Source organism: Theropithecus gelada, chromosome X, assembly GCF_003255815.1.
Source record: "Theropithecus gelada isolate Dixy chromosome X, Tgel_1.0, whole genome shotgun sequence".
Lineage (NCBI taxonomy): Eukaryota > Metazoa > Chordata > Mammalia > Primates > Cercopithecidae > Theropithecus > Theropithecus gelada.
The window spans coordinates 111,236,647-111,308,735 of NC_037689.1; positions in this window are offsets into that span (position 1 = coordinate 111,236,647).

Consider the following 72,089-nt stretch of genomic DNA (forward strand, 5'->3'; position numbering starts at 1 on the left):
TCATCTAGAGATGTTTTAAAGTATACAAGAGGCTGTGCATAGGTTATATGCAAATACTATGCCATTTTATATCAGCGACTTCAGCTTTCGCAGATTTTGATATACATCAGGGATCCTGGAACCAATCCCTAAGCAGACCAAGGGATGACTGCACTTATCTCAAATGGTAGATGAGGATTCATGTGTGATTGCTTAGATAAATATTATCTAATTTGCCCATATTTTTGAATACTTACTTTTGAATACTTGCCAAAAACTGTGTTGAGAATTTTGTGTGCATTTCCATGTTTAATTCTCACTACAGTTCTGCGTGATGGCTACTATTAGTGTCTCCTTTTGACAGATGAAGGAATTGAGGCACAGAAATGGTTATGAACTGTCTCTAGTAAGTGGGGAAGGCAGAATACAAAATCACATCTGTCTCCATGGCCCATGTCAGTGGCCACTATATTGTACTCTCCCTCATCATATTTCATCTGGAAATGGCTTAGCAATACTGAAGGAGATGCTACTTTTTCCAAAGCCCTGCATTATATGTTTATTTATTCACTTTTCATTATGAAAAACTCAAAATTCTGGGTAAGCTTTATCAGAGTATTTCAGAATAACAAGGGTATAATTCTCCTGCTTCAAGTAACTTCTGTCTATCTGTGGTGATGAGGCTCAGGTACACATAAAAATTAGGGAAGAATCAAAAAAGACCTACAATATGAGATAACCAGTAATTTCCACTTTTTATTTTATTAAGCAGCAAGACATTAAAAAAAAATTATCTAGACATAGTTGCAACTTATATGTCTTTTCTCCTGATCCCCTCTTCCTCAAGCCTAAGGTTGCAATATAGAGAAAATAAATTGTTAGTTACTTGTCCACAGTAACGTTTGAGTCAAGAAACACTAGTAAGAGTTGGACAGCATATGTATGAATGCCTGTTCAACAAGGAGATTAGACTCAATCAGCAATAAGATTTTACTGGATGTACTTCAATTTTCATTTTTAGAAAGTCTGCTTTTCATGTCATATCTCCATGAGAGACAATGTAACATAGGGAAGCCTAAATTTAAACTGGCTGGATCCAAATTCTGGTCCTGCACTTGGTATCTGTATAACCCCAGACAAGTTATTTACACCGTCTGTACCTCAGTTTCTTAAGTTGTAAAACAGGGATGATAAAAAGTATTTGTGCCACAATATAATTGTGAGGATTAAAAAAACTAAAGCAATTAAGCTAGTGTCAAGACCATAGCAACTTCTTGAATAACATTAATTACGTATGATGGTGGTAATGACAATGACAATGGCAATTGCGTTCATGAAAGATTTCATTTGCAAAAGCTTTTATGGCTGTGATTATTAATTATAAGTGTCAATTTAGAGGATGTATTTAGATAAAATTCATATTTACATTGGTGTCCGATTCAACATCCTATTGGAAGTTCTGGCCGAAGCAATCTGGCAAGTGAAAGAAATAAAAGGTATCCAAATAGGAAAAGAGAAAGTGAAACTATCCCTGTTTGCAGATGACATGATTGTATATCTAGAAATTCCCATAGTCTTGTCCCAAAAGCTCTTTGATCTGATAGACAACTTCAGCAAAGTTTCGGAATACAAAATCAAGGTAAAAAAAAATCAATAGCATTCCTATACACTAACAGCATCCAAACTGAGAGCCAACTCAGGAACACAATTCCATTCACAATTGCCACAAAAAGAATAAAATACTTAGGAATATAGCTAACCAGGGAGGTTAAAGATCTCTACAATGAGAATTACAAAACACCGCTCAAAGAAATCAGAGATGATACAAACAAATGGAAGAACATTCCATGCTCTTGGAAAAGAAGAATAAATATTGTTAAAATGGCCATACTATCCTAAGCAATTTACAGATTCAATGTTATTCCTGTCAGATTACGAATGGCATCTTCACAGAACTAGAAAAAACTATTCTAAAGTTCTTATGAAACCAGAAAAGAACTCGAATAGCCAGGGCAATTTTAAGTAAACAGAACAAAGCTGGTGGAATCACATTGCTGGACTTTAAACTGTACTAAAAGGCTACAGTAAGCCAAACAGCATGGTACTGTATAAAAACAAACACATAGAACAATGAAACAGAATAGAGAGCCCAGAAGTAAAGCCACACACCTGCAACCATCTGATCTTTGACAGAGTTGACAAAAACAAGCAATAGGGAAAGGACTCCCTATTCAATACATGATGGGATAACTGGCTAGCTATCTGCAGAAGACTGAAACTGGACCGCTTTCTTACACCATGTACAAAAATCAACTAAAGATGTATTAAAGACTTAAATGTAAAACCTAAAACTATAAAAACTCTGAAATATAACCTAGGAAATGCCATTTTGGACATAGGAACTGGCAAAGATTTCATGCCAAAATTCCAAAAGCAATTGCAACAAAGGCAAAAATGGACGAACTGGACCTAATTAAACTAAAGAGCTCCTGCACAGCTTCTGCACACTATTTTAACAGAGTAAACAGACAACCTGTGGAATTGAAGAAAATATTTGCAAACTACACATCTGACAAAGATCTAATATCTAGAATCTACCACGAACTTAGACATATAAGCAAAAAACAATCCCATCAAAAAGTGGACAAAAGACGTGAACAGAAACTTTTCAAAAGAAGACATACATGCAGCCAAGGAGCATATGAAAAAATGCTCAGTATCACTGATCATTAGAGAAATGCAAATCAAAACCACAATGAGATACCATCTCACACCAGTCAGAATGGCTACTATGAAGAAATCAAAAAATAACAGATGCTGGTAAAGTTGTGGAGAAAATGGAACACTTACACATTGCTGCTGGGAGTGTAAATTAGTTCAACCAGTGTGGAAAGCAGTGTGGTGATTCCTCAAATAACTAAAAACGGAATTTCCCTTCAACCCAGAAATCTCACTACCTGGATTTATATTCCCAAAAGAATATAAATCATTCTACCCTAAAGACACATGAACATGTATGTTAATTGCAGCACTGTTCACAATAGCAAAGATATGGAATCAACCTGAATCTCCATCAATACTAAATTGGATAAAGAAAATGTGGCACATATACATCATGGAATACCATGTAGCCAAAAAAAGAATTAGATCATGTTCTTTGCAGGGACATGGATGAAGCTGGAGGCCATTATCCTTAGCAAACTAATGCAGAAACAGAAAAGCAGCAAATACTGCATGTTCTCACCTATAAGTTGGACCTAAATAATGAGAACACATGAACAGAGAGAGGGAGAACAGACACTGGGGCCTACCCATCTGTACACCCCGAGTCATGAGTTTACCAATATAACAATCCTGCACCTACACCCCTAAACCTAAAATAAAAGTTAAAATATTTTAAAACACTGTGCAGATTTTGACTGTCCAGCTTCCATAATCACATGAGCCAATTCCTTGTAATAAAGCTCTTCATGTATATATACACATCCTATTGATTCTGTTTCTCTGGAAAACCCTGACTAATACAATGGCTAATATAAATGTTAAAGCCACCGGACTACATTTTTCCTAAGCAATCTTCCTATGTTTGCTACTCTACGAATATAATTAATTTTATTATAAATCCTGGATGTATATAAAGGGATACAATTTATGCTTACTATAGGTTAGCTTAAGGCAGATTTCTTGAGAAAAGAGGATTGTGAAAGAAATAGTGCATAGAAATTGGAGGAAAGGAGGAAAAAATGTTCTCCAGGTAAGAGAAAACATGGAATTACGCATGGGAAAAAATATGTGAAATGCATATATTTGTATGATGTGTAATTGTAGAATTGGTCGGACTGAAGTCAATAACCTTGTTAAAATTTTTATATCTGTTATCTATCTACCTATCTATCTTGTTGATCCTCTCTATTCATAGGTTCTGCATGTGTGGATTTAACCAATCATGGATCAAAATTTTTTTTCAATTGCGTTTGTACTGAACATGTATAGGCTTTTTTTGGCCATTATTCCCTAAACAGTACACTATAACAATCTGCTTATATAGGACTTCCAGTGCATTAGGTATTATAAGAAATCTAGAGATTATTTAAACTATACAGAAGGATGTGCAAATACTACATCATTTATATCGGGGGCATTTGCAGATTTTTGGCATCCATGAGAGGTCCTGAAGTTAATCCCACACATACAGAGGAACTATGGTATATATATATGCACATGTATATTTAGATAGAACAGGTTCTTAGAAGAATTGTAGGGTCAAAGTTACGCAATTTAAAATTTTTATAGATGTTGCCAAGTTGCCATCTCAATAAGCTATACAAATATATAGTCATCAATTGTATATGAAAGAACCCATAATATTCTATTAAATAACAATATAATATTATATACCTTTTTCAATGGTGCCAAACATGGGGTAAAATCTTATTTTTATTTTAATGTATATTTGTTGTATTATTTGTGAGATTTAACATCTTATGCTTATTGATCCTTTGTTATAATTCTTTGAATTTCCTGTTCATATTTTTTCACCAAATTTTATCTTATTGATTTGTAGTAATTTTATTTTGAATGATGATCCTTTGCTTATTATTTATGTAACAGATATGTTCTCCAAACTTATTTTTTCTTTACTTTTATTGTGTAAAATATTTTAATTTTATGCAGAAAAAAATCTGCCAACCTTCACTTGTGAATCTTTGTTTTTGTGCCTTTTCCTCTTCTAAGATTTTTTTTTTCTAAAAATGCAGTTTTGTAATTATATCTTTAACTCTTTTATCCATCTGGAGTTTTTTTGCATATGGGATAAAATAAAGACCTACATTATCTTTTTCTAAGTGGATATCTAATTGTACCATATTTATGTGTTGAATACTCTGTTCTCGTGCCAGTAAGACAATATATTAAATACCATGTAGCTTTAAAGGGTTTTGAAGTTTAGTATGACAAGTTTTGCCTCATTATTCTTGGTTTAACAAATGTTATTGACTATTTGGAAGGATTTTTCTCTTCCATATGAATTTATAGTTATCTTACCATGCTGGTATTTCAAGAGTAAATTCATAGGTTAGTTGTTCCCCAAGTTTGTTTGCCATATAGGCAGTGCAAAAGAGTGGTATTAGATATGTGTAACTAAATGCACTTCCAACAGTTACCTGCAACAGCCAGATGGATCGGCATTTTTTCTTTGGATTGACCAAATATTTGAATAAACTAATAGGCTGTCTTATGCACAGTAGTAGAGGAGCCACATCAAGTAATATCAGGCATGCTGTCTGCAACCTAATACCTATCCTGTCCAGTATGGTAGCTACTAGTCACATGTGGCTAGTAAGCAGCTGAAATGAGTCTAGTGTGATTGAAAAACTGAATTTTTAAATGTCATTTTATTTTAATTCATTAAAATTTAGATTTAACAACTGAAGCAGTACAAAATGTTTTCTATTAAACACAACTTTATTATTTTGGTAGGACAACATTTTATTTTGCCTTTGATTCACATACAAGAAAGATACTATTCTTGCATTAGTTTTTATGTCATATTCATGTGTCGCTTTTAGTATTACACGTAATTACATCATCAATCTAGTATCAAGACATTGTTTCAGTTAAATGATTTATTCTAAGCACTGACATAAAATAGTAATATGTTTATTTTCACATTTTATACAGACAGTATGTTTTAGAGTCATACTATATAAATCATAATTGGTTATTAAATTTAAACACTTACTTTAAAAATACCATATAGTTAAATTATTGTTCTAGTTTAAAAAAAGGCATGAGAAGATTTGAAATTTAAAATGAAGCATACTGTAGATACAGAGTTGAGTGGAGATGCGGAAGCTAAAAGCACAACCAGAGCAATAAAAAAAAAAAAAAGACTGGAAGAAGATACGTTAAAAATTTCTCAATGAATGGTAATTGCAGTTTGCTGTGACAGTAAAATGAAAAAGGAAAAAAAAAAACTTTGCAGTTTAAAACATAACAAAACAGAAAATATTCAGTCACATTTTTCGGCAAAAACATAATGAATTTGATGTTCCTTCTCAATGGTCAACTGCAATCAGTAAAATGTGTACCTTGAAATAAGATGCCCAAAAGTATATATAAATAATTTTTATTAGGTTGGTGCAAAAGTAATTGTGTTTTTTTGCAAGTGAAAGTAATGGCAAAAACTGCAATTACTTTTGCACCAACGTAATAATAGGGCCTGAGCTTGTGATTTTAGCCAGCTATAAAGCTACTTGAATTTTTGCAAAGAAAGAAAACCATATTTAGGTAGAGAAGTGATAAGGTAAATTATTATTTCAACATTATGTATTTTGTTAGAAATTCATCAGGAAATGAATTTAAAAAGATACATATTTCTAAAAAGTTAAGATATTTAATTGAGAGATCAAACCAATTCCTATAGAACACAAGACACTTCTAACTATATTATAGCTCACAATTTCAAAAATGAACTGAATGATGTCAGGAAGATGGTGGAATTGGTACACACTGATTCAACAACAAAACATGAGAAAATTCTCTTTGTGGGAAATTCAGTAACCAGATGACAGGCTACTATACCCTGGGCAAGAGTGAAACCAGCCACATCAAAGCCAGAAGGGAAATTTGATATATTCACTATACCTACCCCCACCCATCACAATGCCATACAATCAGGAGAAAACCTGTTAACTCCCATCTTCTCCCTAAGGAGGAAAAGAGTTGGACTACGTGTTCAATACCCCAACTTATCTGAGGACTTTCTAGAAAACTGACTTCTGTCTTGCCTGTTTTGGAAGAGTGATGGAACCTGATATACTCTAGCTGCCTGGGAACCAGTGAAATCAGAGATGGTGATTTAGGCTATTAGTCATTATGGCCCTTCCCCCCAGTTCAGTACAAAGAAAGTGGACAAAAACTCCAAGATCTTAGCTTCTCTCAAGGAAGGGAAGGAGTTGAACTGTCCATCCAATGCCCCAACCTCTCTGGTGGTTGCACAAAGAACTGGCTTCTGTTCTGCTTGTCTTGGAGCACTGACAGAACCTGGCATACACTTGATTCCTGGAGGCCACTAAGAACAAATAAAGTGTTTCGATTTTTAGCTTCCACAAATAAGTGAGAGCATATGAGGTTTGTCTTTCTGTGCCTGGCTTATTTCACTTAACATAATGACATCCAGTTCCATCCATGTTGTTGCAAATGACAGGATCCCATTCTTTTTTATGGCTGAATGGTACTCCACTGTGTATATGTACCTCATTTTGTTTATCCATTCATCCATTGATGGGTGCTTACGTTGCTTCCAGATCTTGCCTATTGTGAATAGTGCTGCAATAAACATGAGAGTGCAGATATCTCTTCAATATTCTGATTTCCTTTCTTTGGGGTATATACCTAAAAGTGGGATTGCTGGATCATATGGTAACTCTATTTTTAGTATTTTTTAGGAACCAGAAAAGTGACTCACCACATGCAAAGAAACCTCCATAAAACTATCAGTGGATTTTTCAAGAAAAACCATGCAAGACAGAAGTGAACAAGATCACATGTATATTCAACGTGTTGAATGTGTTTCTGGTGAGGGCTCAGAAAGAAAGAAAGAATCACAACATTCTCAACTTCTAGCATACACTTCAAAGCTCTTCTAGACTCTTACCATTACCCAATTCTTAAACCACTTACACATTTTTAGTTTTTTGCTTTTTTTTTTTTTTTTTTTTTTACAGTAGCACCCACTTCTTGGCGCCAGTTTCTTTCTTAGTCAGCTCTGACTATTATAACAGCTTACCATAAACAGAGTGAGGCGAACAACATTTATTTCTCATAGTTTTGAAGGTTGAAAGTCCAAGATCAGAGTGCCAGCATGGATGGATTCTGGTGAAGATCTTATTCTAGGTTGCAGGCAGCTGACTTCTCCTTGTATCTTCACATGGCAGAAATAGAGTGACAGGTATCTGGGGTCTCATTTTTAAGGGTACTAATCCCATTCATGAAGTCTCCACTCTTATGGTGTTCCAAAGGCCCCACCTCCTATCATCATGTTGGGATGAGGATTTCAGCATATCAATTTTGAGGGTACAAAAATATTTAGACCACAACATGTATGAAAATATAAAACCTACTGGAAATATAAATTTATAGACAAATAATGTACTACTATAACAGTGTCTGGTAAATTATTTTTAATTCTAGTATAAAAGTTAAAGAATATTAAAAATAGCAACAAATAAAACATGTTAATGGATACACAATATAAAAAGTTGTAAATAGTTATATCAATAACATAAAATGAGGAGGAAGTAGTAAAGAAAAAAATTTTGGTATGCAATTGAAGTTAAACAATAAACTTAAAATACACTACTATCATAAATTTTATGTAAGTCCAGTGATAAGCACAAACAAAATACCTATAAAGACACACACACAAACACAGAGAAAGAAAAAGGAATCACTATAAATACAAAAAAATCAATAAAACACGAAGAAAAGCAGCAAGAGAGGAAAAGAGGGACAAAATTTCAGGACAAAGAATAATAAAATGGCAATAGTAAGTCTTATGAATAATTACATTATATAAAAATGGGTTGAACTGGCAAATTAAAAGGTAAACAGTGGCTAAATCAATAAAAAGAAAAACAAGGTCTAAGTATATACTGTCTATGGAGATTCACTTTATATTTAAGGACACACATAGGGTGACATTGAAAGGATGGAAAAAACAGTATTTCATGCAAATGGTAAACAATGAGAGCAGTGGTGGCTACATTTATGTCAGACAAAATAGACTTAAGTCAAAAACTTCCACAAGAGAAGAAGAAGGACATTATATAAGGATAAAACGGATAAATGGATAAAAAGGATAATTCACCAGGAAGATATATAAATTACAATTAGATATGAGCCCAACACCAGAGCATCTAAATATATAACACCTTGTCATGGGTGAGGGGAAGAATAGATAGCAATACCACAGTAGTAGGACATTTCAATATTCCATTTCCAATGATGAATAGAACACTGAGACAGAAAATCAATAAGGAAATAGTGGGATTGAAAAGTACTGTGTCTCAAATGAACTGAACAGATATATACAGAACATTCTTTCAAACAGCAGCAGAATATACATTTTTCTCAATGGAACAGTCCTATGAATAGATAACATGTTATGGCACAAATCAAGTCTTAACAAATTTAAGATGATTAAAATCATACCAAGTATGTTCTATGACCACAGTGGAATGAAACTAGAAATCAATAGCAGAAGGAAAAGTGGAAAAATTACAACTCTGTGAAAATTAAAGAACATGATCCTGAATAATCTAGGGGCCAAAGAAGAAATCAAAATTGAAATTAGAAAATATCTTTAGAAAAATGCAAATTAATACATAACATACCAAAAACTATGAGATACAGCAAAAGCAGTACTAAGAGGGAATTTTATAGTGATAAATGCTTATATTAAAAAATAAGAAAGATTTTTAAGCAACTGAATTTTACATTCAAGGAACTAGAAAAAAGAATAAACTAAGCCCAAAATTAGCAGAAGGAAGAAAATTATAAGGATGAGAGAAAAAATAATTAAAGTCGAGAATAGAAAAATAATAGAAACAATGAGCATAACTAAGAGTTGGATTTTTGAAAAGATAAACAGAGTTGAAAAAAATTTAGCTAGACTAAATTTAAAAAGGGAGAACACTCAAATAAGTAAAAACAGGAATTAAAGAGGAGATATTTTAACTGCTACAACAGAAATAAAAAGGATCATAAGTGACTACTATGAGCAACTCTATAGCTCCATATTAGATAATCTAGAAGAAATGGATAAATTTCTAGAAACATACAGCCTACCAGACTGAATCATGAAGAAATAAAATATCTGAACAGATCAAAAAAAAATAAAGTAGATTTAATCAGTAATCATAAATCTCCCAAGAAGAAAAGTCCAGGAACAGATGGCTTCACTGGGGAATTCTACCAAGCATTTAAAGATGATTTAAAGATGAAGTAACACTACTCTTTCTCAAACTCCTTCAAAAAATTGAAGAGGAAGGAAGACACAAAGACACTACGAGGAAAAAAAAAACAACAAAAAAACAACAAAAAAAAACACATACAGGCCAATATCACTGATAAATATTGATGTTAAAATTCTGAACAAAATACTAACAAACCAAATCCAAGAGTACATTAAAACAACATCCACTGGGGCCTATCAGAGAGTGGAAGGTGGGAGGAGGGAGAGGATCAGGAAAAATAACTAATGGATACTAAACTTAATATCTGGGTGATGAAATCATCTGTACAACAAACCCATGATACATGTTTAACAAAGCTGCACATCCTGAACGTGTATTCCTGAACTTAAAAGTTTCCAGTCACTTTTTAAAAAAACAGTATTATACACTCTGATCAAGGGGGATTTATCCCTGGGTGACAAGAACGGTTCAACATTAAAATCAGTTAATGAGACATACCACATCAACAGAATGAAGGATAAAAATCACATGATCATTTCAATAGATACAGAAAAACATTTGCAAAAATGCAACACACTTTCATGATAAAAACTCTCAACAAACTAGGAATAGAAGGGAATTTCCTCACCATAGCCATTCATGAAAATCCTACAGCTAGCATCATACTCAATAGTAACAGAGAGAAAGAAAGATTTACCTTTAAGATCAGGAACGAGGCAAGGATGCCCGTGCTTGCTACCTCTACTCACCACAGTACTGGAAGTCCTAGCCAGAGCAATTAGGTAAGAAAAAGAAATAAAAAACATGTTAACTAGAAAAGAAGAAAAATTATTTGTTTGCATATGAAGCGCTCTTACATGTAGAAAGCCCTAAAGACTCCAAAGAAAGAAAAAAAAGACAGAACTAATAAACTAATTCAGCTAAGTTGCAGGATACAAAATCAACATGTAAAAATCAGTTGCATTGTGTTTGCATACGTTATTTATGCATAATGTTTCTAAAGAGTAACAATGAAGAATCTGGAAAGGAAATTAAGAAAAGTTAATTTGCATTAGTATCAAAAATAATAAAATACTTAAAAGAAGATGAAAGACATACAATCAAAACTATTAAACACTGATAAAAAAAATTAAAACACAAATAAATGGAAAGATATCCTGTGTTCATGGATAGGAAGAGTTGATATTGTTAAAATGTCCATAGTATCCGAAGCTATCTACACGTTCAATGCAATTTCTATCAAAATTTTGATAGCATTTTTTTTATAGAAATAGAAAAAAGCAAATCTAAAATTCATATGGAACCACAGATGACTCTCAGAAGAAAACAGAAGAGCTTCATGACATTGGTCTCAGCAATGATTTCTTTGATATGGCACCCAAAGTACAGGTAACAAAAGCAAAATAAACAAGGTGAACTACATTGAACTAAAAAGCTTCTGCAGAGTGAAGGAAACAACAGAGTGAAAAGGCAACTTATAAAATGGGAGAAAATATTTGCTAATCATACACCAGAAAAATGGTTAATATTCAAAATATAGAAAGATCTTCTGCAACTCAACATGAAAAAAATATTTAAAAATAGGCAGAGAGCTTGAATAAACATTTATTCAAAGAATACATACATATGCCCAAGTCCTATGAAAAGATGTGCAAAATTGCTAATCATCAGGGAAATACAAATCAAAACCACAATGAGACATTATCTCACATCTGTTAAGATGGCTATTATAAAAACAAACAAGCAAATAAAAGATAACGCATGCTGTTGGGGATGTGCAGAAAAGGGAACCCTTGTACAACCATAGGTACAAATATAAAATTATTCAACAACTATGAAAGAAACATATGGAAGGTCCTCAAAAAATTAAAAATAGACCTCCCATATGATCTAGCAATCCCACTTCTGGGAATATATATTCCAAAGAATTGAAATCTGGATTTTGAAGAGATAATTACAATTTATGTTCACTGCAGTATTACATTAGCAAAGATGCAGAAACAACCTAAATGTCCATTGATGATGAACAGATAATAAAAATGAGGTATATACATAAAATATGAGAGTATGGCAAAAAAGTCATATAAAAATTGAATTAAAAGATAAAAATAAGAAGTATAAGCTTTATTATCCAACATAAGCTCCATCAAGTTTAACACACTTTTGTAATAATGATACCAGACATTTAGTCCATCCCTAAAGAACTTAGGGTCCTCGGAATTTAACCATACTATGCAGTCTTTTTTACATTATTAACTAAATAAAAATGTGTGCCATTTAAATACTTTTTAAGATTAGGAGACCAAAAAAAGTCAGAACAGCCAAATCAGGACTGCAAAATGGAGGATTAATCATTTCCCATCAAAACACTTGCAAAATTTCCCTTGTTTGATGACAAGAATGAGCAAAAGCATTGTCATGGTGGAGAAGGACTCTCTGGTGGAGCTTTCTTGGGTGTTTTTCTGCTAAACACTCTTACATTAAGCAGATGCCATCATTCATTGGTCCTCCAGAAAGTGAACAAGCAAATTGCCTTAAGCATCCCAAAAAGCTATTACCATGACCTTTGCTCTTGACTGGTCTGCTTTTGCTTTGACTGGATCACTTTCACCTCTTGGTAGACATTGCTTTAATTATGATTTGTCTTCAGAGTCATACTAGTAAAGCCATGTTTCATCTCTTGTTCCAAATCTTTGAAGAAATGCTTCAGGGTCTTAATCCCACTTGTGTAAAATTTCCATTGAAAGCTCTGCTCTTGTCTGCAGCTGATGTGGGTGCAATGGTTTTGGTATTTACTGAGTGGAAAGTTTGTTCAACTTTAATTTTTCAGTCAGAATTGTGTAAGCTAAAGCAAGTGAGATGTCTATGATGTTGGCTATTGTTTCTTCTGTTAATTGTTGGTCCTCTTCAAGTAGGAAAGGAACAAGCCTTTTTTTTCCCCCCTTGCAAATAGATGTGGATGGTCTGCCGCTGTGGGCTTTATCTTCATTGTCTCGTCCTTTTTTAACATGCATTATCTATTTGCAAACTGCTAATTTACTTGAAGCATTGCCCCATAAACTTTTTGTAAACATAAATGAATTCACCATTTCCCACCCAAGCTTCAACATAAATTTCATGTTTGCACTTGCTTTAATTTTAGCAGAATTTATGTCGCTCTCAGAGGGGCTCTTTGCAAACTGATGTCTTATGCTACTTAGTGCCTCCAGCTAGATCCTGTTTAGATGTGTTGTAACAAGTTAATATGAATTTATTTAGGTGTAAAAATGTTTCTAAATCCATGCATCTTTTTTCCATAAAATGTATTTTCCATGAACTTTTTTGAAGATCCCTCAGAATCTTATTCAGCCTTAAAAAGGGAGGGAAATTTTACCATTTGTAACAACATGGATGAACCTTGAGAATATTATGCTAAGCAAAATTCACCAATTATAGATGGACAAATCCTGTATGATTCCACTAATATGAAGTGTCAAAAATTGCTGAACTCATAGAAGTAGAGAATGAATGGTGGTCGCCAGGGCTGAGGAGATGGGGTAATCGAGAGTTGCTATTTAGCAGGTACAAGTTTCAGTTAGGCAAGATGAGTAAGTTCTGGAAACGTACTGTAAAACATTGTGCCTATAATTAAAAATTTTTAAGAATTACACACTTAAAAGTCTGTTAAAAGGATAGATCTCATGTTAAATATCTTACAACAATCAAAATAAAAGATTCATTTTTACTAACACTTGAGAAATTACAAGTATTTTTCTTTAATTGTATATGTTGTTCTATACCTATTAAAATATCTTTAAAAATGAAGGTAAAATGAAGACATTTTTAGGTAAAAATCTGAAAGAATTAATCAGCAGCAGATCTGGACAATAACAAATGTTAATTGAAATTTTTTTTGGTAGAAGGAAGATAGTAACAAATGGATATATAAATCCACACATCTCCCAGCATAGTAAGGATTAAATGAGATAAAACATGTAAGCTACATGGACATTGCTTGGCACATTGGCAGTCCTTAATGAATATTATCTATACTCATAACATCAATTATTATTATTTAAGGGAATACAAACTAACCAGAGAGAAAGGCCAAGGAATAAAACTGGTCATGTAAGGAGGTGAAGTACTCCTAGTAAAAATCTCATGGATAGTGCTGATGGAAACTTATGAAGAAAGATAGTGGCAATAATCCAGTTCTCTTTCTGTTTGGTCCTAAGTCTGAGGAGGGACAATGGTGGGGAATTAGACTTGATCCTAAAAAAATGATTTGGTTATCTATAACAATGAAAAAGAGGCCCAATTCATATAGTGAAAAAATAGACATATTGCAACTGGCACAGTGAAGCACAGAATTCTTTATATTTATTATATAGCATATGAAGCCGATCATATTTCACTATATATTCAAATAGAAGGAAAGCATTTTAAGGAGAAGAACACTTCAAAATTATGGGACTTCAAAAGATATAGTAAGTGTTATATTAACACTGGTTATTAAATGTTCCAAGTATATGTCCAAAATAAAATCATAGGCTGATTGTTTAATATTTCAATATTTTAATACAAAGCATTTCAAACATACAAAAATATCAAAAGACTTGTAGAGTGAACACTCATGTTTCTACCACTCAGAATCTATAATTTACATTTTACTATCAGGTTTTATCACACATCTTTCCCTCTATTTATCCTTCTGTATACCCATACTTAATCTTATAATCTGAATCCTTTCAAGGTATGTGGCAGACATTGGTCCATGCTCCCCTAAACACTTCAGTCTGCATATATTTAATTAGATTTCAATGCTTTACTTTTTGTTATTTTTTTTTTTCCTTTTTAAGGTGAAGTGCTATTCTATAGCATGCACTGGCAAATGCATACAACTATGTATTAAAATTTTTTTCTAGATATAGAGCATTACTATAATCCCTCAAATTTTCCTCTTGCACTTTTCCATTCTAACCATGCCCTGAACCCTACAAGAGGCAGTATTGTACTGATTTTTTTTGTTGTTCACTCTATATTGAATTTACCTTACTTCAGTTATCACTTAAATTATACATTTCAATTTTTTTTGTATGGCTTCTTTCATTTAGCATAATGTTTTTGGAAATTAACTCTGTTTTTGCACACATTCATTTTTTTGTCCTTTTTCATTGCTGAGTAGTATTTCTTTGTGCAGATATACCATACTATGCTTATTCACTCTCATGTTGACAGCAACATGACTTACAATTGCGAATTGTTTAGGGAGCACTCTATAAAGTATTTTTCACCTCCATATTTTTTTGTTTCCATCATATAGAAAAATTGGCCATGCAATGGTCAATTTAGATTTGCTGTTTTCTCACCATGATAGGGAAGGAAGTATGGGAGTTTTTGAGTTGCCAGTTAAAATGTGTAGGATAGCCAACCTCCACAATGGCTTATCTAGTCAAAAAATATGTTCTTTCAAGTTTTTCTTTCAGCAGAAAAATGTTTGTGTTGTGGGAAAATGTCTCTATACAATTTGAATAATATTATTCTATTATTGAATTTATCATTACAAATGAAGTTTTTCTAGCTTAGTCGAACAAAAAATAGGACACCACTAAAACAGAATGAAGGAGAAAGAGCATATTTGAATATAAAGATAATGTATCAGAATTTAAGGGGTGTTATGTTTGAAATGTCTGTGGAATCTAAAAGTAAGTCCTAAACATAAGTATGATATAGATTGATACTATTGCCCTTAGATCATTGGTGACATTAAGACATTGTTTTTTTGTAGCGTTTGGGGGTTCAGGAATTGTGGACCACTTTCTTAAGACATTTATGGTGATGAAACAAGGAGAGAAATAGTAGTAGCTTGAGGGATACCTTTGGTTAAAAGAGAATTTTACAAAAATAAAATGGGGTCCTCCATCATGATTGTAGACTAAGAAGAAGGATCTCTTGGGGGCTACAAGGAATTTAATCACAAGAACAATGTGAATATTTAGCCTCTGAAAGAAAGATGGGCTTTTTTTTTTTTTTTTTTTTTTTTTGAAAAAGGAAAGAATGTGGCCATTTGCTTTTTACCTTATGTTTGTGTGAGATGGTGATATTTGTTGTTGTTTATCAACCATTGACAATTACCCTTCACTTTTGCTATTTTATGTAGACAAACCAGCCCTCTATGTGTCCCATCAAATTAACTAAACTAGAAAAAAAAATCAACACACACATACACAGACAAATACAGAAGATGGAAGAGAAGGAGTAGAGTTAAAAGTATATTTGTGAGGCTTCCTTTATTTTACTGGGTCTAGAGCACTTATATTAAACAAAACTATATGCTAATATGCTAGGTGCTAAGGATATATTGATGAATCAAATATGGTACCACATAATAACTATTGTTATATGAGTGCATAGGAAGATTTTTGGGATTGTATTAATCATGGTTCTGCAGAAAAACAGAACTAGTAGATCTATCTATCTATCTATGCTAATAATCAGAGGAGCCAATATCTTATAATAAGTACCTTTATATATATGCTATTTTAAAATAAAGATAGTTATTCTAAAGTATTTCTATAGTATATCTTCATAGAGGTACTATACATATGAAAATAGTTATAACTATATATAAAGTTTGTTTATATATATAAAGATAGTATATATAAAGTTCATAAACTATATATATACACACTAACTTTATATAGTTTATAAACTTTATATGTACTATCTATCTATATATATATGAAGATAGCCATAACTTTATATATATAATATAAAGATAATTATTATAAGGTATTGGCTCATCTGATTATGGAGCCTGAAATATCCCCCAATCTGCAATGTGTTGTCTGCAAGCTGGAGACCCAGGAAACCAGTGGTGTAATTTGAAGGCCTGAGAGCTGGACTGCCAATGGTATAGATTCCAGTCCAGGTCTAAAGGCCTGAGAATCAGGAGTGCTGAGGGCAGAAAAGCAATGTTGCACCTGCAGTCATCAGGCAGAGTTAATTTAACCTTCCTCTGCCTTTTTGTTCGATTCTGGACCTCAATAGATTGAATGACGCCTACCCACACTGGGAAGGGCATTCTGCTTAACTCTGTCCACCAATTCAAATGCTGATCTCTCCCAGAAATATCCCCACAGCCACATCCCAAAATAATCTTTAATCAGCTATCTAGGCATTCCATGGCCCAGTCAAGTTGACACATAAAATTAACCATTACAAGAAGCATAGCTAATAAATACTGAATTATATGGGGCAGGTCAGTAAGGGCTTTATAAGGGAGGTGAAGTGCATCTCTGTGTTTTTGTTTGTTTGTTTGTTTTTGTTGTTGTTGTTGTTTTGAGTCAGGTACACCCTGGCTTCCAATAAAGCAGCAAGATTTTGCTAAACTGAAAACACATAATTGCTTCCTGATCTCCACAAAGCTCATTATAAAAGTTTTCCATCTCTAATTGTTTATTGCTTTAAATGTACTTAATTTTTCCTCCTTTGACACAAGAAGTTAACATACAATTTTCCCTAAGGTGTAAGAGATTGATAGTAACTACTGAGCTATTATTACAGACATTGTTCTTTAAAACATTCTCTCAAATAATGAAATTTATGAGGTTTATGTTCTGTTACTCTTAATTTTTATCAGTTCTCTAATGTTTGCGTCTTTCATTTCTATACTGATGCACGTCAGTTTAGTGTCATTGCAATGGAATCATTGAAAGAAGCCTTTTAGATTAAAGTGGACAATATGTTTAAGGTTGTCATTGGCTTCATAATAAATAATGTCTGTCTTAAAACGAGAAAATTATTATGCCCTAGCTGTTGCTAACATAGTCAGATTTTAGTCATTTAAATAGCATGAATGTGCTTTGGGGGAATTATTGATGCCTCACTACATTGTGCAACATGTGATAGCCCATTGAAGGTTATGACATGCTCTTGAATTGAACAAGCTCTTTATTATGTTTATTCAATCAAAAATATTCCAATTCTAGAGGATCAATGCAACATAAAGGCTTCTGGAAATTTTGTGTTTTTAAATTTTATTTTAAGTTTGGGGCGTAAAAGTGCATGTTTGTTACATAGGTAAATTTGTGACATGGGGTTTGCGGCATGGATTATTTTATCACACAGGTATTAAGCCTAATACCCATTAGTTATTTTTCCTGATCCTGTCCCTCCTCCCCCCTTCCCCCTCCACCCTCTGAAAGGTCCCAGTGAGTGTTGTTCCCCTCTATGTGTCTATGTGTTCTCATCAGTTCGCTCCCACTTATAAGTGAGAACATGCATTATTTGGTTTTCTGTTCCTGTGTTAGTTTGCTAAGGATAATGGCCTATGGAGAAAAAGGAACACTTATACACTGTTGGTGGACTTGTAAATTAGTTCAGTCATTATGGGAGGCAGTGTGGCAATTCCTCAAAGACCTAAAGATGGAAATTATTGAATCACAGTTTGAGGATCAACTGGAAAAATGTCAAGAGGAGAAAATAGGAAGGAAAAGGCAATAAAGAGAGATAGTAATGGGGATGATACTGTTTTTTTAAAAATGTAAATCCCTATTCTTTTGATTTTGTTTTTAGTTTTGGGGAGACGTCATGTAACCTGACATAGAACACCTAGGCTAAGACAGAAGAGACCATATTGTCAAGAAAACTCTTGATACTTTCATGAAATGCAAAAATTTACTTTTGGAAGTAGCTTGTTAGACATTTCCTTTTAACTTCTTTACGATATTTCAGAAATTTGCAAAGGTCAAATATGTTGCTCTCTCCTGACCTCATATTTATAATCATCATCAACCATTATGATAAATATATAAGAAAAATGTCTTCCTTGTTGTTAAAGCCTCAAAGTCTCAAACTGTTTTCTGATTACATCAATGCTTTTGAAAAAAATAGCCACCGGTTGTTCATTATGGTGTTGAATTCCATGTGAATCTGCTAACTTGGGCATACCTAATTGAAAGAAGGCCTGAGGCTATCTAGCATTATATTAGTGGCCCAGGAAAGAAAACTCTGTCCATTTAGGATACCTTATATTGGACAGTGACCAACTGACATAAACAGAGCCTTTCTTGCAAAGAGTTTGAATGTGAACCATATGGTCAAATACAGTAGAAGCAAAAATAGTAAACAGGGATAGGTGCTGTGTTCCAAAATCATTCAAGTGCTAAAGATTTTCTTGGATGACTATGATTGTGGAATTCTGAACAATGCTTCAAGCCTCCATGATGCTATTAGATTGTTAAGACTATTTCCTGTGCTTCCCTATGTCTCTATGTAGCCTTACAGTAAACCTTCATCACCTAACTTTATACATCAATACCTTTCTTACTTATGACATAAAAATTCTGAATGAAGACATTCTTTTCTTCTGGCATGTTCAGTGATTCTCGTTTTCAGAGCTAACCCATTATAATGAATCTATTTATTTTTCTGATTAGGAGTGTTCTAATGTCACAATCTATTTGATAATCTTATTGGATCATGGAGAGAGAGGCTGCAGTTCTGGTCCCAATGTCCCATTCCCTGGGTTAACTATGGTGCATCCCTGTGTTTCATTCTTAGGTCTACCTGGGAGACCTAAGAATTGTTTGGGCAGGGAGATTTATTACATGTAAGTGATTTTGCTGGTTGTATGTTTTCAAATTTTATTCAGTGACTCTGAATTTACGATCATATGCTTATTCCTTGAATTGAGAAAAGACTGATTTTTTTCCTTCTCCGTTCCTCAGAAGGAAAGTCCATTGGTTTTCAACGAAGCCTGAGATTAACAGAAAATTCTTGTTCAAAAATTCACATTGGCTTTTCAGATCACAAGTGTCTAAGACAAAGAATATATAAGAATTTGATTTTCTGCTAAGAAGGCATAGATGTGTTTAAAAAAAAAAGAATTTGACTTTCAATAACTCAATTAAAAGGATATATATAAAACCTTAACTAATCAAAATGATGGAGGAAAGTGGCTATAAAAATATTTACTTGCTGGGTGCGGTGGCTCATGCCGAGGCCAAGTCAGGTAGATCACTTGAACTCAGGATGTTCGAGACAAGCCTGAGTAACATGGTGAAACCCCATTCCTACAAAAAATGCACAAATTAGCTGGGCATGGTGGCATGTGCCTGTAGTCCCAGCTACTTAAGGAGCTGACATGAGAGGATCACTGGAGCAGGGGATGTTGAGGTTGCAGTAAACCGAGATCAGGCCACTGCACTCCAACCTGGGTGACAGAGCCAGACCCTATCTCACATAAATAAATAAACCCACCAGCAAAAACTGTTTACTTTTTTTGCCCCAAAATATGATATTCCTTAATTTTCCCTTAGTCTACAAGCTTTTTAGAAAATCTCCTGAAATGTATGACATCAAGTTTGTTTCTTAAAGTTTCTAAAAGTTGATATTTAAGAGTGGCACATATTTTGGGGGTACATGTTTTATTTTGATACATGTATACAATGTTTAATGATCAAGTCAGGGTAATTGAAATATCCATTACCTCAAATATTTATCTTTATTTTGTGTTGGGAACATGACAATACTTCTCTTCTAGTTATTTAAAAATATACAATAAATTATTGTTAGCTATAATTTTCTTACTGTACTATCAAATACTAGAATGTATTCCTTCTATCTAACTGTATTTTTGTACCCATTAACCAACTTCTCTTCATCCCTCTTTTTTCTTCCCTTAACAGCCTGTGTGGTAATTATCATTCTACTCTATACCTCCATGAGATCCAATTTTGTTTTTTAGTTCCACCTATGAGTTAGCACATGCAATATTTGTCTTTCTCTGCCTGGCTTATTTCCCTTAATACAATGACATCCAGTTCCATCCACATTGCTGCAAATGACATAATTTCATTATTTTTATGGCCAAATAGCATTCCATGGTGTGTGTGTGTGTGTGTGTGTGTGTGTGTGTGTATGTATATATATATGTGTATATATGTATATATGTATGTATATATATGTACGTGTGTATATATATGTATATTACATTCTCTTTATCCATTTATTCATTGATGGGCACTTAGATTGATTACATATTTTGGCTATTGTGAGCAGTGCTGCAATAAACATGGGAGTGCAGATGTCTCATTTATATATCTTTGTCCTTTCTTTTGGATATATACTCAATAGCGGAATTGCTGGATCACATAGTAGTTCTCTTTTTAGTTCTTGGAGGAACCTTTATATTGTTTTTCATAATGGTTGTACTAATTTACATTCCCACCAACAGTGCATAAGACTTCCCCTTTCTCCACATCCTTGCCAGCACTTATTACTTTCTGTCTTTTTGATAATAGCTATTTTAGCTGGGGTGATTGATATTTCAATGTTGCTTTGATATGCATTGCCCTAATGATTAATGATGATGAGCATTTTTTCATGTACTTCTTGGCCATTTGTATATCTTCTTTTGAAAAATAACCGTTTTTGTTTTTGCCCATTTTTTAATTGGCTTACTTGAGGGTTTTTATTTTGCTATTGAGTTGTTTGAGTTCCTTATATATTACAGTTATTAATCTCTTACCAAATGGATAGTTTGCAAAATTTTTCTCACATTCTATAGGTTGTTTCTCTACTTTGTTGATTGTTTCATGTGCTGTGCAGAAGCTTTTTAGCTTGATGTAATCCCATTTGTCTATTTTTGCCTTTATTGCATTTAGACTGCATTTCAGTTAGATAATATGTTGAAAGTACGGGCTTTTGAGGTCTTGGCCAAAAAATTTTTGCTCAGACCCACGTTATGTAGCATTTCCTAGGTGTTTTCTTCTAATAGTTTTATAATTTTAGGCCTTACATTTAAGTCTTTAATCCACTTTGAGTTGACTTTTATATATGGTAAAAGATGGGGATCTAGCTTCATCTTATGTATATGAATATCCAATTTTCCCAGCATCATGTATTAAAGGGACTCTTCTTTCCTCAATGTATGTTCTTGGCACCTTCGTAAAAAATGAGTTGGCTGTAACTGATTAGATTTATTTCAGGGTTCCCTATTCTGTTCCACAGGTCTGAAATCATTTTTCCTGGGATCAATATTATTTATTTGATCCTGAGGATACTGTACCATTCTGATAGTCTATGGTTATTGACTAGGACAGAAAACTAGAAAACTGGTAGGTGTAGGATATGCCTAATACATAGTTTTAAAAATGTGCTTTTTGTAAATGATCAATGCAATTTTGAATATGAAACTGTCTTTTGATCTACGACATCTGCCTAAATGTGGAGCCAGGAAAACAAAAGCTGATCAGTAAGTTTAACAGTTGTGGTGCTGAACATCTTTTTCAAAATAATTACATGATTTCTCTTGCTTTCCACTTCACAAACATCTCAACATTACCATTGCAACATAACATTCTGTTTGACCAGAAAGAGGGAAATCTTAACTGTCAGAAAGAAAATAGAAATTAATTACGTACATAGGTCCCTGTTCAATTTATTCTGCCATAGATTAAAGAAAAAAAATCCATTAGAATAAAATACTAAACCCAAATACAAACTATGACACATTCTGCCACCTATTTTATATCCACTTAATACTCTCTATTCCTGGTTGATGGAGAAATTTGGTGTTCTAATGATGTAACGGTTGTTTATGAATACAATTAAATCATGGAGGAGACATGAATGTGCATTCTATTTTATATATATATATATATCATGCTGGATGGCTTTACCATAATGTTACAGCTACCGAGAATTAATTCCAAGAGAAATAAAAGTTCTACAGTGCTCACTAGTGTCTGAACTTAAGCTTCTCCATTCATATTGCTACCACATCTGCTTCCTGACTTCACAGAGAATCATGACATTGAGCCACTCAGCTGAGTGGAGATGTCCTGGAAGGACTTTAAAAAGTTGATATCCCTAAGGTGTATTATATTGAGTGCTTTGTGACTCAGATATGACATTAAGGAAATCTCATTGTTTTTGTTCCCTCATCTGTAAAATGAGGAGAGAATTGGCTGGCCTGAAAAACATTTTAGGGAAATTAATTCATTAACTAAGGTGACGGAAAAAAGAAGAATTACACAGAAGTTAAATTTAGCACCGAAAATGGTACATTAACAGTGGTCCATAACCAGGTCTACTGATATGAGTTACATGCAGAAAGAAGTGCTATAAGGTCTGATTATTTTCTCAATCACCAGAACATAGTGTGATTCTTGCTGACATTTTAGACTGCATTTCAGTCAGATATCATATTGAAAGAGAGGTAGAAGAGAGAGGGAGACATATTGCTTTCTTTATATGAGCTAAGTAGATTGACTCTGCAAGCTTTCAGATGAGAAGATTCAGTGAAATAACGTATAGCAAGTGCCAAGCATAGAGTCTGACACAGAGTAATTGCTTAATAACTGCAAATTCCTTTTCTGGATCACAAAAGCAGTATCTTTTCTTCTCTGACAGCACCATTCTAAAAGGATCATACTCACCCAGACTGGCATATCTCCATTTATCACACCACCTCCACAAGCACGCTGCATCTCTTAATGTATTAGTAAGCTAATTTTACTTGTCTTCTTCCACGTCTACCTTTTACAGATGAAGAAACTACAGCACAGAGAGGTTAAGTAATCTGTCCAAGGTCACACGAGCCAGTTAGGGTGTTCACTGCAGTCATCAACTATGTGCCAGGTAGTGTGCTGGGATCTAGGGAGAAAATGGTAAGTAAAATTGATACAGCTTTTGCCTTTATGAAACTTACAATCTGGTAGTGGAGAGAAAGAGGAATCAATCATCAAACACACAAAGAAATGTAAAGTCAAGTCTCTGGTAGGTGCTATGAAGAAAAGGTACATGTGCTATGAGAATATATAAGAAAATATATAACTGGCATGGTCTGAGGGGTCAGACAGGGCTTATCTGAGGAAATTATATTTGAGATAATAAAAAGTGCTAAAGAGTTAACTTAAAATAAGGGGAGGAGTGATTTAGTCAGCAGAATATGGAAAAATCTTTATTGTAGGGATGTTAGCCTAGAAAATCCACACATACATACACACAAGGTTAGTGTGATTGGAGCATAGAAACTGCAGGGGAGCTCAGTGCAAAGATGATATTGCAGGTGTGGGCATGAAGGAGCCTAAGCTGTGCCTACAGGCTATGTTAAGAATATTTATTTTTGTGCTAGAGCAATGAGAGGTAAATGACAGATGTTAAGTATGGCAGAGGCTGGGAAAGGGTAGAGGCATGACATTACATAATTTCTGTTTTAAAAGGCCAATCTTGTGGAAGTATAGAGAATAGATAGGAAGGGGGTGGAGTGGAGATCAGGAAGTAAACTTAGAGGCCATGGCACTAGTCTAGACAAGAGGTGGTGTTGGCTCAGACAAAGGTCATGGCAGTGGAGATGTTGAGAAGTAAATTGTCTTAAGACATGCAAAAGGGGTGAAATAAATAGAACATGATAACTGATGGAATATAGAAGTGAATAAAGGAGATGAGTGAACTTTGGCAGCAAATGAAAAAAGTAATTCCTTGACAAAATGGTTTGCATTGATGCTATAAACTTGGCTGGCATAAAAATGAGATTTGTGAATTTCTTTTTCCCTTAGCTCCAACCCTTTCTTTGCCACCTTCCTGCTATATGTAAGGTGATGCAATCAGCCTCTAGCTTCCAGCTATTGAACTCAAGGTTCTTGGCCAGAGTGTAGCTCTGCACTTGTTTAGAAATGAATGCCTCAGGATGAGAAGTTAGGTTAAACAAGCTTCTTGGCATAAAACCTGAAGATAACAGATGGAACACTGCACCCTACCCCAATATAGGGTTCCAGAATCTTAGACCAAAGTGGTCTGAAAAGGAAATGAATCTCTATTCAGAGCCTACTAAAGATAAAAGATGCCAACACCTATGAAAGCAGTTAGACAACTCCAAATGTTGCCCAGATAAAAGCTTTTAAAATTTATCCATTTTTGCTTGATTAAGGCAAGAGCTCTCTGCCACTGTTTTAGAGGCATTGTTTTTTATCAAGATGATGCGAACATGGAAGAAAACAGAATTCACTTGAAATACAATGAATGGTATATTTATGGGATGAATCATGTTTATTGATTTGTGTCTGTTTAACTAACCTTGCATCCTGGGGATGAAGCCTACTTTATAGTGGTAGTTTAGCTTTTTGATGTGCTGCTGGGTCTGGGTTGCACGTATTTTCTTGAGGATTTTTTCATCAATGCTCATCAGGGATATTGGCCTGAAGATTTTTTTTTTCTGGTTGTGTCTCTGCCAGGTTTTGTTATAGGGATGATGCTGGACTCTTAGAATGAGTTATTTTGGAATAGTTTCAGTAGGAATTATAACAGCTCTTCTTTGTACATTTGATAGAATTGGGCTGCGAATCCATCTTGTCCTGGACTTTTCTTTTTGGTTGGTAGGCTATTCATTACTGATTCAATTTTGAAGTTCATTATTGGTCTGTTCAGGGCATCCATTTCTTCCTGGTTCAGTCTGAGGAGGGTATATGTGTCCTGGATTTATTGATTGTTTGCATGTTTTTTTGTGTGTGTCTCAATTTCCTTCAATTCAGCTCTGATTTTGGTTATTTCTTGTCTTCTGCTAGCTTTGGGGTTCATTTGTTCTTGTTTCTGTAGTGCTTTCAGTTGTGATGTTAGGTTGTTAATTTGAGATCTAACTTTTTGATGTAGATATTTAGTGCTATGAACTTCCCTCTTAACATTCCCTTAGCTGTGTCCCATAAATTCTGGTATGTTGTATGTTTGTTCTCATTACTTTCAAAGCACTTCTTGATTTTTGTCTTAATTTCACTGTTTTCCCAAAAGTCATGTAAGAATATGTTTAATTTTCAGGTAATTACATGGTTTTGAGTGATTTTCTTAGTCTTGACTTTTATTTTCTCAGTCTTTCTTCCATGATATTGTGGTTTGAGTGTGTGTTTGGTATGATTTTGGTTATTTTGTATTTGTTGAGGATTGTTGTATGCCCAATTATGTGGCTGATTTTAGAGTATGTGCCCTGTGGACATGAAAAGATTTATATTCTGCTGTTTTTGGATGGAGAGTTCTTGTAGAGGTCTATGAAATTCATTTGTTCCAATGTTGAGTTTGGGGCATGAATATCATGTTAATTTTCTGCGTTGATAATCTGTCTAATACTGTCAGTGGAGTGTTGAGGTCTCCCACCATTTTTGTGTGGGAGTCTATGTATCTTTTGTGGGTCTCTAAGAACTTGCTTTGTGAATCTGGGTGCTCCCGTGTTGGGTGCATATGTGTTTAGGATAGTTGGGTCTTTCTGTTGAACCAAACCATTTACCATTATGTAATACTCTTTTTTGTCTGGTTTGATCTTTGTTGGTTTGGAGTCTGTTTTGTCTGAAATTAGGATTACAATGCCACCTTTTTTCTGTTTTTCATTTGCTTGGTAGATTTTCCTCCATCCCTTTATTTTGAGCCTATGGGCGTCTTTACGTGTAAGATGGGACTCTTGAAGACAGCGTACTATTGGGTCTTACTTCTTTATCCAGCTTGCCATTGTGTACCTTTTAAGTGGGGCATTTAACCCATTTACATTCAAGGTTAGTGTGGATATGTGTGGATGTCATCCTGTCATTGTCTTGATAGCTGGGTATTATGCTGGCTTATTTGTGTAGTTGCCTAATAGTGTCCCTGATCTGCATATTTAAGCATATTTTTGTATTAGCTAGTAGTGATCTTTCTTTTCTATATCTAGTGTTCTTTTTAATATCTCTTGTAAGGCAGGTCTGGTGGTAACAAAGTCCCTCAACATTTGTTTATCTGGAAAGGATCTTATTTCTTAAGAAGCTTAGTTTGGCTTACCTTAAGAAGCTTAGTTTGGCTGTATATGAAATCCTTGGTTGAAGGTTTTTTTCTTTAAGAATGTTGAATATAGGTCTCCAATCCCTCTGGCTTGCAGGGTTTCACCTGAGAGGTCCAATGTTAACCTGATGGAGTTCTCGTTGCATGTGACCTGCCCTTTCTCTGTACCTACCTTAACATTCTTTCTTTCATTTCTACCTTAGAAGATCTGACCATTATGTGTTTTGGGGATGATCTTCTTGTGTAGAATCTTGCAGGAGTTCTCTGTATTTCCTGCATTTGACTGTTGGTCTCTCTAGCAAGGTTGGGGAAGTTTTCATGGACAATATCCTGAAATACGTTTTCCAAGTTGTTTGCTTTTTCCCCATCCCTTTGAAGGATAATGATTCATAGATTTGGCCTTTTTATATAATCCCATGCTTCTTGGAGGTTTCTCTTTTTAAATTATTTTTCTTTGTTTTTTATCTGTCTTATTTCAGAGAGCCAGTCTTCAAGTTCTGACATGTTTTCCTCACTAGTCTGGCCAGTCTGTTGTTAACACTGGTGATTCTATTGTGAAATTCTTGTATTGTGTTATTCAGCTCTGTTAGATCCATTGGGTTCTCCTTATACTATCTATTTTGTTCTTCAGCTCCTGTATCATTTTACTGTGGTTGCTAGTTTCCTTGGATTGGGTGTTTTTATTCTCCTTAATCTCAATGAGCTTCACTCCTGTTCCTATTCTGAATTCTATTTCTGTCAGTTCAACCAGCTCTGCGTGGTTAAAACTTCTTTTTGGAGAATTGGTGTGGTAGTTTGGAGAATATATGACACTATGGCCATTTGAGTTACTGGAGTTCTTGTGTTAGTTCTTTCTTATCTCTGTGTGTGGGTGTTCTTTTAACTGCAGTGTAGATTGTGTATAGTCAATAGACTTCTTTTCTGGATGTTTTCACCAGGTTGAGGCTTTGTGCAGGGTCTTAATTTGAAGCTGACTCCTTGTCTTTGGTTTCAGAGGGGGGTATGTTAGTGAGGTATTTTTGGTGTTGAAGCTTTGAGGTGTGATCCAATAGGTGGCACTTAGGCATATTGGTCAGTTGGTAGACTCTTGCTTGGTTGTGTGGCTCCCCTATGCTTTCTTACAGTTGCAGCTGTGTTCCCTTTCAATGTTCTGGAAACATGAGTTCTCCCCGTTGAGTGCTGGGTGTAGGTCGTGACTTGGCACTCCTGGGCTGCCCACAGCAGTTATCAGGTGATCTCTGTGTTTATGTTTCTTCCTCAATCTGGAGGCAGCAGGGGAAAGCATCTTAGTAGAGGTTGTGGCCAAGGGTCTTCTACTTGTCTTCTGGGGGCTCCAACCTGAAGAGATTCAGATCAGCAATTGCTCAGTGCAAACAGCCTAGGATGGTGGGTCTGTGCTGTAGACCCAAATTGGGGGTTCCTTGTCTGGTGATGAGCAGGGGGTCATGGGTTGGACCCATGGCAGATGAACCGGCCTCCTGTTTTTGGGTTGACTGCAGCTTGTTGGAGGTGTAGATAAGGCACTTAGAGTCTTTGCTCCTTTGTTAGTCCGAGGGTATCAAAAGCAGTTCCACTGCAGATGTAGTGGCAGAAAGTCCTTCAGTTGCCCCTGGGGGCTCTGTCCAGGGAGTTGCAGAGCTGCTACTAGCTCAATAGCTCTGGTGAGGGATGGTTGGAGACCCACACCTGGAGGACCTGCCCAGTGAGGAGACATGGGAATAGGTACCCACATAACAGTCTGGCCACTTTTCCATAGGGCTGCTGCAGTATGCTAGGGGTCTGCTCCAGTCCCCAGTCACTTATAATTTTTCTGTTCCTGTAGGTATCAACAATGAAGGCTGCAAGACAGCAAAGAGGGACCTGCCTCTCTCTCTGGGCGCTCTGTCTCAGGGAGGTTTTAAATCTCTATTAGCCAGAAAACACTGGTGGGGGTGGCTGGACACCCCAGCAAGGAAGTCCCACCCTGTGAGAAGGAATGGGATCTTAGACCTATTTTCAAAAGCAATCTGGCCACATTTTCATATAGCTGCTGTGCTTTGTTCGGGGACTGCTTCTGCCCCCAGTCAGCCTGAACTCTCCAAAGCCTGAAGTTCAGAATGGCTATGTTGCACAAACAGAAAAGAGGGCAGCCCACCCCTCCTCTGGGAGCTGCATCCCAGGTAGGTTCCGAATCTCCGTCGGCCAGAAAACATTGGTGGGGGTTGCTGGAGACCCTGGTTGGGATGTTCTACTCACTAAATAGGAACAGGATCAGGGATCTGTTTTAAAAAGCAGCCTGGCCATGTTTTTGTAGAGCAGCTGTGCTGTGCTGGGGGACCACTTCTGCCCACAGTTGGCTTGGACTCTCCAAAGCCTGAAGGCTGGAACAGCTAAGTTGGCCAAATAGCAAAGATGGCAGCCTGCCTCTCCCTCTGGGAGCTCCTTCTTAGGGAGGTGCAATGCTGCTACCAGTAGCTGGCTGGAATTCTAAACCAGTGGGTCTTATCTTGTGAGGTGTCATTAAAATGGGGCCTGCAGAAAGTCAATGTTCAGGCCCCTGGATTCATCCACTTTCCTAGTGGTGTGCATGGGGGTCTAACCTCCCGCTTTGCCAGAGTTGCAGCTACTTTTGCTGGGAAGCCTAGAAAGTCTGAGTATCTAAGGCTCGCAAGTCTCCACGTGTGACTGAGTGGATGCTCTGCCAAGACTCCACATAGCTGTGTGTGTTAGACTGAAGGCCCTGGTGGAGTGGGCTCATAAGGGGATCTCCTGATGTGAGGGTTGCAAAGATCCATGGGAAAAGTATGGGTTCCGGGGGTCATATATTCACTCACTGCTTTCCTAGGTGTGGGAGATGCCCCTGGCTCTATGTTGCTCCTGGGTGGGCCATCATCCTGCCTTACTTTTCTTCATTCTCCGTGGGTATAATTGTTTCCTTGGTTAGCTCTAATGTAAGTACCTGGATGTTTTAGTTAAAGATGCTGTATTTACTCACCCCTTCTGTGCTCACTAGCTGCTTCTAGTTTGCCATCTTTTTATTATGTATTTCTTTATTCAGGTTTTCCTCTAGCAAAGTTGGGATAACTGAAATTTCCTTCTGTTTTACAGGTGCATTAATCCCAAAGTAATGCTAAGCTATTGGTGAATTATTTTGTCTTTTGCAAGTGTTCATTAATTCTTCCAGCATTTCAATGGCCCTATTGATGGTAATGAAAGTGAACATTTTTCTCATTTGCAAACCATGAAGTAATGGTCAAAAAAGAAATTGCCTATGGGATTTTCCAGCTTTCCAAATAGATTTTAATAACAGCTTTTAAGATTTCCTTACTAGTGACTTGGGTTGAGGATAATGTGGTGGGTGGAAGAAATAGCCAGATGGCACACCCTCTTCTAGCCACCTTTCCTATGGCATATTGTTTCTCCCTCTCCCTATTTTTTTTATATTTTCGAATTGTGGTGTTCTTGCTCTACTTTTTAACATTTTATCAAAATGTTAAATGTAAATAATATGTGTTAGATTTATGATCATATGGATATTTACCATGTAGATAAACATAAAGAAAAGTTCTAATCATGTAACTTTAAACAGAAATCTATGACTGTATTTATTTATTTATTTTCTGATCAGGAAAAGTTGCCTTGATAATGAATGTACTCTTCCCTTCCAACCAATCTGAATGGCTTTGGTGTTTAACTTATTTAGAATAGACTGTCTTTTGTGTACATGTGGCTTAATTTTATCTACAAAGCTAGCAAATTTTATCAACTCAAAATCCATTTTTATTAGTTCTTAAAATTCTACTCTACCTATAAAAATGACTAACACACAAATTACTCTCTATAATAGCTTATTCTACAATTATTTTAATATAGAACATGCACATTGCTATACTCTGTTTTGCACTTCTTTTGTTCTCATCTACCCATTTAGGAAAAGGAACTTGGGTCCATCTTACTGAGTCACTAGGACTAGGCTGATTATATCTTAGAAATAAACAAAGATTAGAAGCTCAAAGAAAATAATTAAACCAAATGAATAATTATGATTTTGAAATCAGATTACTAAATTGGGTTCAAGTAGATGTAGATCAGGGTCAGAGATAAAGCATCCATCCATTTCTTGATCACTTATCATGTATTACATACTGTACAAAGCACTGGGGATACAAAGATAAATAGCACCTAACCTCAAGTAGTTCACAGTTCAATCAGGAAGTTTGGTTGTCAAGGCAAAGTCATAAAAGTTGGAGATCAGATAAGCTGTGTTTTAATATATTTTAATTAGGTACATCCTATGTGCTCAGCACATAGTGTATGTGCTAAGGGCTGTAATGATGTTTGTGTTGAATGAATCTATGTATATAATGCACTGGATTCACTAGTTATTTGGATATTTTCAAAACCTGGCCAGAGAGAGAAGTGAGGGGTTAGATACACCAACCTCCCCTGGACATTGCTGGCCTCTGTTAGATGAGCATGGCTTCAATTAAGCTACATGTACACAAAAGTCAACTGGACAAGTTGAACTTAGAAAAGTTGTCATTTACAGTGTGACTTTCTCACCGGGCATGGCGGTTCACGCCTGTAATCCTAGCACATTGGGAGGCCGAGGCAGGTGGATCACCTGAAGTCAAGAGTTTCATACCAGCCTGGCCAACATGGCAAAACCCCATCTCTATTAAAAAAAAAGATACAAAAATTAGCCAGGCGTGGTGGTAGATGTCTATAAACCCAGCTACTCTGGAAGCTGAGGCTGGAGAATTGCTTGAACCCAGTAAGGGGTAAGTGGGGGAGCAGAGGTTGCAGTGAGCCCAGATGGTGCCACTTCACTCCAGTCTGGATGAAAGAGTGAAATTCCATCTCAAAATAAATAAATAAGTAAAGTATGATATTCTCTATTAAGTGATCTCTATATCCCATAAATATAGGAGTTTACCGAAACATTCACTAAATCCATGTTAAAAATCCATTTTACTGAAACAGGTCTCCCTTTATATTAGCTGGTCGTTCAGGTTTTGCTAACCCCTGTGTTTCCATGTGAGTAGTACAACATTCATTTGTTGTATAATGTAATTGAGCACTCACACTCATTTTCAAATAGAAACTGGATGATTTTTTAAGAGAAATCTGTGTTCATGTCCCATAAAACCCAAATGCAACTTCTCTGTAGTCTCAGTAAATCAGCATGTAAACAATGTTGTTAAACTGTAATTCATGCATTTTATAATCTACCAGATATGCTGCTTTTTTGTTGAAATTATTATTTTCATTTTGCAAATGTAGGGGTATTTTTGGTCTTACAACTGAGCAGCTGTAAAAGGCTCTTTGTTTTAAGAACACACTGCCACACTTTATTTTTTTGTTGTTGTTCCCAGGAAAATCATACACATAGATTGTATTGAAGACACTAGCAGGCTGTGTGAGATGACTTTTGTCCAGGTTCTGAATTCAGAATTCAGATGATCGTCAATCACTTGAAAACTGCCACCACAGCCCAGTAAATGAGGGAAGGAAAGTTCTTCACTATATGACTTGAAAATATTGAGTTCAACTGTTCATAAAAAATGTAAAAGTTTCGGTTTTACAGATATCAAAATCAAAATTCCAGTGTTCTTTTCTAAATTAGATACAATTTGCATTGTTCTTTCATAAACTTTCAAGTACTCAAAATATTTTTCCCTGAGATGCAGCTATCTTGTTTTTCTAAATGCAAGATGCCTTTAGAAATCCATGATTGAGCTTAATGAGAAATTTGTCTGGTGAATCAGCCACAAAAAACAGCTGCAGAAATCCATATAGTATGGGGCTGATGGAGAGAATTAAAACATATTTTTAAAGCTGAAAAACAATTATATAAAGTAACTAAAGGCATTTAAAGTCTATAATGTACGCTATGATGAAAAACACTTGTCTCTAGTTGGTATTAGAAGATATCTAGGAATGGTAATTAGGTCAAGACACAGACAGGGCACCACTAATTAGAGTGCAGTTTTATATAAATAATAAAATCTAAGGTATTTTTCTAATGCTTTATTGATGGAGCCATTTGATAGGATCTCAACAGAAGAATGGGAGGAACTGTTGATAGTTTTTGCTACTGAAACTTGTGGCTTTAATACAATAGGAACAATAAAAATTTCTGAAGAGCTCTTTTCATTATCATGGTTGACAGAGATCCTGCCTCAGGCAATTGGCCTTGATGTCTTTTTCTTTGCCAGGTATAAATATATTTGTGGTATGCTTCTTGAAAGATTATCTTGAATACTAGTTCAAAAATTTCCTGCCTAGCCTCCATTTCTGAGGTCTCAGTATTAGCTAATGTGTGATATAAGGACACAGGGAGTCAGTGGGGTTAAATAATCATAGTGTGGCCAAAGTATACTGCTAGGCTTTCTGGGTGGTTTACTGATTTTCTTCTGGGAAGACCAGAGATGACTTGGTGGTCAAGCCAGTGTCTACATAAGAGCAGAGTCATGAGAACAGATTCAGGAACTTAGATGCAGAGAAAAGTCAGATCACCGTGGGCTGCCATACCTGTTCTTGGCAACAACCTCAACACTACTTCTTCTGTGAGGCAAGGCTAAGGGTCCAAAGACAGTGATGTAATTTTATTTATCACTTGTGTGCTTAGTTCATTCACAAGTGCAGTACTAAGTGCCATATAATAATGATCGTGCATAGACTGAGTTTCTGTCTTCTGATTGCTTTCAACTGCATCTAGAAAGTATTTCCTATTGGCTCAAGTCCTAGCTCTTCCATGTAGCCTTCTATAAATACTCCAGTCTCTTAATCAAATTACTGTAATTCCCACAAATTATACCACTCACTGCTTTTTTTCTTTTCTTGGATATTCACTCTTGTGTAGTTCTCTGTCTCACAAGAATATATTTGTCTAATGAGACTGTTAACTTCTTGAAAGTAGGGATCTTACAGTTATTTTGTACCTTTAGCTTTCATAGCGCACAAAATAACAATGACCTGATTTAGATCCACTGTTCCAAGCACGTAGCACATTCAGTATTTGTCCCAAATTTTCATTTTCAATGAAATGTCATCATTAACGATTGTATGAAAATTAGTAATGATGGGTTTGGTACCTCCACTTTGTATCTCCAGCTTCTACCATGGCTTCATCAAGTAGTGTGCGAGGTACATGTACGATATGCAGAGTTCTCACTTTTTTTTTTTTTTTTTTTTTTAAGACAGGATCTCGCTCTCTCCCCCAGGCTAGAGTGCAGTGGCACCATCACTGCTCACTGCCACCTCGATCCTCCAGGCTCAAGTGATCCTCTTACCTCAGCCTCCTGAGTAGCTAGGACTATAGGCACATGCCACCATGCCTGGCTAAATTTAAAAAAAAAAGAATTGTACAAACAAGGTCTTTCTATGTTGCCCAGGCTGGTTGCGAACTCCTGACCTCAAGCCATTCTCCCACCTCAGCATCCAAAAAATGCTGAGATTACAGGCATGAGCCACCATTCCCAGCCAGAGTTCTCACTTTAATGTCTAGTTACATTGGCAAGATGGCCCAGGTAAAGACTAGCTTTGTTCATTCCAACCCTTTCCATATCCACCATGGCTGATGCCTCCCTTTCAAAAACAACATGCAAAGGCCCTCACTGGAAAAGCAAAATGTGCTCAGAAAGGAGCAGCTATGGACAGATAAATTGTTCCAATCTTCAATGGTGATGAGAGAATAATTCACTGTTTCTTTCTCTACCAGTCATTTTAGGTACCTGGGAGTTGCTCTATGGCCAGGATCCCAAACTCAAAAGATGGATGGAGCCATCACATTGCCAGTCAGTGAGATTCATAGAAATAATAGCTTAGATATATGTGAAATATTTACAGGAAATAAAAGCTAAACAGTCCTGCTATGGAGAATATAGAAAGGAGTCTGGTTATCTTTCCTACAATGGGTTTGTTAATTCCTGTATACTGAAAGCCTACAAATGATACAAAAGGGAAATGCTGGGTAGAGGAGGGCATGGTCCCTTTAAATGATATGGAAGGGGGGAAGGGAAGTGCTTGGTGGAGGAGGGCGTGGTCCCTGCTTAGGGCTCCACCTCCCTGGGCCTGTGCCCATGCACCTGAGGACAGGCATTTTTGTTTTCCTGTCCAAATGTTACATTTCCCAAGACCTCCCCTGGCCTGCCATGGCCCCATCCTGTGCCTATAATAACCTCCAGACCCTAGCAGGCATACACACAAGCTGCTGGACCTGGAAAGGAGAAGATTGGCGGAAGATACAGGCGGCTGGACATCCAGAGGAGCACATCAGCGGAGGAACACACAGTGGCCAGACGTGGAGAAGAGCACATTAGCCGGCCCTGACAGGCCAGCAGGCCACCTACAGGCAGAACAACGTGGAATCTGGCTGGGGCAGTCGGAGGAGAGCCCAGGCCACTGAGTGGCCCGACTCCAGGGGAAAACCATCCCCCTTCCGGCTCCCCCAACTGCTAAGAGCTCCCTCCACTCAATAAAACCTTGCACTCATTCTCCAAGCCCAGATGTGATCTGATTCTTCCAATACACCAAGGCAAGAACCTCGGGATACAGAAAGCCTTCTGTCATTGTGATAAGGAAGGGAGTCTAATTGAGCTGACTAACACAAGCCACGTGTGGACGGCTAAACTAAAAGAGCATCCTGTAACACATGCCCACTGGGGCTTCAGGAGCTGTAAACACTCACACCAAGACATTGTCGTGGAGTTGGAGCCCCACAGCCTGCCCATCTGTATGCTTGCCTAGAGGTTTGAGCAGCGAGCATCGGGGCACTGAAGAAGCGAGCCACAACCCCATCTCACACCCTGCAAGGAGTACGGAGTACTAGAAAACTTTTCCCATTTCACAAATATGTATACAATTTATCATTTGCAACAGTTGTTATACACGGAAGAGGTATAAATTCTGCCCATTTTAGCAGCAGCCTTATGCATTCCAGAGGTATGTGGTATATGCTCTATTAACACCGAGGAAGGAAAGAATAATTGCACCAGGAATGGCAGGGTATTTCAATTTGAAAAAGACTTCACAGAGAGGATGCTGTTGATCCAATTCTTGAAGGACAAATATTAGTTTAAGAAGTGGACTAGAGGGGTAGATACATGTAGACATGAAATAAAATGGTGTGTTATGAGAATTGAGTTATTTCATAATCTTGCAGCATGGGATGTTTGTAGAAAACTTCAGGAGATGAGGCTTGAAAGGTCAAGCAGTGATTAAACAGCAGAGACCTGCGTACGTCAACTTCAGGAGTTTGGCTCCATTGAAATACTTCGTGCAAGGGAATAATATGATCATATTTTAGATAGATCTCTGGCAACAGTATAGAAAACATAGTAAAATGAGAGTCTGAAGGTATAGATGGCAATGAAAGGTTTGTACAATTCCAAGTAATGTTGAAGGCCTGAATTAGAATTGTAACAATAGGTACGAAGAGGAGTGAATAAATCTGAGAGACAGTTAGGAAGTGAAATCTACCAAAATAGATGATCTACTCATTTTAGGGTAAAGCAAGGAGAAAAATAAAAAATGACACTGGAGTTGATAGCCTGAATAACAGGGCAGGTGGTAAAGTTTTCAAGTGAAACACAGAGCTCAAGCAAGGGAGCAGTTTAGGAGCGAGATGGAGAAATTTTGTGAAATTTTTTTCCTGGACTTTTGAGATTTAGGTGTCAGTGGGCCATCTAGCAGAGCTGTGTTGTCATTGAAAATGTCAGTTCAGTGTACTAGAAGATACCCTGGGAGGTGACAGAATAAGAAGAAATGTGTACTACACATGGATTCCTGAGGACTACTAACATTTAAGGGCATGGTGGAAGAGAAAACGTTATTATCATATTCTGAGAAGGAAAAAAATATATAATTCCTTCTTGTCTCGCCTGATCTGCTGAAGTATAGGTGTTTCAGTGAGCGATAGTCTGGTTAGTGACCAGATAGCCCTACATTTAGACAAAATTTAGCTATTTCTAGTACACACAATCTTCAATTAAGGCTTTTAATGGAAATTTCAAACTAAAAGAGAATTGAGATTAATTTGAGCAAGCCATGAATAAATTATAAACATATTTACTAAGTAGATGTGAGTTTATCATTTCAACTCATTATACTCATAAAGGTGTTTTCTTAAATCACTATGGGAATTAGTTCTTTGGGTGAGGTTGACTAGATAAGGATCATAGATCTACTCTGGTCTCATCTTCTGTCTTCACTTCCCTTTTCTTTATATACACATTTGTGTGTGTGTGTTTCAGTGGCTTTTAAATTCCACTTGCAATTTAATCAATATCACCTTCTGTTATTAGCATTATTACCTAATGACATATTATCTTGTTGGCCTTTATGTAAAGCTTAATAAAGATAATTTTATTTTTTTCGACACTCTTGCACTGCCATATATTTTTCTATCTCTTCTTTTTTAGAGAGATGGAGTTTTCCTCTATCTCCCGGGCTGGAGTGCAATGACATGACCATAGCTCACTGTAGCCTTGAACTCCTGGGCTGAAGCAGTCCTTCTGCCTCAGCCTCCCATGAAGCTAGGATTACAGGCATGTACCAATATGCCTGGCTATTGAAAAAAAATTGTAAATACTGGTTCTCACTTTGTTGCCCAGGCTGGAGTGCAGTGGTGGATCATAGCTCACTGTAACCTTGAATCCCTGGACTGGTGTGATCCTCCTGCTTCAACCTCTCAGGTAGTTGGGGCTACAGGCACATACCACTATGCCTGGCCACTGATATATATTTCTGTGTACTTTTCCCTTCCAGCAGAACACAGGTATTGCTCTGCAGTAAAATCATGTTGTTTTTCATTTACCACAGCCATCTGCCACTTTTCTTTGGTCTGCACTTGCTAGTACCTCATCTCTTGTGCTGTTCTTGCTATACTCTGAGCTTACCCTATCCCTCCGTGTTTGGTCACCCTCATTTTATGCTGCCAGTATCCTCACGAAATGCTACTGAGCAGTTCTACTCTCGGTGGTTTTTTCTTGAATAATTCTGCATTGCTTGTTTAGACAAAGAACTGGCTTCTTTGTAGATAACCATAGAATGACCACTTTTCAAGTGAAAAATTCACATGCATACGTATAAACATGCTACACATATGCACACACACATACATACACGTAACAATTTATGGCACTTTATGATATCCTCACATACCCAACCTGCAAAAATATCATCTTGGTGCTTTGTAAGAGTTATCTTTATACTGCCTCTTACATGTGAGTTGAATGGGCATTTTTGGTGTGATACTGAGTATACAAATAAACTAAGGAAGGTTTAAAATTAGGACTATAAATCAAAATGCTTATACTTTTAAATATGTAGTAGAATAAATCTCATTTCACGAATCAGAATCATCAATGACATCTCATGCACTTAGAAATATGAACAAAGGAATGCTTTTAGAACAGGTACCAGAAGTCTTAAAATTAGAAATATGAAAGAAGCATAAAAATGTAAATTTCCCTTTACTTTGTCAACATAGTGTGTCTGCTTTGCAAGAATTAATCATTCCTGTAATCCTATCTCAGTGCCCTGATATCCATGTGTCAATGAGTCTGAAAGGCTTTCATTTAGAAGGACATATAAATTTTGGTACATAATGTTATGTGTATAAAGTTGTGATCTATATCTCTATATAATGCCAAACAACTGGTCACTTTATTGGGAAATCAATCAATATGACTCTTTGAGTGTAGGTAAAAAATAGCATTAATAACAATGGCTTAAGTATTTTATATGTAGCACTTCATTCTCTTTAAAGCCTTTTCAAAAATAATATTCGATTTGCTTCTAATCAATCCTATGAAGGGGCAGGATAGGTAATAGTATTATCAATTCAAAGATAAGAAAACAATTATGTCCATAGGTAACTTAACTGGATTTACACCAAGTTCAAAGTCAATGTTTTCTGACTTGTAACCTGATGGTTATTATTTCAGATCCAGAGCCATAAACTGGAGCATGGAAAAATTCTGTTATATAACATTATTTTATAAATGAATTACATAAAGATATATGTAAAGCTCAGAATTTTAACTAATAAAATTGCAGAATTAGGAAGCAAAGAGGGGTAGAATCTAAGAGGCTGATGTTTTCTAGGGAAAAAAATGAAAAGTTTTATACTGAAATCGTGAAACTAAACAAAATACAACTTTACCAGTATAGAACTTAAAAAAAAAAAAAGCTAAAATACATGCACCCTTCTCCCCACCAAAAAAACAAAAAACAAAAAAAAAACCTTCCAATCACATTTACTAGTTTTAATCAAATGTAAGTTCCATATGAGTCAAAAGAGAAATTAAGGTGATCGGAAAACCTAATGTGATACAAAACTTCATCTGCAGAATTAAAAAACCTTAGGATGGGCAACATTATGTATTCATTCCATTCTGTCCTGATGGACATATATGGAAAATTCTTCATTTCTGGGCTCTATTCTTGAAGAGAAGGCACACCAATATGTGTTCAGACAATGCAACGAGGATCTAAAATATTCGTAGTATATTAAAGTAGTTGAAGTAACTAGAAAGTTCTTTACATATTTACAGATATGTAATGTGCAAGATGAATTAAAATTGTTCTGTTTTTCCCAGATAATATAATTAGGTTCAACGACAGAAAAACTAAAATAGAAATCGATTTCAGCTCAACAAAGGAAACATTTTCAAAAAATTAAAGGTCTTCACAAATAGAATGAGTTGCATGTTGGAGTGTTCATGCAGAGGTAGAGTAACCACTAGGCAGGAATACACAAGGGATATCAAACTATTTGTGGATTGGACTAGGAAAACTGGTTCCTTCAATCCACAAAACGTCATTCTCTCAGAGAATCTAAAGTATTTTACTTATTATTCTTAGAATGTGTCAAATTTTGTATCAAAGCAACCTCCAGTATAGGGCCCATTCATAAAAATCTATGCCAGCTCCTTGAGGTCAGCTCCCTTAGGTCATTAAATATTTTGTTAGACAGCCTATGGTGTGGGAAACTGTAAGTAATCCACGAAAAATTTGGAGGTCTGTTTTCTACGATTTGTGACAGTGGAGCACCATTTCGCCCCACAAATCTGTATGAGACATCTCTCCCTGAGTTGAGTGTAATGAGCCCACTTTCTATCCTGACTAGGAGGCTGGGAGAATCGAGCTAATGGAGTAAATTTTTGTGTTGTGTTGTTTTTCAATTTTAATAATACATTTTTCTCCAGGGCTGTGATTCATCATCAACACAAAAAACCAACAAGGAAGTCTTTGAATAGAGCTAATGATATTTAATTTTCACTTGCTTCGTTAAATATTCATAACTTTAAAACAATGGCTGAGAAAATAAAGATTTTTTATTTTAATGGTTTTTTAAAAACTCATTGGAGCAAGCCACTATATGATTATTATAGAGCACTTCCAGTGCTTTCAAAATATATTTCATTGTAATAATCTATTTACTTCTACTAGATTTAAATCAATGTCGATGAATCTTCTACAGATTGCTTCATGATTAAAGATACTATGAGGATCAGTAATGATAATCTTTTACACTTCATTTCTGTTCATTCAAAGAAATGATCTCATGCCAGAAAATGAAGTCATTGGCTCTGTGTTTTGGGCTAAAAAATGAATAGCCTGATTATACCGTTAGTAGTATGTATGCAATTTACATCAGACTGAATATTTTATATAACATTTCAAAACATTGAATATAGCCTTTAAAATTGTTTATTTGATTTTACGAGCTTTTAATACTCATTTCCTTCATCAATATTTACTTGTATGTAAAATAACACATAAGATACTAGGAAACTTCTAAAAGCCAGAGAAATATTGACAATTTCCATGCATACAAATTAGCTTAACAAAATTGGCTGAATTCCAAAAATCTAATGAAAACAATTTATTAATGTCAACTCACTAGTTATAAAAATTCTCTCTACCACTATACATATTCCTAAACATATAAAAGAAATGCAAATTTATATAAATGTATATGCATATGCACGTGATATATATATAACACAAAAATCCCTAAACCTGTTTCTTCAATTTTATTGCTCATACTGCATGTAGACCATTGTGTGTCAGCTGTAGCTCAACTCCATGTACCATCTCATTCTGAAATCTAGGCTAAAGGAGATTACCCTGTGAGATATGCTGTTCTTGTAGCAGATTGCAAATGGTACAAGTCTTGATGCTTTTTTGTTCTAAAATGAACAGGTATGATTTTTGTAACCTGACAATGAAAACAAACGGTTTTTTTAAGAGAAGGCTAATTTTTTTTTCCCCAAGAGAACATGGCTAGAATGAAATGATGTAAAGATATTGTAATCTTAATGTGTGACAATCTAGGATTCAAATACAAGTAGGATTTGGAATGGAATCATTTATAAAAGGTGACAAAAGTGCCAAAATTAATCAGGAACCCTTTGGATATTTTAGTGAATATAGCACACTGACTAGCCCCCAGGATTATTTCAGTCTCTTTTGCAAGAGTATCAGAATAGTGAGGAAGGTTTCCATAGCTTGTCCAATTCTCCCATGTTAGAGATTGTCCAATTATCCCATGTTAAAAAAAAAACTAATAATATCTTGACTTTATATGCTATTTTTAATAGACTTTTCATTCAAGTGTAATGTATAAGTAGAAAATTATACAAATTCTAAGTGTACAGCTTGTTAGATTATCACCAAATGAGCACACTTGTATAACCAATACCTTGTATAACCAATACTCAGATGAAAAAATAGAACATCACAAACATCTCTAAAGCTCATTTTCTGCTGCCTGTCAAGAATTAAACATTTTCTTCTTCCCCAGAGGAAACCACAATCCATACTTTGTTGTCATAAATTAATTTTGTCTGTTTTTGAACTGTATAGAAATGAAATCATATAGTAAGTAGTAACTTTCATCTGGATTCCATAGCTCAACATTATGGTTGTGAGATTCACTCATGTTGTTTCATGTAGTGGTGATTTGTCTATTTACATTGCTGTATAGTATTCTATTATATGGATATGCCATAATTTATCTGTTCTGCTATTGACAGATAGTGGATTGTTTCCAATTTTGGCTATCATGAATAACGCTATTATGATCATAGGCGAATATACCATGAAGATAATGAAGATTAAACTTCAGGTCTCCTCACTTGTACACACCTCCTTAAGGGCTAGTGTTGCTACAATATGAATAATATTCTGTATAGAAAGGAGAAGTCATAATCTATGAAACATGTCTATGAGAGCAGTTCTTTTTGGCACTACATAGGTGCATATATTTAGAGGGTACATGAACTATTTTAATATAGAAATGTAATGTGTAATAGTCATTATGGAAAGTGGCCTATCCAACACCTCAAACATTTTATGCTTTATGTTACAAACAATTCAGTTGTACTCTTCTGGTTATTTAAAAATGTACAATCAAATTATTATTGACTGTAGTCACTCTGTTGTGGTGTCAAATACTAAGTCTTATTCATTCCATCTTTATTTTATTTTTTTATTTTTATTTTTATTTTACTTTAAGTTCCGGGATACATGTGCAGAACATGCAGGTTTGTTGCATAGGTATATGTGTGCCATGATGGTTTGCTGCACCTATTGTCCCATCCTCTAGGTTCCCTCACCATGCACCTCACTTGTGAGCAGGCCCTGGTGTGTGTTCCCTTCCCTTTGTCCATGTGTTCTCACTGTTCAACTCCCACTTATAACTGAGAACATACAGTGCTTGGTATTCTGTTCCTGTGTTAGTTTGCTAAGGATGATGGCTTCCATCTTCATCCATGTCCCTGCAAAGGACATGATCTCATTCCTTTTTATGGTTGCATAGTATTCCATGGTGTATGATGTGCCACATATTCTTTATCCAGTCTATCATTGATGGGCATTTGGGTTGGTTCCATGTTTTGCTATTGTAAGTAGTGCTGCAATAAGCATACATGTGCATGTGTCTTTATAGTAAAATAATTTATATTCCTTTGGGTAAATACCCAATAAAGGGTCAAATGGTATTTCCGGTTCTAGATCCTTGAGGGGTTACCACGCTGTCTTCCACAATGGTTGAAATAACTTACAATCCCACCAACAGTGTAAAAGCATTTCTATTTATCCACAGTCTCACCAACATCTGTTGTTTCTTGACTTTTTAATAATCACTATTCTGACTGTCATGCCATGGTATCTCACTGTGGTTTTGATTTGCATTTCTCTGATGATCAGTGATGTTGTGCTTTATTTCATATGTTTGTTGTCCACATAAATGTCTTCTTTTGAGAAGTGTCTGTTCATATCCTTTGCCCACTTTTTAATGGAGTTGTTTATTTTTTTTCTTGTAAATTTGTTTAAGTTCCTTGTAGATTCCAGATATTATACCTTTGTCAGATGGGTAGATTGCAAAAATTTTCTCCATTCTATAGGTTGTCTGTTCACTCCGATGATAGTTTCTTTTGCTGTGCAGAAGCTCTTTAGTTTAATTAGATCTCATTTGTCAATTTTGGCTTTTGTTGAAATTGCTTTTGGCATTTTCATCATGAAGTCTTTGCCCAGGACTATGTCTTGAATGGTATTGCCTAGGTTTTCTTCCAGGGTTTTTATAGTTTGGGGTTTTACATTTAAGTCTTTAATTCATCTTGAGTTAATTTTTGTATAAGGTGTAAGAAAGGGGTCCAGTTTCCATTTTCTGCATATAGCTAGCCAGTTTTCCCAGCACCATTTATTGAAAAGGAGATCCTATCCCTATTGCTTGTTTTTGTCAGGTTTGTCAGAGATCAGATGGTTGTAGATGTGTGATGTTATTTGTGAGGTCTCTGTTCTGTTTCATTGTTTTGGTACCAGTACCATGCTGTTTTGGTTACTGTAGCCTTGTAGTATAGTTTGACGTCAGATAGTGTGATGCCTCCAGCTTTGTTCTTTTGGCTTAGGATTGTCTTGGCAATGCAGGCTCTTTTTTGGTTCCATATGAACTTTAAAGTAGTTTTTTCCAGTTCTGTAATGAAAGTCATTGGTAGCTCAATGGGGATGGCATTGAATCTATAAATTACTTTGGGCAGTATGGCCATTTTTACAATATTGATTCTTCCTATCCATGAGCATGGAATGTTTTTCCATTTGTTTTTCTCTTCTCTTATTTCCTTTAGCAGTGGTTTGTAGTTCTCCTTGAAGAGGTCCTTCCCATCCCTTGTTAGCTGTATTCCTAGGTATTTTATTCTATTTGTAGCAATTGTGAATGCGAGTTCATTCATGATTTGGCTCTCCGCTTGTCTATTGTTGGTGTATAGGAATGCTTGTGATTTTTGCACATTGATTTTGTATCCTGAGATGTTGCTGAAGTTGCTTATCAGCTTAATGAGTTTTTGGGCTGAGATGGTGGGGTTTTCTAAATATACAGTCATATCATCTGCAAATGGAGACAATTTAACTTCCTCTCTTCCCATTTAAAGTCGCTTTATTTCTTTTTCTTGCCTGATTGCCATGGTCAGAACTTCTAATACTACATTGAATAGGAGTGGTGAGAGAGGGCATCCTTGCCTTGTACCAGTTTTCAAAGGGAACACTTCCAGCTTTTCCCCATTCAATATGATATTGGCTGTGGGTTTGCTATAAATAGCTCTTACATAATTCTCCACCCCAAATCAACAGAATATACATTCTTCTCAGTGCCACATGGTACTTGTTCTAAAATTGACCGCATAATTGGAAGTAAAACACTCCTCAGCAAATGCAAAAGAATTGAAATCATAACAACAGTCTCACAGACCACAGTGCAATCAAATTAGAACTCAAGATTAAGAAACTCAGTCAAAAACTACAAAATTACATGGAAATTGAACAAACTGCTCCTGAACGACTCTTAGGTAAATAATGAAATTAAGGCAGAAATCAAGAATTTCTTTGAAACCAATGAGAACAAAGAGACAATGTACCACAATCTCTAGGACACAGCTAAAGCAATGTTGAGAGGCAAATTTATAGCACCAAATGTCCACATATAAAGCCAGAAAGATCTCAGATTGACACCCTAACATCAAAATTAAAAGAGCTAGAGAAGCAAGTGCAACAAATTCAAAAACTAGCAGAAGACAAGAAATAACTAAGATCAGAGCAGAATTGAAGGAGATAGAGACAGAAGAAACCCTAATAGATATAAATATTTCTGTTAGGTCCATTTAGTCTACAGTGAAGATTAAGTCTGATCTTTGTTGATTTTCTGTGTGGAAGATGTGTCCAGTGCTGAAAGTGGGGTGTTGAAATCTCCAGCTATTACTGTATCCAGATCTATCTCTCACTGTAGCTCTAATAATATTTGCTTCATATATCTTCGTGCTCCAGTATTGGGCGCATATTTATTTACAGTTGCTATATCCTCTTGCTTATGTGACCCTTTTATCATTATATAATGACCTTCTTTGTCTCTTCTTAAAGTTTTTGTCTTGAAATCTATTTTGTCTGATACAGAAATAGCTACTCTTGCTCTTTTTTTGGTTTTCATTGGCATGGGATATCTTTTCCCATCCCTATATTTACAGTCTATGTGTATCTTTATAAGTAAAATGTGTTTCTTGTGGGCAACAGGTCATTGATTCTTGCTTTTTTATCCATTCAGCTACTCTACATCCTTTTATTGGAGAGTTTGCTCCATGTACATGTATTGGTATTAGAGAAAGTAAGAACATATTTATGCCATTTTGTATTTGTTTTTCTTGTTGTTTTCTGGTCTTCTCTTCCATCTTTCCTTATTTCTTGTCTTCCTTTTAGTAAAGGTGATTTTTATCTGGTGGTATTACTAATTTCTTGCTTTTTATTTTTTTGTATTTGTTGTATGATTTTTGATTTGAGGTTACCATGAGGCTTACAAATACTATTTCATATCCCATTATTTTAAATTGACGACAATTTGACACTCAATGTATAACCACACAAACAAGCAAAAAGAAAACTTACAAAACACTTTATGTTGGTCACCCTGCTTTTTAACTTTTTGTTGTTTCTCCTTATGTCTTACTATACTATTTATGTCTTGAAAAGTTGTTGTAGTTTTTATTTTTGATGGCTTCATTGTTTGGTTTTACTACTTAAGATGAAAGTAGTTTATACACCACACTTACAAAGTGATAATGTTCTGTGTTTTTCTCTTTGCTATTACCAGTGAATTTTCTACCTTAAGTGGATTTCTTATTGCTCATTATGCACATTAACATGTTCTTCTTTCAGACTGAAGAATTCCCTTTAGCATTTCTTGTAGGACAGGCCTCATGTTCATAAAATCCCTCAGATTTTGTTTGTCTGGGAAGACGTGTTTCTCCTTCATGCTTGAAGGACATTTTTTTCTGGATGTACTATTCTGGCATGAACATTTTTTTCCTTCAGCACTTGAAATACACCATGCCACTCTCTCCTGGCCCATAAGATTTCCACTGAAAAGTCGGTTGCTGGATGTATTGGAACTCCATTGTATGTTATTTGTTTCTTTTCTCTTGCTGCTTTTAAGATCCTTTTCTTATCTGTGACCTCTGAGAGTTTGTTTATTAAATGCCTTGAAGTAGTCTTCTTTGGGTTAAATCTGTTTGGTGTTTTATAACCTTCTTGTACTTGAATATTGATATCTTTCTCTAGGTTTGGAATTCCTCTGTTATTACTCCTTTGAATAAACTTTCTAATTCTCTTTCTCTCTACCTCCTCTTTGAGGCCAAAAATTCTTACATTGCCCTTTTGAGGCTATTTCTAGATCTTGTAGGTGTGCTCCCTTACTTTTTCTCCTCTGACTGTGCAATTTCAGAAAGCTTTTTTTCAAGCTCACTAATTCTTTCTTTTACTTAATCAATTCTGCTATTAGTGAACTATGACGCATTCTTCAGTATGCCTATTGCATTTTTCAGCTCCTGAATTTCTGCTTGATTCCTTTCAATTATTTCATTCTCCTTGTTAAATTTATCTAGGGGAATTCTGAATACGTTCCCTGTGTTTTCTTGAATTTCTTTTAGTTTCCTCAACACAGCTATTTTGAATTCTGTGACTGAAAGGTCACATATCTCTCTTTCTCCAAGATTGGTCCCTGGTGCCTTATTTAGTTCATTTGGTAGTGTCATGCTTTCCTGAATGATTTTGATACTTTTAGATGTGTTTCAGTATCTGGGTATTGAATAGTTAGATGTTTATTTCAGTCTTTGCAGTGTGGGCTTATTTGTGCCTATCCTTTCTGGGAAGGCTTTCCAGGTATTCAAAGTTTGAATTTGGGCCCCAAACTCAATAAGACTTTGGTTATTGCAGGCTCATAGAGGTACTTCCACGTTGGTCTTGAATAAGATCTAGAAGAATTCTCTGGATTACCAGGAAGAGACTCTTGTTCTTCTCCCTTATCATCTCCCAAACAAATAGAGTCTCTGTCTCTGCCCTTAGCCATCTGCAACTGGGGGTTCAGGGACACAAACACCTCTGTGACCACATAAATACCACTGAAACTGCATTGATTTAGACCTGAAGCCAATACAGCACTGGGTCTTGTCCAAGGCCCATTGTAACTATTACCTGGCTACCACTTATGTTCACTCATGGTCCTAAGGCTTTACAATCAGCAGGTGGTGAAGCCAGCCAGTTTGAGTCCCTCTGTTAGAGGTGGTGACTTTTCCCAGGTGCTGGGTGTGTCCAGAGATGCTGTCTCGGAGCCAGGGATTGGAGTAAAAAAATAGAATTTTACTCTATGTCCTATTCTACTGTGACTAAGGTGGCGCTCAAACAGTAAGACAAAGTCCTTCCCACACTTTCCTCCCCTTTCCACAGGTAGGTAAGCATTTTCCTGTGGCCACCACAACCAGTGGCCCATGGGGAGTTCTACCAGGACACAGCTGATGTTCTCTTAAGGCCCGAGGGCTCTTCAATCAGCTTTTGCTGCCAGGCCTGAGACTCACCTTTCAGGTCAGGGCCCTCCCCTCTGGCCTAAGGCAGGTTCATAGATTCTGACCAAGAGTGTACACATGGACTCAGGGACTCCAAGAACCTGCTTGGTGCTCTACTCCACTGTTGCCAAGCTGGTACCTAAAGTGCAAGACAAAGTCCCCTTTACTTTTCCCCCTGCTTTTCTGAAACAGAAGGAGTCTTTCACCATAGCCAACACAGCTGGGAATATGCTGGGTCACACCTGAAGCCAGCACATTTCAGAACCCAAGGCCCATGGCATATTACCTGCATATAACTGTTGGTTATTTAGCACCCAAGAATTCTTTAGTCAGCACTGATACATGCTGTCAGGACTGGGTATTTCCCTTTTGGGCAGCAGGTTCCCTTTTGGCCAAGGCTGTGTCTAGAAATGTCATCCATGAGCTATGGCCTCAAATGGGAGCCTCATTACTCCGCCCAGTGCCCTATCCTACTGTGGCTGAGCTGGTATCACAGATGTAAGACAAAGTCCTCTTTGCTCTCCTCTCTTCAAGCAGAAGGTTAAGAGTCACTTTTGTTGCTTCCAGTTGCACTGACTAGGGTTGGAGGAGAGGTGATGCAAGCACTCCCTTAGCAATGCCAACTGATGTCTCCCTAGGTCATGTGCCATCCTAGTCCACTGGTACTAAGCACAGCCCAGCACTAGGTATTGCTTAGGAATTGCAATCCCTGTGCCTTAGACTGCCTTTCAAGTTTAACTAGTACCCTGGAACACTTTGGCCTGTCATGGCAAAGCCTGCTGACAAACTCAAGCTCCAAACACTGGGATAGGCAATTCCCCTCTGTCTAGCTCTGGTGCAAATGCTCCTCCATGAATGGGCACTGGCTGAGCCTATCACAGCTTTTCTCTCTACTGCAACGGGACAGCACTGAGTTCATTGGAAAGTCTTACAGTTGCTGTGCTCTCCATCTCCCAAGCATACCGATTTCTCTGGTGCTCTTCCTCTCCCAAGCATACAGATTTTTCTGCACCATGTGGGTGCTGCCAGGGGAAGGGGAGAGGTGGCACAATCACTCCCTTAGCCACCACAGCTGATGTCTTAGTAGGTCACATGCCCTACTAGTCCACTGGATCTGAGCCCAGCTTGGCATTAGGACTTGCCTAAGACTTGCTGTCTGTGTGGCCTAGACTGCCCATCTAGTTCACTTAGTGCCCCAGAGCACTTTAGCCCTTGGTGATGAGGCTTACTGAAACTCAGGCTCTGATTACCACGATAGGCAATTCCCCTCTGGCTAGGGCCAAAGTGCCTTAGTGGGCAGGTATCATCTGGATATAGTCCAATTCCGCTCTCTGCTGTGATAGGGCAGCACTAAGTTCAATGTAAAGTCTCCCTATCAGTGCACTTTCCCTCCTGTGCATGGTGCACAGATTCTCTGCACCATGCACCTACTTCAGGGGAATGGGGGAGGGGAGGTATCAGCAATTGAAGACTGTCTCTCCTACCCACTTACAGTGCCACTTTCAGTGATATAAAGTCAACACCAGGTCATGTGATTGCTCACCTAATTTTTTAGTTCTTGTGATGGTGCTTTTTGTGTGTAGTTAGTTGTTAACTTTTACTGTTCCAACAGGGGGACTGAATAGGGTAGGCTTCCATTCAGCCATCTTGTTCTGCCCCAGAAAAACATTTCTGGTCAAATGCCTAAAGAAGTTGCAGAAGAAACAGGCCTGAATCCCAAAGCCTCCTGCAATTTTGGTGATTTTAAAAAATTATCCTGGTTACATACTTATTATTTCTGTATCTAATCTTACATTCAAAATTTTGTGTTTGTTTCTTAATCAGAGCCCACCACCCCCAAATTATATAAGCTTCCCATTCCATGTAACATGTATTCACCTCTGAGTATGGGAATTTTTGTACATGTTTTTAATATGTATTCTGTAGAGAACACACTTAGGAGTGTTGTAGCTGGATTATATGGTATACTTATTTCAGCTTTAGTAGATACTACCAAATAGAGTTCCAAATTGGTTGCACTCCTTTACAGCCTCATGGGCCATGTTTGAGTGTTCTTTTTGCTTACATGCTGGCCAATAATTGGTATTTTGGTGAGCTTCAGTGTTATCACATCATGGTTTTAATTTCTATCTCCTTGATAAAGGAGTTGGTTGAGCACTTTTTCAATGTGCTTATTACCCATTTGGATATAATCCTTTGTGAAATGTCTGTGCATGTCTTTTCATTGAGTTGTCGTTTTCTTATTGATTATTAGGGGTTCTTATATACTCTGGTTACAAGACCTGAATTGATTACAAACATATTTTTCTACTTGGTGCTTTACCTTTTTACATTTTTAATAGGCCCTTTAATTCATACAATTGTCTAATTTTAATGTAGTCTGATTTATCAATCTTTCCTTAATGTACTTCTTGTACATTAAGTACTCTAAATAGTACTTCTTGTATTCCATTGAAGAAATCTTTGTCTGCCTCAAAGTTATGAGGATATTCTCTTATGTAATCATCAATAAGTTTTATTGCTGTATCCTTAACATTTAGATCTATAATCGAGATAAGTTATTTTTTGTAAATGGCATAAATTAGAGGTCAAGTTACAAATTTTTTTTCCTAGGGGCCTTGCACATTTCTTGCTAGATTTATCACAAGGTATTTAATATTTTTCGTGACAATTGTATATTTTATAAATTGTATTTTCTAAATTTTTATAGAATACAATTCATTTCTGCATACTGACTTTAATAGCAGCAACCTTGCTATATTCATTATTTATTCTAGGAATATTTCTGAGATTTCTTTTAATTTTCTACATTAAAGATAATTGGTATATGAATAAAAATACATTTCTTTTTTCCCAATATTTATAATTTTATTTATTTTTATATTGTCATAGTGACTAGGAACTCCAGTATAATGGTGCACAAAAGAGATAAGATGAGAATCATTGTCTTGATTCCAATCTCAGCATTAAATCTTTCAGTGTTTTACCATTGTCATGACTCAAATGTCATCTTGTCTAAGAGTACTTCCCTAATCATACTGGTCAGTCTCCTACCTCACTCTGTTAAATTCTTATTCATAGAAACTTTCATTCTTTGAAATTATTTTCTAAATTGTTTATGTGTTTATTGTCAGGTCTCACTAGAAAGTAAGCTCTGTTAAAATAGTGCATTTAGTGATATAGCCCTAGAATTTTTAATAGTGAGTGGAGAAAAGCAGATGCTAAATAAACATTTATTGAATAAATAAATGGTTTTTTTTTCAATTTTTCTGTACAATGAATGTACAGAATTGGACTGTACATTGTAATGCTCATGACATTCCTGCGAGGTAAAAAAAGTAGGACAGGTGATGGCCTAATTATCCCCATCTTCTCATTTTATGAACAAAGAAACTGAGGTTGGAATGAATAAGTGATTTGCTCAAAGTCAAGCAGCTTGTAAGTGATGGAGTTTTAGCAGAATCAAATCCTTTGGATTTTCCTTGTTTGTTCATTTGTTTGTTTTTCTAATCCCTGTAGCAGCTGAACACAAAAGGAAGGCTTAGCCTTGCAGATAGGAAGAAAGGAGCAGCAAGATGAAGACAGTGATTTTAAAGGAGGCAAATTGAGGGAATTATTTATTTATTTATTTATTTGTTTTTTTTTTTTTTTTTTTTTTTTTTGAGACGGAGTCTCGCTCTGTCACCCAGGACTGGAGTTGCAGTGGTGCGATCTCCACTCGGCTCACTGCAAGCTCTGAAACTGAGGGAATTCTTATCAAGGAGGAAGAGAATTTATGTGAGGAGCCTAGAAAGCAAAATCATGGGAATAATTTTGAAAAAATGAGAAATGTGAACAATAGGACAAGGCCCAGCTATAAAAACTAAAGCTGGGGAGGAGTTGTAATTTGAGTAGCTTAAATATATGTTGTTAAAACTGGAGAAATGGCTACTCAATGAGGGAGGAACCATCTATGATTTGGAGCATAGAGAGAATGATGGTCTTGCCATCGGAAGACAACTTCATGCATTTGGGTATGAAGTGAGGTGGTAGTAGTTCTAGAAACAGAAGTTAAGTAAAGAAATAATGCTAAAGATGAATAAGAATTTGGGGACTGATAGAATATCCAGAGGGAATGAATACCAGTTCTGAGCCTGGCGGTCCAAGAATAATAAATTGTTTATTCTTTGAAGGCAGGGAAGTCAAAAGTAGCTACTGAAAGGTGAAAGTTCCCTTATCCCCCTCACAGGACGTGTGACACAGGTGTGCCTCACTGTTCTAGTGCGAGCATGCAGATGGGCAGGTGCAGAGGTGGTGGGAAGTGCTTTTGGACTCTAGTCCCAAGGCAGGGTCTAGGGGTGGGTGTCTATAGCTCCCGAAGCCCAAGTGGGTGTGTGTTACAGTGTGCTGTTTCAGCTTTGTCATCTGCAAGCAGCTTGTGTTAATCAGCTCAATAGACCCTCTGCCTTATCGCAAGGGCAGGGGGCCAGTGTGACAGCCTGAGTTCTTGCCCAGTGTACTGGAATAATCAGGTCGCACGAGAGCTGGAAGGAATGCAAGGTTTTACTGAGTGGTGAAGGTGGTTCTCAAGTGAGATGGATGGGGAGCCAAAAGTAGGGGATGGAAGGTGGTCGTTTCCTTTTCCTTTTCCTTTTCCGACCAGTCCTGCCTGAACTCCCCTTGGTATTCCTCTTCGCTCTTTCTCTGCCATGCTGCCCTGCCACTCTCTGCTACTCCCTGCAACTCTTTTCCTCGGCTCCTTTCATTGTGATGTTCAGCTGCTTGTGTCTGTGCCTGCTAAAGTCTTGGGTTTACATGGAGGCCAGATGGAGGGGCGTGGTGGGCCAAAAGGCAACTTTTGGGTGCGAAAACAGAAATGCCTGTCCTCATTTAGGGCCAAGGGTATAGGCCCAAGTGTGGAGCCTTCACCAGGGACCCCACACTTCTCTAACCAACATTTCCCTGCCCACCTCCTGTATCACTACTATATAAATGCATTTATTCTTTATTATACTTCTGGGAAGAATAGTGTGCTGAATACTAAGTGCAATCATTAGAAAATATTCTTAATTTTATACCACATACCATACAAACACCAAGTTGAAGAGCATTAGGTATGGATATACTTTTTGGACCATTACATCAGACTAATTTTGTGTTTTCACTTTGTTTAGAAGGAAGTGTTAGAGTTATTAATTTCAGTTCCATTGACTCAACTTGATTCCTGGCACAGTGAATTTCAAACAGAAAACAAGATAGCAATTCATACTTTATATTCACTAATGAACTTAAATTCACCTAATTAAAAGATAACAAAATATTTGACAATGGGAAATTATCTTTCAAGCAAAGACTTTATCTCTTTTTCTGACAATAGTTAATTGTCAGAAAAATTAACTATTTTTAGTTAACAGACTCATGCAAACAGACTCATGCACACACAAATCCTGATAAAATTATATATATTTTAGAGCAATATAATAAGCCTTCAGAAAAAATTATTTGCATTTCTATAATTTAAAATGCCTTATTGTGAATTTTTTCCAAAGTAGTCTGCAACTGGAGGAGTTTATATATTTGATATTTGTATTAATAAATTAATAAATAAAAGAATGGTGACTACACATTGTGTCTTGGGGCTTATTTATACTTAACTGCTGGGTCTTATTATTTATAGCATTCACTACAGGAAGGAGAGGTGACATATTCTGGGAAAAGGAGGATAGTAACCAATATATTCAGTCAAAAATGCTTAAACCCATCAGGGATGTCGCATTTTGTTAAAACCAAAATGCAGGCAGGATTTTAAAATTTGCAAAAAACTGAGCTAGAGCTAACAAGTGAGCAGCTATAGAAGAAAAGTGAGTCTTTTCTATATGCCAAGGCAGCTGAGCAAACTAAGTGGGAGGTGACTGTATATTTGGCACTGGATGGAACAAAAAACTGGCTGAAAGCATTATTGGCATGTGATACGGGAGTTGCAGATAAAATCTGAAGCAAGTGAGGTGTCTCTTCTTTCATCTTTATATTAGGGTCTAATCAACATACAGAATTGGAAATTTCACAAAATGGACACATCTGAGTAATCAGTACCCAGATCAACACACTGAACATTACCAGGACTACAGAAGCCCTCTTCATAATCCCTTCTCATCACAACCCCCGTGCCCCTACAAATGGTAAACTCCACACTGACTTTTAAAATCTCACAGGTTTTTGTACTTTATTTACTTGGAATTATATATCATGAACTATTTTTCTAGATTTTTTCACTCAAATTGTTGTATATGAGATTCATACAGATTGTTATATATAGTTTTAGGTAGTTCATTCACATTGCTGTATAGCATTCATCAACTCTCCATATAGCATTCATTGCATGACTATACAACATTCTACTACTGATGGGCATTTAGGTTGTTTACAGGTTATTATGAGTAGAGTAACTATGAATATTTTAGTACATGTCTTTTGGTGAATATATGTGCTTTTTCTGTTGGGTGTATACCAGGAACTGTAATTGCTACTTGGAGTATGCAACATCATTCAACTTTAGGAGTTACTGACAAAGAGTTTCCTAAAGTGGTTTTATCAGTTTTACTACTGCCAATAGTATGAGCATCCTAATTCCACATTCTGATACTTGGTGTTAACATTCTTTGTCAAGTTTATGATTCTGGTGAATACTTATTGATAGTTCATTGACTAATGTAGTTGAGTTTCCTTTTATATGTTTATCATTAACTTGCATGTCTTCTTTGGTAAATTGCCAATTCTAGTCTTTCTTCTCTTGGCTTCTCTGTCTTTTTTGTTATTGATATCTTAAAATATTTTGGATGGTAGTCTTTTATTGGATATAAGTATTGGGAATATTTCCCCTACTCTAAGAATTCTTTTTTACTCCTTTAAGGGTGGTTTTTTAAAATAGGACACCACACATCTACAACCATCTAATCTTTGACAAACCTGACAAAAATTAGCAATGGGAAAAAGATTCCCTATTTAATAAATGGTGTTGGGAAAACTGGCTAGCCATATGTAGGAAACTGAAACCGGATCCCTTCCTTACACCTTATATAAAAATTAACCCAAGATGGATTAAAAACTTAAATGTAAGACCTAAAACCATAAAAACCTTAGAAGAAAACCTAGGCAGTACCATTAGGACATAGGCATGAGCAAAGACTCCATGACTAAAACACCCAAAGCAATGGCAACAGAAATCAAAATTGACAAATGAGATCTAATTAAACTAAAGAGCTTCTGCACAGCAAAAGAAACTATCATCGGAGTGAACAGGCAACCTACAGAATGGAAGAAAATTTTTGCAATCTATCCATCTGACACAGGGCTAATATCCAGAATCTACAAAAAAAAAAAAAAAAACTAAATTTACAAGAAAAAAGCAAACAACCCCATCAAAAAGTAGGCAAAGGATATGAACAGACACTTCTCAAAAGAAGACATTTATGCGGCCAACAAACATGAAAAAAAGCTCATCATCACTGGTCATTAGAGAATTTCAAATCAAAACCACAATGAGATACCATCTCATGCCAGTTAGAATGGCGATTATTAAAAAGTCAAGAAACAATAGATGCTGGAAAGGATGTGGAGAAATAGGAATGCTTTTACACTGTTGGTGGAAGTGTAAATTAGCTCGACCATTGTGGAAGACAGTGTGGTTATTCCTCAAGGATTTAGAAACAGAAACACCATTTGACCCAGCAATCCCATTACTGAGTATATACCCAAAGGATTATAAGTCATTCTACTATAAAGACACATGCACACGTATGCTTACTGCAGCACTATTCACAATAGCAAAGACTTGGAACCAACCCAAATGCTCATCAGTGATAAACTCGATAAAGAAAATGTGGCACATAGACACCATGGAATACTATGCAGCCATAAAAAAGGAATGAGTTCATGTCCTTTGCATGAACTTATTGAAAAGTTCTTCATTTGGTCACTGTGCTGTAGTGTAATTTTTGCATAAATCAGATGACTATAGGTGTGGGACTGTTGCTGGACTCTATTTTCCTTTTTTCTTTTTGAGATGGAGTTTCGCTCTTGTTGCCCAGGTTGGAGTGCAATGGTGCGATCTCGGCTCATTGCAACCTCCGCCTCCTAGATTCAAGAGATTCTCCTGCCTCAGCCTCCTGGTAGCTGGGATTCCTCCCTGGCTAATTTTTTTTTTTTTGTATTTTTAGTAGAGAGGGGGTTTCTCCATGTTGGTCAGGCTGGTCTCGAACCCTCAACCTCAGGTGATCCACCCGCCTCGGCCTCCCAAAGTGCTGGGATTACAGGCATGAGTCACCGTGCCTGGGCTCTATTTTCCTCAATTGGTTAGCTTATAAATTCTTTTGTCAATATCACATTATCTTATAGCTTTATAATTGACCTTGATATCTGAAAATGTAAGTCCTCCAACTTTGCTCTGTTTTTTTGTTTATGATCATCAACAGAGACTACAGGAGTGATCTTTACCTGTCAGACACATCATAACGTGTCTTCTCCAAACTATTACTATTGTACATTCAAATGCTGTGATGATTTTGACTAAAAATGCTCAAATTTGAAGGTTGGCTTTGAGCTATCAACTTCAAATAAAATTTAACTTCTTTTTAATGCAGAGTAGAATGTACAGAATACTATTAGAAGAAATGAAAAATATCAGGCAACACCAAACAAATATACCTGTCAAGCTTACTAAAAATATTTTGGGGAAAAAAAGTCTATTCTCCTTGAATGGTAATAGTTGGGCCAAAGGAGGAGGCTAGGGGTCCAGGATCCAAGACTAATACACTCAGATTCTATATGATGTTCTTCCATTGGTTCAATCTTCTCCAATTCTTTTGCAGAAAGTGAGCAGTTTTTCTTAAGTGTGGACAATGGAGTACTTGCATCAGAAACATATACTGAATTAGAATTGCTGGGTGTGGGCCTTGAGAATATGCATTTAACAGGCCTTTTAATTGATTCTGATGCACATTATACTTTGAAAAATATTCATGTAGAGCAGTGGTTCTCAACCACTGGTAATGTCCCTGAAGGGATATCAGGTATTTTGGTTGTTAAACTGACATAGAAGACATGCTGCCGGCATGATGTTACAATTCACTGTACAGTCTTCTACAACACAGAATTATCAATTTCAAAATTTCAATAGTGCCACTGTTGAGAAACCCTGATCTAGAGATAATGAGGGAACTAAAGGAACCTGATTGAAACCAGCAAGCATTTTTATACTAGAAGAAATAGCTACACAAAATGACTTAAATCACTGCCCAGCCTCCAAAAACAGCAGAAGCCTTCAGTCATTTTTCAGCATTAACTTTTGCCAAGACATGTCCTGGCTGCTATGACCATTAGTTCCAAGGAACTTTGCTGCCATTAAGCTTCAGCCTTGACTCCTTACAATGTAGATTCTTTAGGACCTGCCTCAGTCATTCAGAGTAACAAGAAAAAAATTCCATTCAAATGTTAACTCCATTGAAGGGAACATTTCAGGCATTTTTCATATTTTCATGATTCCAAGTTATTTTCACAACAACATTGTGAAACAGATAGTATCATATATTTTTAAATATTAGGACATTTTAGATAAGTGAAATGGAACTCAGAGGAAAGAATTAATTTCCTTTGAATATAGGTTATGACTGAAACTTCTGTCATAAATAGCTCACAGCTCACAGTGTATTTGTAAGTAGTATTTGTATTAGCTTGTTTTCATGCTGGTGATAAAATATACCTGAGACTGGGCAATTTACAAAAGAAAGAGGTTTAATTGGACTTACAGTTCCATGTGGCTTGGGAAGCCTCATAATCATGGCGGAAGGCAAGGAAGAGCAAGTCACATCTTACATGGATGGCAGCAGGCAGAGAGAGAGAGCTTGTGCAGGGAAACTCCCCTATATAAAACCAACAGATCACATGAGACTTATTCACTATCATGAGAATAGCATGGGAAAGACCTGCCCTCATGATTCAATTACCTCCCACCGGGTCCTTCCCAGAACACATGGGAATTCAAGATGAGATTTGTGTGGGGACATAACCAAACCATATCAGTATCATATATAATGTATGGAGTATAATGAAAGTAATTAATATTTATAAGCCTTGCACTTAACACACATCATAATATTTTGTTACATTTTAATGTTATATCATATACATAAAACAAAGGTCAGAGAGGTGAAATTAGTTGTACAAGGACACACAACTAGTAAGTGATGTTCTGTTAGATTCCTAAGTGCTGTAACCACTACACTGCTATATTAACTGATATATGCATGTTAATGTAACTTATAAACCAGGAAGAGATGCAAATATTAAATGCTATTCCAAAATTCAAACTGGATGCAATTTAAAGAAATTATGTTCTTGGCATTATAGATAATAGGAAGAGAAAAATATTTTAGTATTCAATATTTTGTTTCTTACAGGCAAAAACTATATAAACATCTGTGGGATTTGCTTTTTGATAATGTAAAGTTTTAAAAGCAATCCACTAGTCTGAAGTTCTGAAATCTATTTGACTGAAAGCTTTCATTGTCATAATTACTTTTATTAGCTAATCAACTTGAATTGTGCAAAATTACTTGAAATAACATTTAAGTAATTTTTCCCAGTTATTTAACTTTATTTCTCAAAATAGAATCAGTAAGGAACAACCTGTCTTTGGAGACTAGAACTGTCAATATCTTCTCCAGGCTTGAACTGTTTAGAGCAACAGCTTTCAAGGGTGGATTACTTGCATTTGACAGTAATTGTTCCTGTTTGAGCTAAATTCTTTGGAGATTTTTGGAAATTGCTTCTCTGATCTATAGGTAAGTCAAAATTTTCTTTTAGCAGTATTTTTGAGACATACAAGTTCTGTGCACAATTTTAAAAGGAAGAAAAATGTCAAATTTTACAAAGGTTTCAAGCACTATATTGTAAGAGGATTATCTATTGTAGAGTATGAAAATTATCATTCTTTGCATTTTAACATAGCATTGATTTATGTTGCATACTGAACACAGGACAACAGATTTTCATACTTGCTTTAAAAAGGATTATAATATTCCATATTACAAATACAAATCTTATTTATATATAAACATTTTACTGTATTTTTGCATATATATACAATTTTATTTTAAAGTCTGATTTACCCACTATAAACTTCATACATTGTAAATACTCCATTCAATGATTTTGAAAAAATTTACAAAGTTGCTCAACTAGATCTGTGCCAAGATGGCCAAATAGGAACAGCTACAGCCTCCAGCTCCCAGCGTGTGCGACACAGAAGACGCATTGCCAAGACAATCCTAAGCCAAAAGAACAAAGCTGGAGGCATCACGCTACGTAACTTTACACTATACTACAAGGCTACAGTAACCAACAGCATGGTACTGGTACCAAAACAGGGATATAGACCAATGGGACAGAACAGAGTCCTCAGAAATAATACCACACATCTACAACCATCTGATCTTTGACAAATCTGACAAAAACCGGAAATGGGGAAAGGATTCCCTATTTAATAAATGGTGCTGGGAAAACTGGCTAGCCATAAGTAGAAAGCTGAAACTGGATCACTTCCTTACACCTTATACAAAGATTAATTTAAGATGGATTAGAGACTTAAATATTAGACCTAAAACTATAAAAACCCTAGAAGAAAACCTAGGCAATACCATTCAGGGCATAGGTATGGGCAAGGACTTCATGTCTAAAACACCAAAAGCAATGGCAACAAAAGCCAAAATTGACAAATGGGATCTAACTAAACTAAAGAGCTCTGCCCAGCAAATGAAACTACCATCAGAGTGAACAGGGAACCTACAGAATGGGAGAAAATTTTTGCAATCTACTCATCTGACAAAGGGCTAATATCCAGAACCTACAAAGAACTCAAACAAATTTACAAGAAATAACAACCCCATTAAAAATTGGGCAAAGGATATGAACAGACACTTCTCAAAAGAAGACATTTATGCAGCCAACAGACACATGAAAAAATGCTCATCATCACTAGCCATCAGAGAAATGCAAATCAAAACCACAATGAGATACCATCTCACACCAGTTAGAATGGCAATCATTAAAAAGTCAGGGAAAAAACGGGTGCTGGAGAGGATGTGGAGAAATAGGAACACTTTTACACTGTTGGTGGGACTGTAAACTAGTTCAACCATTGTGGAAGACAGTGTGGCGATTCCTCAAGGATCTAGAACTAGAAATATCATTTGACCCAGCCATCCCATTACTGGGGATATACGCAAAGGAGTATAAATCATGCTGCTATAAAGACACATGCACACATATGTTTATTGCGGCACTATTCACAATAGCAAAGACTTGGAACCAACCCAAATGTCCATCAATGACAGACTGGATGAAGAAAATGTGGCACATATATACCATTGAATACTATGCAGCCATAAAAAAGGATGAGTTCATGTCCTTTGTAGGGACATGTATGCAGCTGGAAACCATCATTCTCAGCAAACTATTGGAAGAACAAAAAACCAAACACCGCATGTTCTCACTCATAGGTGGGAATTGAACAATGAGATCACTTGGACACAGGAAGGGAAACATCACACACCGGGGCCTGTTGTGGGGAGGTGGGAGAGGGGAGGGGGAGAGATAGCATTAGGAGATATACCTAATGTAAATGACGAGTTAATGGGTGCAGCACACCAACATGGCACATGTATACATATGTATCAAACCTGCATGTTGTGCACATGTACCCTAGAACTTGAAGTATATATATATATAAAAAAAAATGTTGCTCATCTCTCACTACAATTCATTTTAAAATACGTCTACCACCCCACTTAATAGTCAATTCCCTCTGCCACTACCAGAAAACTACCACTGATCTTGTTCCTGCCTCTCTATATTTATTCTTTCTGGACATTTCATACAAATAAAATCATGTAACACGTGCTTTTTGTGTCTGAATTATTGCACTTACATGTTTTTAAGGTTCATTTGTGTTGTAGCATGTATCAGTACTTTGTCACTTTTTATTGATAGATAATATTCTACTGTACAGACATAGCACAATTTATTTATTCATCCTCAGTTGATGGACACTTAGATTTTTCCCCATGTTTTGGCTATAAATAATGATGCTATGAAAATTCATGTATAAGTCTTGATACAGATACATATTTTCATTCCTTTTGGGTAAATACCTAAAAGAAATAGAAGTGGTATATACTCAAAGTATTATAAATCATTCTACTATAAAAACACATGTACATGTATGTTTACTACAGCAGTATTTATAATAGGAAAGACTTCGAACCAACCTAAATGCCCATCAATGATAGACTGGATAAAAAAAATGTGGCACATATACACCATGGAATACTATGCACCCTTTAAAAAGAATGAGTTTGTGTCCTTTGTAGGGACATGGATGAAGCTGAAAACCATTATTCTCAGCAAACTTAACACAGGAATAGAAAACCAAACACATGTTCTCAGTCATAAGTGGGAGTTGAACAAAGAGAACACATGGACACAGGGAGGGGAACATCACATACCAGGGCCTGTCAGGGGGTTGGGGACGAGGGGAGGAGAGCATAACAATAAATACCTAATGCATGCAGGGCTTAAAAGCTAGATGACAGGTTGATGGGTGCAGCAAACCACCTTGGCCCATGTATACCTACCTAACAAATGTGCACATTCTACACATGTATCCCAGAACTTAAAGTATAATTTTTAAAAATGCAAAAAAAAAAAAAAAAAAGAAAGAAATGGAAGTGGAAGTAGAATGCCTAGGTCATATGGTAAATCAATGTTTAATATTTTTGAGGAACTGTCAGACTGCTTTTCAAGACACAGGCATTGTTTTACATTTCTCCAGTGATATGTGAGGGTTCTGGTTCCTCCACATTCTTACCAACACTTGTTATCATCAGTCTTTTAAAATTATAGTCATCCTTATGGGCGTTAAGTGGTATCTTATTGGTAGTTGGATTGCATTTCCCTAATGGCTAATGATGTTGGTTATCTTTTCATGTGCCACTTGTCTATAAACACATCAGTTTTGGAGAAATGGCTATTCAGGTAAGGCTATTCCAGTTTTTGAATTGAGTTGTTTGTATTCTTATTATTGAATTGTAAGAGATTTTTTATATATTCTTGATACATGTCCCTTATTAGATATATGATTTGCAAATATTTTCTAACCTCAGGTTGTGTGTAAAATGGGGAAATGGGTGACCTATGCTCTGTGGGCTTGACCTGCCATTTTGTCATTAGCCATTTTGGATCCCTATGTCCACATCTGAAAAGGAAGTGCTCAAAATTCATGCTACATGGTGGTATCCTATGGGTACCTGTGGCAAAAAGTTAAATATAGCACATATCTGGAGGCAGCCATTTTACTAAAATAATTCAGGCAGATAACATTCTGTCTATCAAAATAATATGTTGGTTTTACAAATTAGCATTGATCCTCACACCTTTTCCCTAAAAATTTTTTTGCATTTATTTGTGTATGTGTATGTGTCTATCTAAATGTGCTTTTAAGCATGCTTTGGTTGAACAGTTTATGAATCATTGGAAGTTTTTAATAACATTTGATGTTCTATGACATATAATAGGGATATGACAAATATCTCCTACTCTTTCACCCTCAAATATCTCTAACTTCTAAGCAAGCTCTGATGGAAGCCCTTATATTCTGACCTCTATGATGTATAAATTATGTGTAAATATTCAACTGTACCACAGGAGATCATTTTTAAGTTAACCCAGAAGTAAACTTGTGTTAATGTGAAAATTTTACATAAACAATGTCTCCCTAATTTATCTCTTTCATAAATTTAATTTGTATCTTCTTATGCTTTCTTAAAGCAGGATAAACTATCTTACTTTTTTTGTTTTTAATGTTCTTGAAATCATGGAAACATTGTGGTTAGAGAAACTCAGAATCAGAAAGTCTGTATTATTCAAAGTCACTCAGTTAGTTAATAACTAATTCATGATAAAGAAAGTCCATATAGCTGGTTACTATTGATTGCTATTATTCTTTTACATTATTGACAACTCAAGGCAGAGATAACATTACATTAGTATGAATAAGCCTGCTTGAAATTTATTTCCTATAAATGACATTTAAATTTTATTTTATATAAAACATAGTACCCTAGATAAATCCTGAATTTTTATTTCCTTTCTGTAGAAACCTTTGGTAATTCATGGGGCATTTACAGTCTGAATATTATAAATGACAGTAGATCGGAATGTTTACCTTGAATACCTGAATTGGCATGCCTTCTTTCAAAATCTAGTCCATTTTTTATTTCTTTGCCAAATATATATAGTGTATGCTTTTGGAAAAATTTATGAGTGAGAATAAAAGGTAAGAGCATATAAAGAAATATAAATGAAACTATAAATAAATATGTTTTTTCTCCATTTAATTATTATTAGCAGAACATTATGGTTTGAGTTTTTTCACATTTGCAGGTTATTTATAAATAAACTTCAATATGACTTTTTAAAAATATGCATATAATTTTTAAATCCAGTATAATAAAATGGCTGAAATTGAAAAATAAATCTAACCATATATAAAACTTATAGAACACTTTACTTATAGCTAAACACATACAATAACGCACTTTTCAATTCCATGAACAATTAATTCCTTCAAAAAATTCCATCATTTGTAAGATAATATGGGAATATTGCTTTAAAATTCTTTGAAATTGAAAAATTAAACACGGTGTTCAAACGCCATACCTATCATTAAAGGGACGATGGATTTTATGAAATGCTTTTTCTGCATCTATTAAGATGGTCAAATGGTTTTTGTTTTTAAGTTTGTTTATGTGATGAATCAAATTTATTGACTTGTATATGTTGAACCATCCCCGCATCCCTGGAATGAAACCCATTTGATCATGGTGACATTTTTTGGATGTGCTGATGTATTCAGTTTGCAAGTATTTTGTTGAGGGTTTTTGCATCTATATTCATCAAGGATAGTGGTCTGTAGTTTTCTTAGGGTGATACTGGCTTTGTAGAATGAGTTAGAGACGATTCTCTCCTTCTCAATCTTTTGGAATAGTTTCAGTAAAATTGGTGCTAATTCTCCTTTGAATGTTTGATAGAATTCAGCTGTGAAACCGACTGACCTGTGCCTTTTTTGGTTGGCAGTTTTTGTGTTACTAATCCAATCTCACTGCTTGTTTTTGGTCTGTTCAGGATTTCTATTTTTTCCTCATTCAAGCTGTTGTGGGGGTGGTTGCATTTTTCCCAAAACTTATCTTATCCATTTCTTCTAGATTTCTAGTTTGTGTTCATAGAGGTGTTCATAGTAGTCTCAAAAGATCTTTTGTATTTCTGTGGTGTCAGTTGTAATGGCTCCATTTCCATCTCTAATTGAGATTAATTGAATTGTCTCTCTTCTTTTCTTGACTAGCAAGTGGTTTATGAATTTTGCTTATCTTTTCAAAAAAATCTTCAACAAACTAGGCATAAAATGAACATACCTCAAAATTTAAAAAGTCATATGCAACAAACCCACGGCCAACATCATACTGAATGGGAAAAAGTTGAAAGTACTCCCCCTAAGAACTAGAACAAGACACGGATGTCTACTTTCATCACTTCTACTCAACATAGAGCTGGAATTCCTAGCCAGAGCAATCAGGCAAAAGGAAGAAAGAAAGAGCATCCAAATCAGAAAAGAGAAAGTCAAACTATCTCTTTTTACCAATAATATAATCTTACACCTAGAAAACACTAACAACTCCTCCAAAAGACTCTTAGATCTGGCAAATGAATTCAGCAAAGTCTCAGGTTACAAAATCAATATACACAAATTAGTAGCACTGCTATACACCACAATGACCAAGCTGAGAATCAAATTAAGAACTCAGTCACTTTTATAATAGCTACAAAATAACATACCTACGAACATACTGAACCTATAAAGTGAAAAGTCTCTACAAGGAGAACTACAAAGCACTGCTGAATGAAGCCATAGATGACATGAACAAATGGAAATACATCCCATGTGCATGGATTGGAATAATCAATATTGTGAAAATGACCATACTCCCCAAAGCAATCTACAGATTCAATGCAATTTCTATCCAAATACTAACATCATGTTTTACAGAATTAAAAAGAAAACAATCTTAAAATACACATGGAATTCAAAAAGAGCCTGAATAGCTGAAGCAATTCTAAGGAAAAATAATAAATTTGGAGGCATCATATTACCCCACTTCCAATTATACTACAAGGCTATAGTTACCCAAACCACATGGAACTGCTATAAAAGTAGATACATAGACCAATGGAAAAGAATACAGAGCCCAGAAATAAAGCCAAATACTTACAACCAGCTGATTTTTGACAAAGCATACAAAAACAAATTGGAGAAAGGATGCCCTATTTAATAAATGGTGCTGGGAAAATTGGATAGCCTCATGTAGAAGAATAAAACTGAATCCCAATCTTTCACCACATAGAAAAATTAACTCAAGATGGATTAAAGACTTAAATCTAAGACCTAAAACCATACAGATTGTAGAAGAAAACATAGAAACAACTCTTCTACACATTGGCCTAAGAAAAGAATTTATGACAAAGACACCAAAAGCAATTGCAACAAAAACAAAAATAAATACATAGGACCTAATTAAACTAAAAAGCTTCTGCACAGCAAAAGACATAATCCAGAGTAAACAGGCAACCTACAAATGGGAGAAAATATTTGCAAATTATACATCTAAAAAAGGACTGATTTCTAGAATCTACAAGGAACTGAAAAAAATCAGCAAGAAAAAACAAATAATTCATTAAAAAGTGGGAAAAGGACACGAATAGACATTTCTCAAAAGAAGATATACAAATGGCCAACACACATATTTAAAAATGCTTAACATCACTAATCATCAGGGAAATGCAAATTAAAACCACAATGAGTTATGCCAGCCAGAATGGCCATTATTAAAAAGTCAAAAACCAATACATGTTATTGTAGATGTGGCAAAAATGTAATGCTTATACACTGCTGGTGGACATGTAAATTAGTAGAACCTCTATGGAAAACAGTATGGAGATATGGCAAAGAACTAAATTGCAGCACAATTGACAACTGCAAAGATATGAAATCAACTTAAGTGTCCATCAGCCAATGAGTGGATACAGAAAACGTGGCACGTATACGGCAGGGAATACTACTCAGCCATAAAAAGGAATGAAATAATGTCTCGCAGCAACTTGGCTAGACCTGGAGGCAATTATTCTAAGTGAAGTAACTTAGGAATGGAAAACCGAATATCACATGTTCTCACTTATAAGTGGGACATAAACACAAAAGCATACGGAGGAGTATAGTGAAAATGGGAGACTCAGAAGAGGAGAGAGTGGAAGGTGGGTGAGGGATGGAAAACTACTTATTGGGTACAATGCACACTGCTTGAGTGATGAGTACACTAAAATCCTAGACTTTGACACTATACAATTCATCCATGTAACTAAAAACCACCTGTACTCTAAAGGTATTGAAATTTTAAAAAAAAAAATCAAAAACAAAACAACAGAAAAAAAAAATGCCATAACTAAAATTTGTAACTGTTTTAACATTCTTATTTTCACCTTAGGTAAAAAGTTTGCCAAAAATAAGGACAGATAAATCTATTGTATTTATTGTTGTTATTTTTTCCAACCAAACAGCATCATGCTGAGGCTGAGATTGGTTCATTTAGTTTAAAAGACAGTGTTTGGAAAAAATCTACTGCATACTTACTAAATCAGTCATAAAAATTTCACAGATGAGTTAATTAGCTGAAGAAAAGGACTGATTTCCCACTTTTTATGAGAATAAATGCTTACATTCCAGCAACTCACAAGTACAGTTGGGAACAGAGTATATCTCCTATTCAGTGGAGAAAAAGTGTCCAGTGAAGTTTGCTTGTACTTTTTTGTAAATTTAAAAGGGTGAGTTTAGGTAATAAAATTAATTAATTAATTTTATTCCCCAAAACATCATCATATAAAAATGAATTTTCTTACACAGAGAATGAGCAGCCTTTGAAAGTTTGTGATCCATGCTGTAGGCAGAAATGCTTAAATGAAAGAGCAATTAAATCATCTTATGGGATAAAAATGCAAGGAAAAATGAAGACGTCTTCTTTTTCTAATGTTACTCTGGAAACTGGTACTTTTTTTGTTTCTTTCATTGTTTTCACAAAAAACTAGATCAGATAATATTGTAATGATGAAGAGTGTATTTTCTATGTTATATTGCAAGACAAAAATTTCTATATTCATTTTGTACAAAGTAGCTTTATAGTTTGGCTCAAAGATGGCTAAGAATACAAGAGATCATGTAGAATACTGTTATGGCACTTTAATTAATGAACATACAATTACTTCTACATAATACATCATAGTCCAACTGTGTCTACTCAATAGTAATCATTCAAAACCTGTAAACATGTTTAAATTGATGTTAAGGGTAGTATTTATGATCATAGTGAATTATTTATCTTTGACCAAGTAAACTAATTCTATCTTCCAGCTTTCCAACAGTTATCCTAATACAGCACTTATAATTAAATAACTAGAGCCATTTTATAGTTTTCTCTCTCTTGCTGATCTTACTCTGAGGATGACTTGTTGAGCTAATGGAGAAAGGGAGGCTGCAGAGGAGTATTTGGGGAGACTGCTTGGATTAATATTCTAGCTCAACCTTTTTTTAAGTCATGGGCCTTGTGGCACTTCACCATCTTCATACATCAGTTCTTCGGCCCATGAAGTGAGAGTAGCAATAGTATCTTTCTCATTTTTTTGAAAGAATGAAATGAAATAATCTATTTAAAGCACTTACACAGAGCCTAATACCTGGTAGGTACTCAGTAAATGTTAGATGTGATCATTTTCCCAGAATTTCCAAACCTATTTGTATCTTGACTTGAGGAAAGCCAACGAGTGCTTACAGATAACCTATACCAATGGTCTCAAACCTTCATGTGCATCAGAATACGCTGGAAGGCTGTCAACACAGATTGCTGGACTGCACTGCCAGAGTTTCTGATTCATTAGATCTGGGATGGGGCCCAAGAGTTTGCATTCCAAAGAAATTCCCTGGTGATACTGAAACTCAGTTGGATGAAATAATGAATTATGTGTCCAACACAACAATTGCAAGCACATGTCTGATTTGCAGGCCTGTTAATTTAGAAAAAAACACAATATTTGTGCTCTACTAGTGTTTATATTTACATTATCACAAAACATAGCTTTATGTTCAATATTGAAACTTTACTGAGCACTCGACAAAATATTAGATATTTTATTTTCAAAATAAAGACTTCCCTAAAGCTTTACTTGACATTTGTCCATTGGATAAAAAAAAACCCTGAAGATTATTGGAATAATCTGATTTGCTATTTGAAGCAATTGATCATACTACACTGATATAAAACTGGTACACTTTGCTGTTTATGAAGTTTTTCTGCTAATGAAGCCTGTGTAATCACAACTTCCAAGCCACTTTTTATACTTGCATAAGAATAGAAAATTAAAGCAATCAGTTTAGGAAAAAAACAATCATTTGATCTAAATAAGTCATGTCTTATAGAATGGTATGTGAATATACCTTCTTCACCAGTGCATATTATATTATTGTCTTTTATAATAATCTATTTTTTAACTTTTAGGTTTCGGGTACATGTGCAGTGTTTTTTATAAATGTAAGTTGAGTGTCATGGGGGTTTGGATGTACAGATTATTTCATCACCCAAATAATAAGCACAGTACCCAATAGGTAGTTCTGCGATCTTCATCCTGCTCCCTCTCTCCACTCTCAATTAGGCCCCGGTGTTTGCTCTTCCCTTCTTTGTGTCCATGGGTACTCACTGTTTAACTCCCACTTATAAGTGAGAACATGTGCTATTTGGTTTTCTGTTTCTGTTAATTCATTTAGGATAATGGCCTCAAGCTCCATTTATGTTGCTGCAAAGGACATAGTTTTGTTCTTTTTTTATGGTTGCATAGTATTCCATGGTGTGTACGTACTACATTTTCTTCATCCAGTCTGTCATTGATGGGCATGCAGGTTGGTTCCATGTCTTTGCTATTGTGATTAGTGCTGCAACGAACATATACGTGTGTATGTCTTTATAATATAATAATTCATATTCCTTTGGGTGTATACCCAGTAATGGGATTGCTGGGTTGAATGGTATTTCTGCCTCTACATCTTTCAGGAATCACCAAACTGCCCTCCACAATGGTTGAATGAATGTATACTCCCATCAACAATATAAAAATGTTCTTTTTTCCCCACAACCTTGCCAGCATCTGTTATTTTTTGGCTTTTTAATAATTGCCATTCTGACTGATATGAGATGGTATCTCATTGTGGTTTTGAATTTCATTTCTCTAACGATGAGTGATGTTGAGATTTTTTTCATGTTTGCTGGCCACATGAATGTCTTCTTTTGAGATGTGTCTCTTCAGGTTCTTTGCCACTTTTTAATGGAGTTGTTTTTTTCTTGTGCATTTGTTTAAGTTCCTTATAGATTCTGGATATTAGCCATTTGTTAGATGCATAGTTTGGAAAAATTTTCTCCCATTCTCTATGTTGTCTGTTTACTTTGTTGATAGTTTCTTTTACTGTGCAGAAATGCTTGAGTTGGATTAGATCCAATTTGTCAATTTTTGCTTTTGTTGCAATCACTTTTGGCATCTTTGTCATGAAATCTTTGTTCCTCCCTATGTCCAGAATGGTATTGCGTAGGTTGTCTTTGAGGGTTTTTTATACTTTGGGGTTTTACATTTAAGCTTTTAATCCACCTTGAGTTGATTTTTGTGTATGGTGTAAGGAAGAAGTCCAATTTCAATTTTCTGCATATGGCTAGCCAGTTATCACAGCACCCTTTATTGACGAGTGAGTCCTTTCCCCATTGCTTGTCAACTTTGTCAAAGATCAGATGGCTGTAGGTGTGTGGCATTATTTCTGGGTTCTCTATTCTGTTCCATTGGTCTATATTCCTGTTTTTGTACAAGTACCATACTGTTATAGTTGCTGTAGCCTTGTATTATAGTTTGAAGTCAGGAAATGTGATGCCTCCAACTTTGTTCTTTTTGCTTAGGATTGGCTTGGCTACTAGAGCACTTTTTTGGTTCCATATGAATTTTGAAATAGTTTTTTTCTAGTTCTGTAAAGAATGTCATTGGTAGTTTGATAGGAGTAGCTTTGAATCTGTAAATTGCTTTAGGCAGCATGGCCATTTGAATGATATCAGTTTTTACAATCCATGAGCATGGCATGTTTTTCCATTTGTTTGTGTCATTTCTGATTCCTTTGAACAGTGTTTCCTAATTCTCATTGTAGAGATGTTTGCCTTCCTGGTTAGCTGTATTCCTAGGCATTTTATTCTTTTTGTGACTATTATAAGTAAAATGGCTTTCCTGACTTGGCTCTCAGCTTAGATGTTGTTGATGTATATAAATGCTACCGATTTTTGTATATTGATTTTGTATCCTGAAATTTTGCTGCAGTTGTTTGTCAGATCAAAGAGCTTTTGGGCTGAGACTATGGGGTTTTCTAGCTATAGAACCATGTTATCTTCAAACAGCGGTAGTTTGACTTCCTATTTGAATGCCTTTAATTTCTTTCCCTTGCCTCATTGCTCCAGTCAGGACTTCCAGTACTATGTTGAATAGGAGTGGTGAAAGAGGACATCTTGTCTTGTTCTGGTTGTGTTGTCAAGGGAAATACCTCCTGCTTTTGCCCATTGAGCATGATGTTGGCTGTGCGTTTGTCATAGATGGCTCTTATTATTTTGAAATGTGTTCCTTTAATTTTTGTTGAGTGTTTTTAACATTCCCAGTTTGTTAAGTGTTTTTAACATTAAGGGATGTTTAATTGTATTGAAAGCCTTTTCTGTATCTATTGCGATAATCTTGTGGGTTTTGTCTCTAGGTCTGTTTATGTGATGAATCACATTTATTGATTTGTGTATGTATAACCAACCTTGCATCCCAGTGATAAAGCCTACTTGATTGTGAAGGATTAGCTTTTTGATGTGCTGTGGGATTTGGTTTGCAAGTATTTTGTTGGTGATTTTTGCATCTATGTTCATCAAAAATGTTGGTCTGAAGTTTTCTTTTCTGGTTTTGTCTCTGCAAGGTTTTGGTATCAAGATGACACTGGCCTCATAGAATGAGTTAGGGAGGAGTTCCTCCTCAACTCTTTGGAGTAGTTTCATTAGGAATGTTACCAGCTCTTCTTTATACATCTGTTAGAATTCAGCTGTAAAGTCATCTGGTTCTGGGCTTTATCTGGTTAGTAGACTTTTCATTACTGCTTCAATTTTGGAACTTGTTATTGGTCTGTTCTGGGATTCAATTACTTCCTGGTTCAGTCCTGGGAGACTGTATGCTTCCATGAATTTATTCATTTCTTCTAGGCTTTCATGCTTGTGTGCATATAGGTGTTCATAGTGGACTCTAAGGGCTTTTTGTGTTTCTGTGGGGTAAGTCTTGATGTCCCCTTTGCCATTTCTGATTGTGTTTATTTGAAGTTAGTGGTCTGTCTTATATATTCTATCATAGAACCAACTACTAGACTCATTGATCTTTGTGTGTGTGTGTGTGTGTGTGTGTGTGTGTGTGTGTGTTTTCTTTAAATCTCAATTTCCTTCAGTTCAGCTCTGATTTTGGTTATTTCCTGTCTTCTGCTAGCTTTGGGGTTCATTTGCTCTTATTTCTGTAGTTTCTGTAGATGTGGTGTTAGAATGTTAATTTAAGATCTTTCTGGTTTTTTGATGTGGGCATTTAGTATTATAAACGTCCCTCTGAACACTGTTTTAACCGTGTCCCTGAGATTCTAATATGTTGTATCTTTATCGTCATTCATTTCAAATAATTTCTTGATTTTTGTCTTAATGTCATTGTTTACCCAAAGGTCATTCAGGAGAAGGTTGTTTAGTTTCCAAGTCATTGTATAGTTTTGAGCGATATTTTAATATTGATTTCTGTTTTTATTGCATGGGTATGATTTCAGTTTTTCTGAATTTGCTCAGAATTGTTTTACGTCCAATTGTGTGGTCAATTTTAGAGGATGTGCCATGTGCGTAAGAGAAGAGTGTATATTCTCTTGTCTGGGGGAGAAGAGTACATAACTATTAGGGCCATCTGGTCATGTGTTGAGTTCAGCTCCTGAATATCTTTGTTATTTTCTGTTTCTGTGATTTCTCTAATACTCTCCGTGGGATGTTGAAGTTTCCTACTATTACTGTATGGAAAATCTAAGTCTCTTTATAGTTTCTTAAGATCTTCCTTCATGAATCCTTATGAATCTTCCCTTAGGAATCTTCCTTATGATCTTCCTTTATGCTCCTGTGTTGGGTGCATATATATTTAGGGTTTTTAGGTCTTCTTATTGAATTGAACCATTTACCAATATGTAATGCCCATCCTTGTCTTTTTTGATCTTTAT